Consider the following 68018-nt stretch of genomic DNA (forward strand, 5'->3'; position numbering starts at 1 on the left):
CTTTGTTGAGGATTTTTGTGTCTATGTTCATGAAGGACTTTGGTCTGTAGTGCTCTTTTTGATACTGTCTTTATTTGGTTTTGGTATTAGATGATTCTAGCTTCATAAAATGAATTTGGAGATGTGCCTCTTTTCTATTTTCTGGAAGAGATTATGCAGAATTGGTTTTTTTTTTTTTTTTTTTTTCAGAATTGGTTTTAATTCTTGTTTAAATATTTGGGAAAAGTCTTCACTGAAACCATGGGGATTTCACAGAAAGTTTGGAGATTTCTGTCCTTGTTTGAGTTTTAAATTATGAATTCAACTTCATTAATAGTTATATGATTCTTTAAGTCATCTGTTTTATTTTGAGTGAATAGTGGTAGTTTGTGTTTTTTAAGAGATTAGTTCATTTCATCTCAGTTGTCAAATTTTGTCTGTAGAGTTACTCATGTTGTTTAGCTACTAAGTCATTTCTGACTCTTTGCGACCCCTGGACTGTAGCCCGCCAGGCTCCTCTCTCCATGGGATTCTCCAGGCAAGAACACTGGAGTGGGTTGCCATTTCCTCCTCCAGGGGATCTTCCCAACCAGGGACTGAACCCGAGTCTCCTGTGTCAGCAGGCAGACTCTGTAGCACTGAGCCACCAGGGAAGACCCAGAGTTGCTCGTAATACTTGCTTGTTATCCTTTTACTGCGTGTGGGGCTTGTAGCAACACCCCTATTTTCTTCCTAATATTATTATCTTTCTTTTTTTCCTTCTGTTTTATATGAGAGTTCTCCAGAGAAACAACAAATAATGTGTGTGTGTGTGTGTTTATTTTAAGCAATTGGTTCATGAGATTGCAGAGGCTTGGTGGGTCCAAGATCTGATCAGAGAGGCTGGAGACTCAGGAAAGAGTCAAAGTTCAAGTCCAAAGAGAGTCTGCCATGGAATCAGGAGGAACTGATGCTGTAGATGAAATCAGAAGACAGTCTTTTGGAAAAGTTACTCGTGCATGGAGGAGGTCAGCCTTTGTTCTGTTTGGTCTTCTACTGACTGGACAGGGGCTTTCCAGGTGGCTCAGTGGTAACAAATCCGCCTGCCAATGCAAAAGATACAGGTGACTCTGGTTCAGTCCCTGGGGCGGGAAGATCCCCTGGAGAAGGGAATGGCAACCCACTCCAGTATTCTCGCCTTGGAAATCTCATGGACAGAGGAGCCTGCGGGCTACAGTCCATGGGGTCGCAAACAGTCAGACTTGGCTGAGTGAGAGCACACGCACGCGTGATCCGACAACATATTGTGCGTGATTTCAGTCCTTTCAAGTGTGTTGAAGTTTGTTCTGTGACCCAGGATGTGGTCTGTCTTGGTCAGTGCTCCCTGGATGCCTGAAAAGGGTGTTTATTCTGCTGCTGTTTGATGGACTGGACAGCTCTGTAAACACCCTTTAGGCCCTGTTGCTTGGTGACGGTTCTGCCTTCTTCTAAATCTTCGCTGACTTTGTGTAGACGTTCCATCATTTGCTGACAGTGGAGTGTGGAGGTCCCTAAGTAAAAGCTATAATTTTAGATTTGGCTATTTCTTCTTTCAGTTCTATTATATTTTGCTATAAACACACACACACACACACACACACACACACACACATATGTATATATGTATTTTTTTTGGCCACACCATGTGGCAAATGGTATCTTAGTTGTCCATCCAGGAATTGAACCCACACCCCCTGTGTTAGAAGGGAAAAGTCTTAACCACTGGACCACCAGGGAAGCCCCACTTTATATGTTTTTAACTCTGTTGTTTGGTGTGTAAATACTTACAATCATCATGTCTTCCAACTGGATTGATCCTTTTATTATTATGTGGTATTCCTCTTTGTTTCTAGAAATTTTCTTTGCTCTGCAGTCTACTTTATGTGATTTTAATATGTAATAAATGATAACATGATAAATGATGCATTAATATGTAATAAATAATATACTGTGGTCACGCCAACATTTTTGGCTAATATTTGAATTAATACTCTTTACATCCTTTTATTTTTATCCTACTATGTAGTTATATTTGCTGTCCTGTAGGCAGCATAGAGTCAGGTTGTGGGTTTTTTTAATTCACTCCAACAATCTGTGTGTTTTACTCAGTGTATTTAAAGCATTTTTGTATAAAATTTTGATATATTAAGGCTGAACTCTGCCATTTTATCATTCGTTTCCTATTTGCTTCCTCTCTAATCATTCCTCTCTTTCTCTTTTCTTGCCTTCTCGTGGGATACTGAACACTGTTTAGAATTCCATTTTGGTTTTTTAGGAGTGTTTTTGAGTATAACATTTTGTACAGTTTTCCTCAACTCTCTGGGTATTACAGGACACAAACACAAGTTATCAGAGTCTGCGAATATAATCTCAGCCCTTTGAGTGATGTGTAGAAACCTTACTTACATTTAACTCCCATTACTATTCCCATTTAAAGCTCGACGTGCCCAAGTCTTTCTTATATGTCCACCTGGCGCCACATCCGACAGGGTTACAAGTGTTGCTTCAGCCACCCAGCGCGACATAAGAGGGTCATGATGAGAATGGTCACTCCACGTCCCTCTGTGTCACCCGTTCTGTGGTTTTCCTTACCTCCCTGAGGGTCTAAGCCTTGTGGCGTCGTCTCTGTTTGAAGATCTTCCCTTGGCGATTCTTTCGGGGTGTTCCGCCAGTGACAAGCTCTCTTCGTTTTCCTTGTCTGTGGATGCCTTTGTCTCCCCGTCCATCTCTTTTTGGATGTGCTGTGTGGCAAGGAGGTCCCAGTCCCGACCAGGGATCAAACCTGGGCCCTTGGCAGTGAAGTGCAAAGCCTCCCCACTGGGCAGCCAGTCAGGTCCCTCTGCTTCCTTCTGTTCGTTTGTGTAACTTCCTCCTCTTCGCCAGCTGAGGCTTTGGCGCTCTGTGCTCCGCGCCTGGCTGCGCTGGGTCTTCGCTGCCGCGGGGGCTCTTTCCAGTCGCTGCGGGCGGGGCTGTGCTGCAGCTGCGCGGCGCGGGCTTCTCACCGCAGCGGCTCCGCGCGCGCGGGCTCGGGGCCCGACGGCTCCGCAGCTCTGGATGACTCCAGAGCACCGGCTCAAGGACTGTGGCCGCCCTTCGGCCGGTGGGGTCTCCGGCAGGGGCGACTGAACCGGCGTCTCCAGCGTTCGCAGGCAGACGCTTCAGCGCTGAGCCGCCAGGGAAGCCCCCCTTCGTTCTTGACGCATTTTTCGCTAGATATGCAATTCGTGGTTGACAGTCCTTTCCTTTCAGCGTTTGAAAAATGTGGCACTTCCTTCTGGCCTCTGTGGTTTCTGATAAAAAAGCCAATGTTATTCCAGTTGTTCTTCCCTTATAGGCAGTGTATCATTTCTGTTTGCTTGCAAGAGGCTTTTGGTTGTGTTTTTATTTTTATTTTTGTTTGTTTGTTTTCCTTCAGCCTGTTTTCTTTTGGTTGTTCAGATTGGGTAATTTCTACTCTTCTGTTCTCTAGTTCATAGACTCAACTGTCATATTTATTGTGTTATTGAGCCCATTCAGTGAGTTTTAAATTTTGGTGTCTTTTTCAGTTCTGTGATTCCATTTGACTTTTTAATAGCTTGTTTCTATGCAAGAAGATTTTCCATTTTTCGACTTGTTTCAAGATAATTTGTAATCGGTTATAGAGGCATTTTTGTGGCAGCTGCTTTACAATCTCTGTCAGATGATCACAACATCTGATTCATTTCACTGTTGGTATCTGTTGATCGTTCTCCTCTCCTGTAAGTTCTTTCTTTTTTAATGTGTAATCTTTTTATTTATTTATTTCGGCTGTGCTGGGCTTTTCTCTGGTTGCGGCGAGCAGGGGCCACTCTCTCGCTGTGGTGTGCAGGCGTCTCACCGCGGCGGCTTCGCTTGCAGGGCACAGGCTCTAGGGCGCCGGGCCTCAGTAGTTTCAGTTCCCAGGCTCTGGAGCACAGGCTCAGGAGTCATGGCGCGGGGACTTAGTCCACTGTGGCATGCGGGATCTTCCCGGATTGGGGATTGAACCTGTTTCCTGCACTGGCAGACAGATTCTTTACCAGTGAATCACCCGGGAAGCCCTTTTCCCAATTTTTAAAGTTATGTTTAGTTGCAGGAGCAGGAAGAGACAAGTCTTCATCATCTACTGTCTAGTGTTAGGATTTTTAATTTATGTGATTATTCAGTGTATTTTAAGACAGCTTTGAAAGAAAGTGAAAAAAGTGAAAGTGAAGTCGCTCAGTTGTGTTCGACTCTTTGTGACCCCATGGACTGTAGCCTGCCAGGGTCCTCCATCCATGGAATTTTCCAGGCAAGAGTACTGGAGTGGGTTGCCATTTCCTTCTCCAGGGGATCTTCCCGACCCAGGGATTGAACCCAAGTCTCCTGCATTGTAAATGGATGCTTAACCATCTGAGCCATCAGGGAAGACAGCCTTACTGAGTTGTAATTCACATGCCCCACAGTTCACTCATTTGAAACGTGCAATTCAAGGGCGTTCCCTGGCGGTCCGGTGCCTGGGACTCGGTGCCTTCCCTGCTGTGCCCAGGCTCCACCCCTGGCTGGGGAATTACGACCCTCCAAGCCACACGGTGCGGTAAAAAAGTGAAACGCAAGAGTATTTAGTTTATGCACAAAGTTGTGCAACCCTCACCACGGTCAGTTTTAGAAGAAACTTCTTTCCCCCAAGAAACCCCACACCCGCGGCCTGACCCAGGCCCTGGCAACAACTAATCTGCCCTCTGTCTCCATGGGTTTGACTGTTCTGGACATTTCATGTGAATGGAGTCATGTGATCTGTGACGTTTTGTCTCTTCCACTTTGCAGAACGTTATTCAAGGTCCATCCCTGTTGGGGCCCATTTCAGTACCTCATTCCTTTTTATTGCTGAAGAGGACGCCATTCGGGCTTCCCTGGGGGCTCAGTGGTACAGAACCTGCCTGCCAATGCAGGAGATGTGGATTTGATCCCTGGTTCCTCCAGGAGGAAATGGCAACCCACTCAAGTATTTCCTGCTTGAAAAACTACCATGGACAGAGGAGCCTTGCGTGGTACAGTCCATGGGGTTGCAAAGAGTTGGAGACAACTCAGTAACTGAGCACTATAAGCTAATACTCCATGTACGCCAAGCTGGATGAAGCACAAGCTGGAATCAACACTGCTGGGAGAAATATCAATAACCTCAGACATGCACACGACACCCTCCTTATGGCAGAAAGTGAAGAGTAACTAAAGAGCCTCTTGATGAAGGTGAAAGAGAAGAGTGAAAAAACTGACTTAAAACTTAAAACTCCACATTCAAAAAAATAAGATGGCATCCAGTCCCATCACTTCATGGCAAATAGATGGGGAAATAATGGAAACAGTGAGAGACTTTATTTTTTTGGGCTCCAAAATCACTGTGGATGGTGACTGCAGCCATGAAATTAAAAGACACTTATTCCTTAGAAGAAAAGCTACAACAAACCTAGACAGCATATTAAAAAGCAGAGACATTACTTTGCCAACAAAGGTCCATCTAGTCAAAGCTATGATTTTTCCAGTAGTCATGTATGGATGTGAGTTGGACCATAAAGAAAGCTGAGTGCCGAAGAATTGATGCTTTTGAACTGTGGTGTTGGAGAAGGCTCTTGAGAGTCCCTTGGACAGCAAAGAGATCCAACCAGTCCATCCTAAAGGAAATCAGTCCTGAATATTCATTGGAAGGACTGATGCTGAAGCTGACGCTCCAATAGTTTGGCCACCTGATGCAAAGAACTGACTCATTGGAAAAGACCCTGATGCTGGGAAAGATTGAAGGCGGGAGAAGGGGATGACAGAGGATGAGATGGTTGGATGACATCACCTACTCAGTGGAGTTTGAGCAAGCTCCAGGAGATGGTGAAGGACAGGGAAGCCTGGCGTGCTGCAATCCATGAGGTCACAAGGAGTCGGACACGACTGAATGAACAACAGCAGCAACATGCATGGAGACACATTTATACATTGGTCCACTGATGGACACTTGGTTTGTTTCACCTCTTGGCTATTATGAGCAACACTGCTGTGAATGTATGTGTACATGTTCTGTGTGTACCTGTGTTTTCCTTCTTCTTGGGCACATACCTAGGAGTGGAATTACTGAGGTACTGCCCAGCTGTTTTCCAAAGTAGCTGTAGCATTTTTCACTCCCACCAGCAATGCAGGAGGGTTCCAACTTCTCTACATCCTCACCAATACTTGTTATTATCTGATTTTTTTTTTTTTGGCCACATGGCTTGCAGGATCCTAGTTTCCCAATCAGGGACTGAACCCCGGCCCCAGCACTGGAAGGTTGGGGTCCTAACCACTGGGCTGTGAGGGGAGTCCCCTAATTTTTTGATTCTGGGCACCCTAGAGGGTGTGAGGTGGTATCTCATTGCGTCTTTTTCAGATTAATCACTTCGTTCCTTTGGCTGTGCTGGGTCTGGGTTGCTGCATGCGGGCTTTCTCTAGTTGCAGCGAGTTGGGGCTGCTCCTCACTGTGGCCATGGGCTTCTCACTCCCATGGCTTCTCTTGTGAGCACAGGATCGAGGTGCATGGGCACGGGAGCGGTGCGGGGCATGTGGAATCTTCCGGGACCAGCGATGGAGCCCGTGCCCCCTCACTGGAAGCTTGCCCCACCCCTGCACAAGCGGAGGGCTCCTCCTTGTGGATCTGGTCTGCTTTCCATGGCGGCCAGGGACGCTGGGCATCTTCTCGTCTGCTCATTGGCCATTTGCAGGGCTTCTCCGGGCAAGTGTTTATTCAGTTCGTTTGTCCATTCTCTCATCTGGTTATTTTTTGGTTGTCGAGTTGAGGACTTTGGCTTTTATTCTGAGAGAGACTGCGGAGCCACTGGGAGGTTCCGAGCGCAGGGGTGATAGCATCACGTGGGCTCTGTGCAGAGAAGAGCTACAGCGATGCTGGGGCGGCAGAGAGCCCGGTCAGGATGCCTGGATGGCAGGGGAGAGAGGAAAGCCTGGCGCCGGGTCGCAGCAGGGGCGCAGACACTGGGCTGGTTCCGGATGCCTCCGAGGGCAGCTCGCGGGATTCGGGGGTGGCCCAGGGAGGCCCGGCATGCTGCAGTCCATGGGGTCACAGAGTCAGATACAGCTTGGCAGCTGAGTAACAACAGACGTGAGCAGCAGGAGCACCTCTCAGGAGGCGTGGAGTCACCACCACCTGAGAAGGTGCATTAGTGTGCCAGGCGCCCTGACAAAGCGCCACAGACCCGGCGGCCCTGAGGCTTCGACCCCAGAGACGTGTCGTCTTCCAGCCATGCAGGCGGGATGTCTGAGGTCAGGTGTCGGGGCTGCCTCCCCCCGAAGCCCGTCGGGAACATCCTTCCCGCCTCTTCCTGTCTGGGGGGGTCACTCCTGGCGTTCCTGGGCGGGCAGCCGTGTCCCTCCAGCCTCTGCCTCTGTGGTCTCGTGGCCTTCGCCCCTGGAGTCTGCGTCCACAGTTCCCTCTGCTTGTGGGGACACCGCTCATGGGCTCAGGGCCCCCCAGTGGCCTCGACTGCCTGCAGGGACCCTATTTCCAAGCAAGGTCACGTCCACAGGTACTGAGCGTGAGGGTGCCAGTCTATCTCTGTGGGGGGGACACAATTCAACCCGTAACAGATGGGGGGACACCAGGGGAGCAGTTTGGGGACGGAGGCCAGGAGCCGGGCGTCAGGCGTGTTTGGTTAGGGGCGTCTGTTACATGTCTTAGTGGAGACGCCGAGGACGCAAAGAGATACGCAGCTGCCCAACTGTGATTTTCAAAAGTTAAGAATACAACTCCCCAGCTCTGAAGTGAGGATGTGTCCAAGATTTAGTTACCTCGTTAATGAGGAATCCAGCGTAATGCTGAGGCTGGTTCAAAACCCTGGAGAGAGAGAAGGATGTGTAGTGAGTGGCTGAAAAAAAGCTTGCTTGAGTAAGCACGCTGATTTAGATTAAAACCTGGTTAATGTTCTACGGGGCTGTAAAACTGCAACCTCTTCCAACTAACCTTTTCTGCAGAAATAAATTCTATCACCGCTGGGAAAATTCATTTGCATTGCTATCAGACAAGAATCTCAATACCTACCCATCCATTTTCTGCCAGTTAAAATCTACCTTTTCTGAGTTATTAAAAATCATAATCAATAGTAAACAGCAAGTAAAACAGATACACACCCTAGAGAATCAAAAAGTACCTTGGCGGGTCTGCTGGAACACACTCAGCCTCCCACCAAAAGGACCCACGGCCGTCCTCTCGCTCATTCATGTTTTGGAAATTTTTAAGTAGTCCCCCCGCCATGAGGATACATCTTCTCCAAAGGTGGTTCTTCACAGAAAGCCAGTCTTTTTGTGTTTGGACCTGACTCACCTACACAGGTGCTGAAAGGAGTGGTAATTAACACATCTGCACCTCCTTGCTGGGCTGGCACAGCTAAGCCACACGGGGTTACCTAACAACCAAGGCTGGAAAATCCACTTCTGTCTGGAGATGTCCTCACCAGGAATGTGGGGTTGAGTCTCTAGCACACCTGAGATTCAAATTTCTCTTGCCTGCAACACCTGTGCATGTGGGTGAGTTTCTTTCTTCACAAGGACCTAGGGGTTGGGCACAGTTCCCGTCTGCCTGACTGCATCCGAAGCGGAACCCAGGCACACCATCGTTCAGGCCCTGCTGTGGGCCTGTGGGCACTGGTTCATCACAGAGGCTACAACCCTGGTTCCAAAGATGGACGGGTCATCCCGAATCACAGGAGACGTGTTCTCAAATGTGACACCCGTGTCAGGCCTTGGCGGCACAGTCCTTTTGTCTAATTAGCGTCGGTCGCTCAGTCGGGTCCGACTCTTCGAGACCCCATGGCCTGCAGCCCGCCAGGCTCCTCCGTCCATGGGATTCTCCAGGCAAGAACACTGGAGTGGTTGCCATTTCCTTCTTTATTTGTCTAATTACATCCTGGTAAAAAAGAGAACTGATTTCTATGGAACCTATGCAAATAACTAGATTTCTCTTAGAATTTAATTGTGGGTAAAAACGATTTTCCCTGAATTCCAAAGTAAGAAAATATCATTTAAAGAATATTGTTTGCAAAAGCACAGTCTACTAAATGAAAGGTTAAAGGTAGATCAAGAAGAAGGATTTTAATCTTACTCCTGCCAAAAAGTGTCGATAGAACATTACAGAGTAACACGGATACCATCTCCTTGCCTTTGTCAGGCCTAAGCTTTCAGCAAAGATAGAATGGGGTGGGGTGGGGAGGGAGGGCTGTGGAGCGGGAGGGTCAGGGATGTACCCAGAGCTGAGCCGAGCTTGATGCATCTAATGGGGAGCTTCCCTGATGGCTTGGGCTTTCGTGGTGGCTCAGCAGTAAGGAATGTGCCTGCAATGCAGGAGACACAGGAGACCTGGGTTCAATCCCTGGGTTGGGAAGACCCCCTGGAGAAGAGAATGGCAACCCACTCCAGTACTCTTGCCTGGAGAATTTCATGGACAGAGGAGCCTGATGGGCTACAGTCCATGGAGTGGCAAGGAGCTGGACACGACTGAGCGACTAACACTTTCACTTTGCAGTATTTTTGCTCTTAAAAGTAGTGCTGCTTTGAAAATGTTGCCCGGTCTCCTGATGGGTTGGTGCAGGTTTCTCTGGCATGCGGCCAGGCATGGGACGTCCCTACGAGTATCTGTTGACTGAACCTTAGCGCTGGGAACAGGTGTGCATACCCTGGCAGCTTGCATTTCCCCAAATGCCATAGTCACTTCTCTCTGCCACGTGCTCTGCTTAAAATGTGACCCTGATACTGATTTTCACAGGAAGTAGGGGTCGTTGTCCCCCTATCTACCGAACCGGGTCAGCTTTGTGGAGAAGGGATGCTACATGACGTCTGAAAAGTGATATGGGGCCACCTGGTTCTCTCCGGACTCTTGCTCTCGGAACCTGGCCACCCTCCCCTGAGGGCGTTCCCCCAGGCCGGCAGCCCACAGCAGGAGCCAGCTTGTCCGGCACACAGGTGCTGGGTGTTCCAGGAGGCACCGGGGGTGCAGCAAGGAGCAGTGCTGCTGACATCTCTCACAAGTAGCAGATTCCTGAGTGAAAGGAGTGATTGTTGTTGTTTGAAGCTGCCTAGTTTGGGGGTGGTTTGTTATGCGGCAATGGCTAGCTGACGCACACACCCAGTTTCTTTGAAGAATGCCACATCGTTTACAAGATAATTGTGTCACCTGGAGTTCTGGCCAGCAGGGTTTGTGTTCATTTGGTGTGGTTTTAGTTTGTATTTCCAAAATCACCAGGGAGGTTTTTCCATGATCTTCTCTGAGACTGATGATAGACGTGCCCATCATTCTTTTGGCTTGTCTTTTCTAATGGATTTGGAGGGTTCTTTATTGTGGATATGAATCATTTGCAAGGTGTTTGTGTCACAAATATCTTCTAGTTTTCAGTTCTTCATTCTCCTTATGGTCTTCTGAGGAACAAAAGTTGCATGATACATGTTTTCCACCCTTTTATTTTCAATCTAGGTGACATTTTTGGGGTGTGTTTCTCATTAGTATTTAACTGTGTCAACATTCTAATTAGAGTCTCTGTGTTTTAATAGATGATTTTAATTCCATCATGTCTCTGATTACTCAGATGTTTGAGTTTATTCCTGTCATCTAATTTTGTGTTCCTCATTTATCATCTTTTTTCTCTTTTCGGCTTTTTCTTGGCACAATTTTTCTTCACTTCAGTTTTCTCCTGGCTGTTTTGAAATCTGCAAGTCCTATTTCCATTTTTCTCATGGAAACTTTGGAATTTTAGACTTTTTTCCTTTTGATTCTAAAATTTTCTTGTTGTTTATTGTTCAGTTGCTAAGTCATGTCTGACTCTTTTTGGTCCCATGGACTGCAGCATGCCAGGCTTCCCTGTCCTTCACTGTCTCCTGGAGTTTGCTTAAACTCATGTCCATTGAGTCAGTGATGCCCTTCAACCATCTGTCACCCCCTTATCCTTTTGCCCTCATTCTTTCCCAGCATCAGGGTCTTTTCCAATGAGTCCCTCTTCGAATCAGGTGGCCGAAGTATCAGAGCTTCAGCTTCAGCATCAGTCCTTCCAGTGGGCACTCAGGGCTGTGATACAAGAGCGGTCGGGTGGGCTTCCTTCCTGCTCCTCCCTCCTCTTCCCATAGTCCCGGTCTCACGTGGGACTTTCTCTCAAGTCGTTGTTTGGGTCTCCCTGAACAGTCTAAGCTTGTTTCTTTGTGGCATCAAGGTCTCACCCTTGGTTTCAGTTTTTATTTTCTAGGGCATATCTTTCAGTCCTTTTTGAGAGACTTGGTGTGTGGATGCTTATAGGTGTGAAGACACCTTTATTTTGCTGTCTCTCTTGAATGCTAGTTTCACTGTGTACGGAATTTTAGGTTCAGTTCTCTGAGAATGTTGACAGGTTCACCCCTTTGCCAACTGACAATCAGGTTCCACCTGATTAAAGAAGACCCTTCCCCACTGAAGGCTTTTGAGCTAGTCTCTTCATCCTTGGAACTCCAGAAGGCCACTAGGACATGCCTTCACTCCTGGCGTCACTCTGGTGGTGGAGAAGCCGTCCTCCCGGGCTGTTTCCTGTCTGTTCTTTCACAAGATTGTCTCCAGCTTCCTATCGGCACCTGGCTTGCCCAGGGTGGACAAGGGTGCTTATTCTCCGCTGCTGCTCCCACACATCTGGACCCAGACAGCGGACATTTGTAAGGGAGGAGGACGTGGGTGCGGCTCTTGCATCTGGTGCAAATGTGATCGGGGGCCCACTGCTGGGTCTGCCTCACCTTGGCCCAAGGATGTGTCTGGAGGTTGGAGTTTGCTTAGGAACTTAATCACTGGGTGACCTTGCCTGCAGTCCTTAGCCATCCACCAAGCTTTCACTTTTCAATCTGTACACTGGATGCACAAATTCTGGTCAGCAAAAGGCCCCCACCAGCACACGTGGGTGGACAGGGCCAGCCTACTCCCAATAAAGTGTTTCCCGGAAGAACCTAAGCAGTGGTCCCTGCCCTGCCCGCCCACGTGGAAGAAGGTCTCCTGGGGCTTTGAAGAACCCAGGCCCTGCCCTGGGAGCATGTTTCTTCTCTTACACAGGGGCCTCCCTGGCTGCCACAGACTGGGGGCTATTGGCTGCTTGACCCACCCCCGGCAGGGCTGGGCTCCTTCATGGCCAAATCCTCAGGGAAACAGCCAGGCCTCTTCCCCCTCCCCAAACACTTGGGGACTCATTCTGGAGACGAAAACTATCATGAAACCACTGAATTTTGGAGTTAAAGCCAAGGCCACAGTGGAAGCTGCCAGTGGGGACTAACTGGCTAACCCTCAGGCCTCTGAACTAGCTCTGCTCAGGCCCCTTCTGTCCTACCTGGATCCCACGGAGGGTGTTCCCATCCTAGGCCCCCCACACCCGCACCCCAGTTCCTCAGGGCTCCCCCGCTGCTTGCCCCTGCCAGTACCCGTGGCCCCTGGTCTCCACCGAGGCCCGGCCGTCCAGCGCAGGGCCCTCCCGGCTGCCCGCGGCTCTCGGCCCGTATCCATCGGGCGCTCACTCTGGGTTCCCTCCGTCCTGTGGCCCCCCCGTCAGGCACCCCTCCCCCACAAGGTTCCCCCAACACACAGCGGGGCCACCCCATCCAGTGCTCCCGACTCCTGGATCGGCCCCCTTCATCCCCTTCCCACTCCCCTCCCAGGCTCCCCCGCCCAGCACCCCCTCAGATGCCCCCAGGCCCGGTGTCCGCGCCCCACCTCCCTTGAACCCCGCGCCCCTCAGATGGCCTCCAGAGGCAATGTCGGGTGCCCCACAGCGGCCCGACGGCCCCTCCCCTGAAGCCCGCGCCCCTCAGATGCCCCCGGCCCGTGTGCGGTCCCCGTCGCCCGCCCGACGGCCCCTCCCCTGAAGCCCGCGCCCCTCAGATGCCCCCGGCCCGTGTGCGGTCCCCGTCGCCCGCCCGACGGCCCCTCCCCTGAAGCCCGCGGCCCTCAGATGCCCCCGGCCCGTGTGCGGTCCCCGTCGCCCGCCCGACGGCCCCTCCCCTGAAGCCCGCGGCCCTCAGATGCCCCCGGCCCGTGTGCGGTCCCCGTCGCCCGCCCGACGGCCCCTCCCCTGAAGCCCGCGGCCCTCAGATGCCCCCGGCCCGTGTGCGGTCCCCGTCGCCCGCCCGACGGCCCCTCCCCTGAAGCCCGCGGCCCTCAGATGCCCCCGGCCCGTGTGCGGTCCCCGTCGCCCGCCCGACGGCCCCTCCCCTGAAGCCCGCGCCCCTCAGATGCCCCCGGCCCGTGTGCGGTCCCCGTCGCCCGCCCGACGGCCCCTCCCCTGAAGCCCGCGGCCCTCAGATGCCCCCGGCCCGTGTGCGGTCCCCGTCGCCCGCCCGACGGCCCCTCCCCTGAAGCCCGCGGCCCTCAGATGCCCCCGGCCCGTGTGCGGTCCCCGTCGCCCGCCCGACGGCCCCTCCCCTGAAGCCCGCGGCCCTCAGATGCCCCCGGCCCGTGTGCGGTCCCCGTCGCCCGCCCGACGGCCCCTCCCCTGAAGCCCGCGGCCCTCAGATGCCCCCGGCCCGTGTGCGGTCCCCGTCGCCCGCCCGACGGCCCCTCCCCTGAAGCCCGCGGCCCTCAGATGCCCCCGGCCCGTGTGCGGTCCCCGTCGCCCGCCCGACGGCCCCTCCCCTGAAGCCCGCGGCCCTCAGATGCCCCCGGCCCGTGTGCGGTCCCCGTCGCCCGCCCGACGGCCCCTCCCCTGAAGCCCGCGGCCCTCAGATGCCCCCGGCCCGAGCGTCGGCGCGCGGCCCTGCCCTCCGTCCCCTCCCCCGGCGGCGGCCGCGCGTCATGGCGGCGGCGGGCGGGGCGCGTCTCGCACGCAGCGCGCCGGGCGGAGCGCTCGCCGCATTGTTTGCTTCGCTGGGGAGCGAGCGGGCGAGCGAGCCGGCCCTGGCGTCCGAGCAGCCCCGCGCCAGCGCCCCGTCGCGCCGCCGCCGCCGCTGCCGCCGCCGCCGCCGCCCGCCGCCCGCCGGCCGGGCTCCCGCGCCGGGCCTCTGCTCGGCCCCGCCGCCCGCGCGAGCCGCCGCCCGCGAGCCCGCGGCCGCCGCGCCGAGCCGGGCCGGGCCGCCGCCGCCAGGAGCCCGCGCCCAGAGCGGCGGCGGGCCGGGCCTGCGCGGCCGTTGGCGGAGGAGCCGCGGGCGCCATTAGCGCCGCCTCGGCCGCGCCGGCCCCCGCGCCCGCCGCCCGGCTCCCGCGGCCGCGGCCCCGAAGGTGAGTGCGCCGGGCGGGCCGGGGCCGGGGCCGGGGCCGGGGCCGCCGCCTCGCCCGCGGGCCGCCGCCGCCGGCCTCTCGGTGCTGGGGCCGCCGCCATGTTTGGGGCCGCCGCGGCGACGCATTGTCCGCGGGCGGCGGGGCCGGGGGAGGCCGCGGTGTGGGGGCGGCGGCGGGGAGGCCGGGGCCGGCGGGCGGCAGGCCGGGGAGGGCGGCCCGGAGGCCCGGTCGGGAGGCTGGGGGGCCGGGGAGGGAGGCCGGGTGGCTTGGGAGTTCGACAGGGAGGGAGGCGAGGCCGGCGGGTGGGAGGCTGGACGGGGAGGAACGCCGGCCGGGTTGAGAGGCCGAGGGGCCGGCGGGGAGGGAGGCCGGCCGCCGGAGAGGACGGCCTGGCGAGGCGGGGAGGCCTGGGGGTCCGGTCGGGATGCTGTAGGGCCGGGGAGGGAGGGCGGGCCGGGTGGAGAGGCTGAGCGGCCGGCAGGGAGGGAGGCCGGCCGACGGGGAGGCCCGGAGGTCCGGTCGGGAGGCCGGCCTGGCGAGGCGGGGAGGCCCGGAGGTCCGGTCGGGAGGCCGGTCTGGCGAGGCGGGGAGGCCTGGGTGGGAGGTCGGGCCGGGGAGGGAGCCCGGGCGGCTTGGGAGCTCGACAGGGAGGGAGGCGAGGCCGGCGGGCAGGAGGTTGGACGGGGAGGGAGGCCGGACTGTGGAGGCGGCGGGGCCGCCCTGCCCGCCGCGCCTCCCGCCCGGCCGCCCTGCGAGATGGGGGCGACCCGGGGTCTCGGCTTCCGCGGCCGAGCGTTTGCCCGAGGGTCGCGTTATGTAACGGACGCGCTGGGCTTGTTGAGCCTGGACGGGAAACTTCCTGTTCCAGGGCCGCGCGGACTCGGGCGGCCGCCCCCTCCCGCGCCCGCAGCGGGCGGCCTCCGGGCCCCCAGGAAGAAGTGACCTGGTTGTAATTTACGGGGCACGCGCTGCGGCCGGGCCCCGCTGGAGGAGCCGCCCACCGCCCGGGAAGGGTCGCGGGGGTAGGCGCCGTGTGCCGCCCATGCGCGAGGGTGTTCGTGGCTGTCCCAGGGCCAGGCGGGAAAGGCGGTGATGGGGAAGGTGAACCGGCCCCGGGTGCCGCGTATCCTCTCTCGTGGTCGCATGGCTTTTCAAGGGGCATTTATCAAAAGGGTCTGGAGGGGCTGCCGATGGTCTCCACGTGGGAACCTTTGTCCTGCACGGAAGCTCCAGGTGGAGGGAGGTTGAAGGTTTGGAGCCTGGGGTGTAGGGGAATGGTGGGCTGGTGAGGTGGTCTGCAGAGTGACCAGCGCCTTCTGTCCCTGTCACCGTGGAGCTTTCAGATTGCAGAGCTGCCGTGACCAGTAAGTGCTGTCCTTCTTGTAGCAAGTGGCCAGATACAAAGCCTCAGTCCCTTCAGGAGCATATGGGTTTTGAAGAGCTGGTTATGGTTAGTGCTGTTGGTACTGTGCTCTGGAGGAGAAAATTACACGTTTGCCTTTCATCTGCTGAGTAACCAACTGTGGCTTCTGCCCCACCCTGAAGGACCCCTGAGGCTGCGCGCTGTGTCCCGGCTGCACTGGGGGCCTTCCTGCAGGCTGTGGTGCTGACAGCAGGGGGACTGTCCTGTCCCCAGAAGGGATGGTAGGGCCAGGGCCAGCCGGGGGACAGCTTGGCTGACTGCACTCCAGGAATCCAGGGCTGTGTGGGCCCCTGGGACGCGGAGATGCAGGTGGGTTAGGGTTGGTTTGCCCATGGTGGCTCTCATGCTCCCCTTTGTAGGGCATTCTTGTCAGATTTCAGATAAACATTTCTGTTTGACAAAAGAGAAGGAAAACCACGGTCAGAAGGACTTGTCTTAAGGAGTGCATTTCGGGTCTGCTGCGATTTCCTTTCAGGTGTGACAGCGTAGGCCACCGTATGACGGCTTTTCCTGGGTCAACTCCCCAGGGCCTTGTCCAGCGGTGGGCCTTGGGCTCCACCTGGCTTGTGTGTCAGCCAGTCTTGTCAACATCACTCTGCTTCCTGGCAGTGGTGTGTGGTTGTTTGGAGGGAGGAGAGGGCATTGTCATCAGTTCTTAAGGTGTCATCCTGATTGGTGGGTGGTGGACCAGAGTCAGGGACTGTCAGGAGAGGGAGACTGGAAATAGAACTTGCCGGTGGTCGATGGCAGACGTCTGACAAGAGCAAATGCCCGAAAGTCTCCTTGGCCGAGGCTTAAGGCGCCTGAGCGTGTGTTGCGCCTGGTACAGAGGAGGAGCACTCTGTGGGTGGCGAGGGGGTCTCCGGGTTGCCCTCGCTGTGGCAGGATTACGGCCCAGCACTGTGGTCAAGCCAGCAGCTGAGAAGGCCCCCGAGGGGCAGGGCAGGTGGCGGACGTGCGGTGGCCACTTCTGAGGCCCTGGAGAGGCTGGGTGGGGTCTCCTAGGGGTGAAGCCTGCCCAGGCCAGCATGGGGCTGCCCTCTTGGGTCCGGGTGCGGCTGGGTGGCCTGTGCCTCCACACGGTGGTGGAGGGTGTGTTCGTGGAGACAGTGACGGGCTGAGGGCTCTCTCCAGGGTAGCAGTGGCCAGAGCCTCCAGGAGTGCAGGTCTGTGCATGTACTATTCTGGGCTTGGGACTACGACCCCGACTTGTGAGGGGTGTGGGTCCAAGGTGATCAGTGAGCAGTAGGCGTCAGCATTCTGGAGGACTTGTTCGTGCATGTGCCTCTGGGGGCCCTCCTGACCACCTGCCTTCTCTGGTCCTGGGAGTCCCTGGGCGGGCAGTGGCCTGGTGGCAATGGTCGTTGATAGTTGTTGAGATATCTTCGTGAGTCCAGGGTGAGTGATTTTGGAAACCTCAGAGGCAGGCTGGCTGGGAGTTCTGTTTTGATTTAGTGCAAGTTGGTTAGTTCTGCCCACATGTGTTGCTGGTTTTCGCCTCTCACGCCTTCTGTGTGGTGCTCACGTGTTCTCTGTCTGTTTCAGGGAGTCAGTGCCAAATGAGGAGGAAAGGCCGCGGTCATCGCGCTGCAGCGAGGCACCCTTCCTCCCCCGGCAGCACCAAGCCCTCCCCGACGCGAGAGACCCTGACCTACGCGCAAGCCCAGAGGATGGTGGAGATAGAGATCGAGGGGCGCCTGCACAGGATCAGCATCTTCGACCCCCTGGAGATCATCCTGGAGGATGACCTCACCGCCCAGGAGATGAGCGAGTGCAATAGCAACAAGGAGAACAGCGAGCGGCCGCCCGTGTGCCTGAGAACTAAGCGGCACAAGAACAACCGGGTCAGGAAGAAGGGCGACGCCCCGCCCAGCACCCACGGCGCGCCCGCCTCCGCCAGCGCCCTCCCTGAGCCCAAGGTGCGGGTGGTGGAGTACAGCCCCCCGTCGGCGCCGCGGCGGCCCCCTGTGTACTACAAGTTCGTGGAGAAGTCGGCCGAGGAGCTGGACAAGGAGGTGGAGTACGACATGGACGAGGAGGACTATGCCTGGCTGGAGATAGTCAACGAGAAGCGCAGGGGCGACTGTGTCTCGGCCGTGTCGCAGAGCGTGTTCGAGTTCCTCATGGACCGCTTTGAGAAGGCCTCGCACTGTGAGAAGCAGAAGCAGGGGGAGCAGCAGTGCCTGATCGACGAGGACGCCGTGTGCTGCGTGTGCATGGATGGCGAGTGCCAGAACAGCAACGCCATCCTCTTTTGCGACATGTGCAACCTGGCCGTGCACCAGGAGTGCTACGGCGTGCCCTACATCCCCGAGGGCCAGTGGCTGTGCCGCCACTGCCTGCAGTCCCGGGCCCGGCCGGCCGACTGCGTGCTCTGCCCCAACAAGGGTGGCGCCTTCAAGAAGACGGACGACGGCCGCTGGGGCCACGTGGTGTGCGCCCTGTGGATCCCCGAGGTGGGCTTCGCCAACACCGTCTTCATCGAGCCCATCGACGGCGTGCGGAACATCCCCCCCGCGCGCTGGAAGCTGACGTGCTACCTCTGCAAGCAGAAGGGCGTGGGCGCCTGCATCCAGTGCCACAAGGCCAACTGCTACACCGCCTTCCACGTGACGTGCGCCCAGCGGGCTGGCCTCTATATGAAGATGGAGCCCGTGAAGGAGCTGGCCGGCGGTGCCGCCACCTTCTCCGTCAGGAAGACCGCTTACTGTGACGTCCACACGCCCCCCGGCTGCACCCGCAGGCCTCTGAACATTTACGGGGACGTGGAGATGAAGAACGGCGTCTGTCGGAAGGAGAGTTCGGTCAAAGCGGTCAGGTCCACGTCCAAGGTCAGGAAGAAAGCCAAGAAGGCTAAGAAGACGCCCCGGGAGCCCTGCACGGCCCTGCCGCCTGTGTGCGCGCCCTACATCCCCCCGCAGAGGTGAGCGCTGCAAGGGGGCACAGGGTCTGCGCGGGCCCGCTGCGTGCCGTCTGCCGGGCCTTGTTCCCACTCCACTTGGTGGGAGCATGGATGTTGTCAGAGACTCGAGTCTGAGACGGAGGCATGCGTGTGTCTGGTTTCCTCGGGGCCCGGGGCCGAGCCTGCCCTGGCCGCAGTCCCGACTCAGGTGCCCCAGGAGTTGTTGCCCTCTTTGCCCTTCCTCGCTGTGCTCACACCAACGTTTCGGGGTGTCGTGGGATGTTAAAAAATGCATTCATTTATTGGGCTGCGTCAGATCTTAACTGCGGTGCACGGGATCCTCTGTGGCGTGTGGCTCCGAGCACGCGGGCTCTGTTGCCCTGCAGCATATGGGGGCCCTGGTCCCCGACCAGCGACTGAACCCATGTTCCCTGCACTGGGAGGTGGACTACCCCCCACCGGATCAGCAAGGAGTCCCCTCGTGGGATGTTTAATTTGCTAGACTTAGGCAGTGTGGCTGGGTGAGGCCGACATGGTGGAGACGAGAGTGGGGCTGACGGGAACCCTGGCGGGAAACTGGCTTCCTTCCTTTCGGGGCTCTGGCTGTCTGGTTTCCCAGCAGTTTCTCTCAGACGAGCGTTGCCTGGTCGGCGTGCGGTTCTCTTTCTAGAGTGGTCCACGGTGGTGGGTCAGGATCCCACCAGCTACCCCCGTCTCTGGACTGTTTCCCCTTCTTCTTGTCTCTCTTGCTACTGACTTTCTGTCTTTATTTCATTGGATTTAAAAATGCTCTTGTTGGGAATACCAAGTAAGTAAGTGGCTTGGTGAATTTCTTACCAGACCTGTGAGTGCCATGTGGTTTGGGAAGACTTAAAACACAGGCTTGAGTGTTGAGGGCGTGCCTGCTGCCGGCCCGGGGCCCCGGGAAAGGCAGGGAGAGCGCTTCAGGGGGCTGCGTCAGGGTGTCAGGTGTGGTGGGCATGGCCACTGAAGATCCCGCCTTGTGCTAGAGGAGCAGGCAATTCCTGGGTGTTTGTTACAAGTTAGAAGTGTCCAAGAGGAAAAAAGTACATAGAATCAGTATGTTCAGACAGTGACTAGAAAGCACTCATCATTCCTCTTACCTGGAGAAGACTTCTGGGAAAACCAACAGTGTTTCTTTGCAAATAAGTCGGTCTGACTTTTAAAAGACAGTTTCACTTGCGTTTGGAGAAGGAAATGGCAACCCACTCCAGTACTCTTGCCTGGAAAATCCCATGGAAGGAGGAGCCTGGTGTGCTAGAGTCCATGGGGTCGCAGAGAGTAGGAGATGACTGAGCGACTTCACTTTGACTTCACTTGCATTTCTGCCTGAGGGTTGGAAAGTACAGGATTTGTATCAAGAGGTTTTGTTTAAGACCCCAGGGTTTTCAGGTTTACTAAAATTGAAGTAAATAAAAGTTGTGACTTTATAAATTGAGAATCCAGGAGTCCAAGGTGCTGCCCTCTGTCCAGTCCCATGTGCCTGTTGCCCGTCCGCCCATCCGTCCACCCATCTGCCTGAGGGGCAGGCGCGCGGCTGGGAAGCGCGGGCTCCTGGGGTCGGAGGTGCTGCCTGATGGGGAAGCTGCCCCGGCGGCCGAACGGAGGCGCGACAGGCCCTCGTCATGCCCTCCCTGCTCAGAGCGGAGGTCAGCGGTGCACCTGGGCCAGAGCGCGCGGACCTGGGCCTTGCCGTTGCTGCTGCCCAGCGTCTCCGGAGACCCTGACGTCAGACCAGTGTGTGGGGTGCTGGGGCGGCTGGGAGGCCCAAGCTCACGACCACTGCTCTCTTCTTGAGGCTGTGGTCCACAGGGTGGCCTTAGGATCCAGGCCCCAGTGCTGGTCAGTGGGGCTATAACCCCGCACTCTCTACAGCTGCTGGCGCAGGACAGAGCTGGCTCGGGCGCCGGCTGCACGAGGGGCTCTGAAATCTCAGAGGAGGAGGGGCCCCCTCCCTTGGCTGAGGGACGGGTCGGCTGTGAGAAGGCAGGGACTGTGAGGGCTTCTGTAGTTTGCGTGGTTTGAAACGTTGTCTCCAGCTGAAGAGGGTAGTTGAGACCGACTGATCTTGAGATTGCCGTCTGCTCTCAGCAAGAGGCAGATAGTTGGTTTAGTTTTGCGAATCTTGCAGTGTGTTTACGCTACAAAGGTTGCTTTTTTTTGTATCTGCTAATAGACCCCAGAACAGAGGTGTGGATGCTGTGAGCCTCTGCCCCCTCCTGTCTGAGGGCCCCAGGCCAGCCGGCTGTGTGGTCTCGGCCCTGCGGGCTGCTCCGCGTGTGGCCAGGCGTGCCATTGGCACTTTGGGGAACACCATGCTCTGTCCTGGGTGGGAGGGTGGGTTGGATGGGGTCTTCGTGGCCTCCCGGCCCTGTTGCCGTGAGGGCACAGCCTTCAGCGAGCTTGGGCTGCTCCCGAGAGGTTGTGTGGTGGCCGGGAGCCGTGCACATCTGTCTGCCGCTCCCCTCCCTCCTCTGTTCTTCAGTAAGAGTGACTTTCCCCGACGTAGAAGCAGCGCATTTAAAGTTGGGTCAGCAAAGTCAGGGCGGAAGGAGAGCGCGGTCACTCGCCGGTCGCTCCAGCCTGAGCTGGCACGGCCCTCCTCCTGGTGAAGCGTCCCTTTTCCTCGGTAGCTGCCGTTCTCCTTGGAGCCTGTTTCCTCAGCCGCTTTGTCTGCCTCGTGGGTGAGGGCAGAGCGTGGTGGAGGCAGGCGCGGGGCGGCACAGGCCCGGAGAAGGGGTGTGTGGAGTTGGAGCCTCTGGGTCTCTGGGGTCATTAGCTGCATGAAGCTCCTGCGAAGCCTCAGGCTGTCTGCGCTGTGGGCGCAGCTCTGGACCTGGGGAGGGGGGCCTCGGGGAGGGGCTGTCCTGTAGCCTAGACGGCTCACGTGCCGCTGCTCACCGTGGACGCTGCCTCACAAGCTCTGATGGGGCCCTCACGAGGATAGGGGCACGGCGTCTCAGCTCTGTCCCTTTGAGGATGCAGCCGAAACCCCAGGGGAGGCTGGCCGGATGGCGGCGGCTCAGGGGTTGCTGGGCTCACTCGGTTAATGCTCGTTGAATGTAGCAGTGAGGAGTCTGGGCCTGAGTCTCGTTTGTCTGCTTTTCATGTTTCTGGCAGCTAGTTTTACCATGATTTCTAAAGTTCTGATGGGCTGCGGCCTGGGGACACGGGGAAGCCTCTTGGCCCCCACAGGTGGGAGCCTGGCTCTAGGTGCCCCATGGGGCTGTTGACAGAGCCCGGGTCGGGGCTGTGGGCTGGACCGTGGCCGTGATGTGGGGAGCCGGCTGCGAGCCCGCCCCTGCCCCGCCGGGGGAGAGCGCGCCGGGGCCCGTGCCATGTGGCCGCCACGCGTCCACGCTGACCCTCCCCTGACCTCGCTGGGCTCCCTGTACGTGAGTTTGGGGTGGGGGCGGGGCGCAGGGCTGGCGGCCAGCTCCAGACTCTGCCCCGAGGGTCTCCGGGGGTGGGGTGGGGCCTGGGCACGGGCCGGCCCGTGGGCACTGAGTCAGTGCAGCCCAGCGGGGGAGCCTGGCGCCTCACCGTGGCTGGGCCGCGTCGCGGGCACTTATGAGCGCCTCCCCCAGGGACTCCCGCGTGTCGGGCTGAAGCCAGCGCCGAGCGGGGAGCCGCGGGCGGCGTCCCGTGTCCCTTGGGTGTGCGGATGCCTGGCGGGCCGGGTCATCCTGGGAGCACAGAGTGGGCCTGGCCCCTGGGGCGTCTGTTGAGGCCTGGGGTCTGGCCGTGCTGGCTCACGGCCCCCGCGTCTGCTTCTGCAGAGAGGGGCAGGCACGTGGACGTTTTGCTTTGTCTTGCGCTTCAGGTCGCTGCCTGCAGTGGGTCGTGGGATGGGCCTGGTGCCTGTGGAGACCGGCCTTGGCATCCTGTCATGCCTTGTCCTTTTATCAGTTTCAGTTTTTTGTTCTGAAATAACTTCAGATTTATAAAACATCGCAGAAGTAGGGGGAGGGAAATCTCCCCGTCACCCCCTCATCCCGAGGCCCCCTCGCTCACGGCTCACCCGTGTGCCCTCCCAGGAGTGGTCCATGTGCCCCTGTGCACCTTCCGAGGGGGGCCAGCCTCCCCGGGCGCCTTCCTGCCTGCGGCCGGGAGTCCCGCCTGGCCTCCTTGGATTGGGGTCACCCTTAGACCACCTGTGCCTCCCCATGAGGCTGAAGGGCGTGCCCACCCCCTGGGGTTCTCTTCTCCTCAGTGCTGTGGAGGGAGGTGTGGTTTTCAGAGGGTTGGCCCTGCAGGCCTGGGTGCTGAGGCGGGCATCTGGGGGGTCAGCGCTGGTGGGTTTTCTCAGGAAAGGGGGCTCGGACCGGCTGGCTGTCACTCGCCTGCTTGGGCTCCGAGGGGCGGTGCCCGGTGCAGGCAGCTGCCTGGCTCGGGGGGTGGTCCGGCTGGGAGGTGCGCACAGGCCCCCCGGGCTCCCGGCCGTGGTCTGCGCAGTCGGGCAGGGGGGCGCCCTAGGAACCAGCAAGGCCCAGAACTGCGGCCCTCCAGAGGCTGACTCTGGGCTTTTTGGGTCTGGCGGGTGGCTTCTCGTTTCCCCTGACCTCCATCTCAGCTGTTCTGAAAGCGCGGGGGCTGTTTCGGAGTTACAGCCGGCTGGAGGGGAAGGTGGCCCCGCTCCCTGGGGCGGCCTGGCCCTGCTCCTGCGTCTGTGTGTGTGAGCAGGGGTGGTGTTTTATCTGGCCCTTCAGGCTTGTGGTTGTGGCCTGAGGGGTCCCTGACCGCGGCCTCTGCGTGTGGAGTCTCAGCCACTGGACTGCCGGGAAGTCCCAGGGGATGCTTTTAATGCTGTTTTATCCCTGTTTGTCATGACTTTAATATAGAAAGTTTAAAAAAAAAAGAAAAGAGACACTGACAGGGATTTATCAAATGTAGCAAAAAACGTTGACTGACACTTGTTCCTGAGACCCCTCCAGGCCCATCAGCCCCTCGTAGCGAACGCGGGTGGGTCCCTCTCAGGCCTGCTTTTCCGTTCTTCCTGCCGTGGCGGCTGCTCGCCTGCTGCGGGTGTGGGCAGGCCTTGACCGCAGGCCACGGCGCGGGTCTGGCCCCTTGTCGCCCGGGGCTGGGCTCCGTGTCCGGGGACTGGGTCTCTCCCCGGCTTGGCTTGTGGTGGCAGGGAGTTCGCTCTGCTCATTGAGTGTCTGCCCCTCGGTGTCCCTGCTCTTAACTGTCTTTAAAAGACCTTGTAAAAAGTCTGGATGTTTGTGAGGTCGGAAGCGCCACCCCCGTACCCCAGCTTCGGCAGCACTGGGCTGTCCGCCTCACCCGCTCCTTCCTTTGGGTCACTTGGAAGCACACCCCAGCCCCGTGACTTCCCCCGGGGCCTGGGCAGCGCAGATAACAGACAGCACGCTTCAGAGCCTGGCCATGCCTGGGCTGTGCCCTGCGCCCCTGGAGTGGGTGTGTCTGAACAGCGTGTGTCTGTGGTCTGAGGACGGGGCGTCTGACCCTGTGGTCCTGCAGCTCACACACCTGTCTTTCCTGCTGGTGGGCAGGGCCGTCACTGACCTGTTCCTGCACCCCCGACCTGGAGACTGCTCTGTGGGCGCCCCCACCCCCTAGATGTGCGTCTTCTCCTGGAAGCCCGGCTCCTTGCCAGCCTTCAGCCTGACCTGGGCATGGCCCACTTCGTGTTCACTACGATCTCTCCAGTGTTTGTTGAAAGTTCACAGTTTTCTCTGTAAAAATGTCCATGAAAAACTTAGTATTAGAAACAGTGTTTTCTCAAATCGGCATGTTTGGGTGTTTGTATAGAGCCAGGGTTTTGTACGTTGATGTCATGCATTGCAGGTTCCCTTAGGTTTTCTCTGGACGTCATCTGTGAAGTTACGGTTTGGGTGGGCTTTTCCATCCTTCGGGTTTTCCTGTCTTTTTTCCGCTAGCCCGAGTGGGTTTGACGGGTGAGAGCGGGCAGCCCTGCCTTGGCTCACATGTCACAGGGATCGCCTCCTGCTTTTAATGTGTGTTTTTGCTCTATTTTATGGCTTGTACTTGTCACGTCTTACTTAACTGTTCACTCCCTGAGGGCCTCGAGGTTTTCTTCTGAAAGCTTTGCAGCGATCCCTCCGCCCCTGCCCCCTGCCCCGCGGCCTTGGCACTGACGGGACCTCTGGCGCCTGGACTGCTGGCCTCCCGGGCCGTCCCTCACGCGCCGGCGTCCGTGGAGCCGTTTGTCCGCTTCGTCCACGGAGCACCTCCCCCCCGAGACACACACCCACCCAGCCCTGGGGGGCGTCTGTGCGGCCAGCCTCCTGCGCTCCCCCCAGTCGTCCGTCAGGCTCTTGGAATTTTGGGTCAGTTTGGAGGTGACCTGCGTGTCCTTTTTGTCCTCACTGACATTATCATGGGGTGTCTCCACTTCTGGCCTTCCTGTCCCTCGAGAGTGTCTTGTGACCGTCTCCTTTTGGGGTTGGTGGGCCCGCTTGTGTGGTGAGCGCAGCCCTGGCAGGGGTCCTGGGAGGGGGCTGCTCTTGAGGGGCAGCTCCCAGCGAGCCAGGAGCGAGTCGCAGGGCGCGAGGGCCCCTTTTCTGGTCTTTTGTGGGGATCGCAGTCTGCAGTCTGTTCCCTGCTGTGTGAGTGGTATTTATGGGACTTCGCTCTCTTGACCACTGAGCCCCTGCACGTGCTCGTGGACCCCAGGCCCTGGGGTGTCTCTGTGTACTTGGCATCTGGCCTGACCTCACCCTGCCTGCCTCGTCGGGACACTCACCGAGGACTGGACACGTGTCCTCGCCTCCCCACAATCAGCGCAGGGCTGGGCTGACCTGACGTTCTTTCTGACAGTGAACCTCCTCTGAAAAACTTGTTCCTTTTATTTTTTTGGAGGATGGTAAGAAAACTTTTAAACGGTTCATTCAGTTTCTAGAGTAATTGTTAAAGGAATATATTTCAGTTTTCTTTTTTTTTTTTTCCATAATTCAGATTTGGCCAGTTACATTTTTCTACAGGTTTGTTTTGCATCTCAGTTTTCAGGATAACTCTTTTTTTTTTTTAAATTGAAGTATGGTTGATTGATTTAGAAAGTGTTAGTTTCTGCTTCATTGGAAGGACTCCTGCTGAAGCTCCAATACCTTGGCCACCTGATGCGAAGAGCTGACTCATTGGAAAAGACCCTGATACTGTGAAAGATTGAAGGCGGGAGGAGAAGGGGGTGACAGGACGAGATGGTTGGATGGCATCACCGACTCAGTGGACGTGAGTGTGAGCAAACGCCGGGAGGCAGTGAAGGACAGGGAGTTCTGGCTTGCTGCAGCAAGTTCATGGGGTTGCACAGAGTTGGACGTGACTTAGCAACTGAACAGTGGCAAATTTCTGGTGTGTTGCAGGGTGACAAAGGTACACGGTGTTTTTTCATATTCTTTTCCGTTATGATTTATTATGGGATGTTGAATATAATTCCCTGTGCTGTATAGTAGCCACTAGTTATTTATCTGTTTTGCATACAGTCCTGTATATATATTAATCCCAAACTCCAAATTCATCTCTCCCCAAGCCTGTCCCCTTTGGTCACTGTAAGTCTGGTCTCAGCCTGTGAGCCTCTTTCTGTTTTGTAAATAAGTTGACCTGTGTCGTTTAGATTCCACATGTAAGTGATACGGTGTTACCTTTGGTTTAGTTCACTCAGCATGACAGTCTCCAGGCCATCGGTGTTGCTACTGTGTCGTTATTTCCTTATTTTTTATAGCTGAGTAATATTCCATCTCGGAGAAGGCAGTGGCTCCCCACTCCTGTACTCTTGCCTGGAAAATCCCATGGATGGAGGAGCCTGGTAGGCCGCAGTCCATGGGGTCGCAAAGAGTCGGACACGACTGAGCGACTTCACTTTCACGCGCTGGAGAAGGAAATGGCAATCCACTCCAGTGTTCTTGCCTGGAGAATCCCAGGGACGGGGGAGCCTGGTGGGCTGCCGTCTGTGGAGTCGCACAGAGTCGGACACGACTGATGCGACTTAGCAGCAGCAATATTCCATCTCCCTCTGTCACTCACCGCCCCCCCACCCCGTCTTCTCTGTCCGCTCCTCTGCGATGGGCGTTCAGGTCATCTCTGCATCTTGGCTGTGGGAATAGTGCTGCTTCAAAGGCGTGAGACTCACTTTCAGCTGGTTTCTGCTCCCATGTGTTTCTTGGCTAGTCTTCAGCTAACACACTTCTGGTTTTGTTGAGGTTTTCCTGCGTGTTCTTGTTTCCTGTTTCATTGTGTTTTGCTCCTTGTTCCTCCTCTCCGCCAGTTTATGGAGATTTAGTTGGCGCGTGACACGCCATCGTCCATGTTGCCTTGGACGGGGGGCAGGAAAGGCCGTGGGGAGGCTCTCCATGCTGCTGCCCGCCCTGCCCGGGCTCGGGCCCGTCTCGCGTCCCTTCCTGACGTCCGCAGTCGCTATGAGCACGCTGAGTCCGCCGTTTATCGGCGCTGCCCTTCACCGTTGCAGGAACTGAGCGTGTGTGAGAGCACGTCTGCGTGCGCGCCACGTGTTAAGATGCCTGCTCTTTGCCGCCCCTGAGTCAGGTGGCGGTCACGGGGTGAAGACAGACCCCAGCAGACGGGCACCTGCTAGGTGCCCAGGACGAACACAGCCCTCTGCAGATGAGGGGCCCAGGGTCCCCAGCGCCTTCTGCTGGAGCCGTCGAGGGGCCGTGGGGATGCTCTGGCTGCCGCTGGAGCCAGCACCATGTGACCGGGCGGGCCTGTGCACACGCTGGGCTGGGGCTCCGTGTCGGCCCGGGCTACGGGCCTGGGTGGAGCGGCTCCTTGGCCGCTGGAAGAGGCCCTGGGTGGGGCCACACTGAGTGGCATGCGGCCACTGCCCTAGTGAGAAGAAGCATTGCGGGTCTGGACATGGCGGAGCCGAGGGTGTCAGCACAGTTATGAGTGATTTAGGACTCGCACTCCTCAAGAGACGTCCTTTTAAAATTCCTTAACTTCCGCCCAGAAACACTGGTGTCCGGCGTACCGGGTGGAAGCCGCCTGGCCCTCAGCCTGCATTTGTTGTCTTCCGAGGCATGGTTCCCAAGAGGGGCGATGGCAGGGGCCAGAAGCCAGCCTGGAGGCTGTGAGCCCTTGATGTCCCCTCGTGTGTTCTTACAAATCTTTCGAGTTTTACAGTCTCTGAAACGATGGTCTTGCCAGGAGGCCTCTTGCTCGTTTTTGTGACAAGGAGCTGACCCTACCCCCAGCAGCTGCTGCCTCCAGCCGTGCCATTGCTTTTTGTCTTGTGGGGACCGGGGCCCCTGAGAGGAGCCATCCTGCAGGGCCACTCACCCCTGGAGAGGTCGGTGTGTGAGCGTGTGCGGCTCAGAGGGGGGACACCCGGGGTCCTTGGACGCGTGACCCGAGGGCTCAGAGAGGGGGGGATACCTGGGGTCTTTAGACGCGTGACCTGAGTGGCAGTGGTGGACACGCGGCCCGCAGGCAGGCAGAGCCGGGAGGCAGGTGGCGGCGGGGGGCGCACACGGTTTGTGAACAGTAACGCTGTCGTTTCTAGTCTCCGTAAAAATGTGTCCATGTCCTGCTTCATAGCTAAACTGTGAGTTTTTCCGTGTTCTAGATTAAATAGGATTGCGAATCAGGTGGCCATTCAGCGGAAGAAGCAGTTTGTCGAGCGCGCCCACAGCTACTGGCTCCTCAAGCGGCTGTCCAGGAACGGAGCCCCGCTGCTGCGCAGACTCCAGTCCAGCCTGCAGTCCCACAGGAGCTCGCAGCAGGTACGCGGCCCGCTGGGGTGGCAGGCGGAGCCTCCGTCCAAGGTGCCCCAGCCCTGTGGTGTTCTGGCCTTTCCTGGCCCTGCCCGCTGGTGGCGCGCGGGGAAGCCTCTGCCAGCTGACTGCGGGGCGGGCGTGCGGGGGCCTCGGGGCGGGGACCCCTGCACAGGAGGGGCGGCCGGGGCGAGATGGGTGCCTTCCTCTCGGTAGCTGACGCGAGTTCACAGGCCAGCTGACGTTCAGAGCGCTTTTCTGAAAGGCGGGTTTAGGAAGGGAGAAGCCGGCTTCCTGAGCTGTCACAGACAGACGGGGGTCAGCTGTTGCTGCCCGTGCTCAGCAGTGCCGCCTCTGCCGGTTCCTGTTGCTGTTTGTGGGCCGCTTCTGCCGGTTCCCGTCGTCCGGAAGGCTCCATGAGCCACGATGCCCAAGTGAGTCCAGGGGACGTGGTGCCCCTGGACGGGGGCCCAGGCCCTGCATCTGGCAGGGGTTACCTGGCGTGGGGAGCCCCCCGCTGAGTTCTGGTCGGGGCAGGCCTGCCTGGCTGCCGGAGGCTCCCATCGCTGGTCCCACGTGGAGTGACGCGGCGCTGGTTCCCTCGCGTTCTCCTGAAAGCTGTTGCTTTCCTGCTCTGTGTCCCTTCTTCCCCGAGGTTCCCGTGCGAGTCCCGGGCCGCGTGCCGCCCCGGCCTGAATGGAGCTCTGCCTCTTTGCCTCCTCAGGCCTGCGGCGCTGACGGCAGGTCATCTAGCATCGCGCACACACGCAAATGCTTGTTTAAAAAGGGAAGCTTGGATTCTGGTATCTCGGTAACGCTTTTTGAAATGCAGAGCAGTGTGACGTTTCTGAGTGACTGTGGGGTGGGCCATGCCCCTGACCCTCCTCTGTCTCCGGGGAAGGAGGCACCACACGCTGCGGGGCTTCTCCTTGGACCTGCCGCTCCTGGGGTGTGATGGGCGGGTCAGGTCCCCCCCGCCTGGCGGTCCTCCTGCCTGCCATGCCGTCTGAGTCCCCTCCCCCGAGGTGGGCACAGCTGTGCAGGCTCACCACCGCCCCCGTCTGGGGAGGCTGACCCTGCGCACCAGGCCGGAGCCGCCCTGGACATGTGCAGAGGGACTGGCGGGGTTAGCCCGGCTCCCAGCCTCCTACCTGCTCTGTCCAGCGTGAGGACTGCTGACGGCTGTGTCCAGTCCTGCTGCTCACCCTGGGGTGGGGACGCTCATCCTAAACCTTCCGCCCCTCCTGGGCCCTTCTTGGCAATGCCCTGTGCTCCACCCTCCCCTCCGCTGGACACAGGGGCTCTGTCTCCGTGAGGCCTGTGTCAGGACCTAGGCCTGTGGGCTGTGAGGGTTGGCCGTGGGGTGGGGGAACGTCCAGGGGGCTGCAGCGCTGGAATCATGGGGACTGAGGGTAGCTGGCTGGCTTGGTGCTGCCTCGGGAGCTCCAGGAAGGGGGGCAGGGCAGAGCCTGCAAGGCCTTTGGGTGCTGGGCCTTAGGGGTGGCGAGTTAGGCAGAGGGCATCTTGAGATGGGATCAGGAAGGCCGGATGGGGGCCTTTGACCTCAGCCCGGTGACAGCGGAGCAAAGGGAGGTGCAGAGAGTGCAGAGCTGGGAGTCTGGTCTCCGGGCTGGGCTGGCAGGGGGAGTCACGTGGAGAGCGGGACCTGGGCCGAGGTTGGGGTGCGTGAGGGGCCTGCCCGCACCTGAGGGGAGCACGTGTTCCCTGGGTCAGCACGTGGGTTTGAGAGCAGTCTTGTTCTCCTCACGTCTTGCCACACTTGAGGGAAATTGGTTATGACAGGAGAACTCAAGCACGGGAAGCAGCAGGGTCAGTTCTCTTGGCCGAAGGAATTGGCAGGAACCAGAGGTTTAGACTGAGGGGCACCCGGCCTTGACCAGGGTCCGTCCTGACTTGGTTGTAGTGAGCTCAGTGGTGCAGCCTGTGTGGGCAGGGCCGTGGGTGGGGGTCTGCCTGCCCCCCGCCACCCTGGAATGGCCGGGAGCTCCCCATCATGGGGTGGGTGCGAGGCGGCACTGCCTCTTGCTTCCCACCCCATCTTAGTGGAGGTTGGCTTTTGGGGGCGACCTGTTCATGTCGAAGGCTTGGTGTGATTTTGATGATTTTTGAAACTTTAAAAATGCTTGGTATTTAGAGTTTAACCTGACTCACTAGTCTGAATGTCTGGGCGTCTGCCCTGAGCTGGGCCCTGGGAGAGGGTAGGTGCAGCCCTTCTTTCCCATGGCAGATCTTCCAGGCAGGGACGGACAGATAGATGGGATGAGCTGGGCTGGACAGGATGAGGCGCTTCAGTTGCTGGGCGCTCCTGGCCCCTGCCTCCTCGATGGTCTGTCCTGGGCCCATGGAGCCCTGGCCTCAGTGTAGGTCCCCGTGGTGGTTCCGTCCTGCAGATTGGGGTGGGGGCTTGCGGGTGTGTGCTGGGGGGTGGGGGGCGGCTTCTGTCCCACCTGCCCTTGATTGCTCATGTCCGCCAGCTCCCCATGACGTGCCCGTGGTGGGAGGGCATCCCCGTTCGCTTTCTGGGGGTTTTTGGACAGCTGGTTGTCCTGCTGAGCTGGGGCAGGGCCTCTTGCTGTCCACACTGCTGCTGCTGGCGTCGTGGTGGGAAAGACGGCTGTCCCTCAGCGTCTCCCACCCTTGCTTGTGTCCTGGGAGTCGGCCTGATGTACGGGGTCCTCACGCTGCAGAGCTGGCCTGCCCTATCCCCAGCTGGAGTGCTGGTCTGACCCCGTTGGTGTTGACCTTGTGGGGTGGGGGGTTCTGTCCGTCTCACTTCTAGGCACTGCGTGTGCTCTCCTCCATCTGCGGGTGGACGACGGCTCGGCTGCAGACAGTCTTCTCAGAGCTCTCTTGATAGCTGTTTGAAACCAGAAATGACTGCAGTACTCCCCCAGTGTGTGGAACCTTCCAGGATTGGTTTCATGTAGGAATTAAGACTGCTCATGCAGAGTATGAAAGCCAGGCCCGTCTGTACACAAGAGGTGTGGGGCTGGGTCAGGTCCTCCCTGCAGGTTCCTGCTTGGCGGGGGGCGCTGTGTCGGGGGCAGGGCCTGTGGTCCTGCAGCCAGTGGCGGGCACAGCAGGTGGGCATCAGGGGTTTCTGGGGACGTACTGCTTTTCTCTGTCTCATGTCGGCCACCAGGCTATACGTCCTTGGAGCTGATATTTTCCATGTCTGTTTCAAACTGACGAACAAGATGATTTCAGATGCTCTCGGGGAATTTGGTTTTCTGAGCCCACCATTTAATGTATTTACTGGCCTTGTTTATACAGTTGATGTTACTGTTAATTCCTGTTTGATGCCTGAGAATTTCAAATAACATGAAAACAAGCTGGTGATTGGAATCTGGTAGGGCTGGAGGGTGCTGGCGGAGGGGAGGCTCAGGCCCTGCGCCCGGCCTCCTGGGCGGGCCCCTCTGCTGCCTTTCCCAGTAGAGCGAGAAGGGCCTTGTTCCTCTGGCCACGGGTTCTTTGCCTTCAGACCCTGAGGTCCTGGAATGCAGCGTCAGCCTTAGTCAGGGTCGATCCTCTCAGAGCGCAGTGCTCCCTGCTGCTAGGGTGCAGGGTTTGCACTGGGATAGGTAGGGGTTGGGGGCCGCGGACGCTGCCAGAAGGCTGCACTGTTACAGCTCGCTCTGGATGGGAGTGGGCCCCAAGCGGCAGAGGAGGCTGAGGAGAGAAGAGGGCCTGAGGCTTGTGCCGAGCGTTCCTGAAAGCGGTGCTGGTGCCCGCAGCCAGAGCAGGCCTCCTGCGGCGGCGGCGGCAGGGAAGGGGGAGCCTCGTGCGTGACCGGGAGGGCCCCAGACTCCCGCCTTGAGCCCCGGTGGGAAGTGTGGGAGGAGCTGTGGCGGGACAGCCTTCAGGTGGGCTGTGAGGTGGCGCGTGTGGCTGCGGGAGGGCGGGCAGGCCTGAGCCCCTCCGGGAGGCGCGCGCTGAGGACCCCAGGCCCTGGGCAGAGCTGGGGGAGCGAGGCCAGGACGCAGGCACTGGCGGCGGGGTGCCGGCGGGTGAGGGGGGCGCCCTTGGCGAGGCTGCGCCCGGCGGCAGGCCTCTGCGCTCAGGGCGTCCTGGCCCCGCGCAGCCCCTGCCCGGCCCCACCCGCGCCGCAGCGCTGGCCTGCAGGTGAGCCGGCCGCGCGCGCGCGCGTGCGCTTGTCCCAGGAGGAGGCTCCCTGGGGAGGAGGGGAGGGCCTGAGCGTTGAGCTCTCCCGAGCGTGCCTGTGTGGGGGACAAGGCCGATCCCATTCTTCTTCTCAGAGAGAGAATGATGAGGAGATTCAGGCCGCCAAAGAGAAGCTCAAGTACTGGCAGCGGCTGCGGCACGACCTGGAGCGCGCGCGCCTTCTTATAGAGCTTCTGCGCAAGCGCGAGAAGCTCAAGCGGGAGCAGGTGAGGCTGCGGGGGCGGGGCGTCCTGGGGGCGGGGCGTCTGGGGAGGGCGGGGCGTCCGGAGAAGGGGCAGCTTGCGCTGGGCCCTGCAGCAGTCCTTGCCCCTGCTTCCTCTGAGCAGTCCTCTCCGGTGAGGGGTGCTGGTGGATTTAGGGGCTGACGCTGATCTCTGCTGTGAAGGAGACTGGCTGGGGTGGGGTCTTTGTGGTGTCCATCGGGTCCCAGGAGGTGAGCAGGAGGGGCCTACCACGTTTGCCTTTAATGTGGACCTCCATCTGCCCCTGGACGGTGCTGCACCCTCGAGGTGGGAGGTGGCTTCTCACAGGGAGCGTGCCCTCGGGCGCTGAGCCCTGGTGCGCTGGCCCCCAGGTGAAGGTGGAGCAGATGGCCTTGGAGCTGCGGCTGACGCCGCTGACCGTGCTCCTGCGCTCCGTGCTGGACCAGCTGCAGGAGAAGGACCCGGCCCGCATATTCGCCCAGCCGGTGAGCCTGAAGGAGGTAGGTGTCCTCACCTCCTGTGCCGGCCTCCTTCGGGCCTGTGGTGACCCAGGGATGTGGAAGGACCCCTCCCAGTGGGTGTGTCCCCGACAGAGGACCTGGCCTACCCCGTGGTCCTGCGTGAGCATGGAGTGCGCCTGTGTGTGTCTGTATGTACATGACGGGTGTCCTGGTTACGTGGAGTGCAAGACTCTGGTTGTGTCTGTAAACGGTTGCTTTGTTCCCTGAAATCAGGTCCCGGATTATCTGGATCACATCAAACGCCCCATGGACTTTGCCACAATGCGGAAGCGGCTGGAAGCACAGGGGTACCGGACACTCAGGGAGCTGGAAGAGGACTTTGACCTCATCGTGGACAACTGCATGAAGTACAACGCCAAGGACACGGTGTTCTACCGGGCCGCCGTGCGGCTGCGCGACCAGGGCGGCGTGGTGCTCAGGCAGGCCCGGCGCCAGGCAGACAGCGTCGGCTTCGACGAGGCCTCGGGGATGCACCTGCCCGAGCGGCCGCCCCCGGCCCCCCGGCGGCCTTTCTCCTGGGACGAGGGTGAGCACGGCCATGTGGGAGCAGCTGGGGGGCACTTTCTCTGACGCTGGAGTGCAGGCTCGGGAGGCGGGATGCGAGCCGCACGCTGGCTTGAGGTTCCCTAGTAGCCTCGTGAGGACTCGTGTTCGCATCGTGTCTGTAACCCAGTACATCTGAGTGTTGTGGTTTTAATGTGTAAGTGACACAGGAATTGCAGACAGGATTGCCTTCACTGGCTTCTCCTCTGTTTGCCACGTAGCGTGGATCTTACACTCAGCACATTTCTGCTCAGAGCAGCCACGTTTCAGCTGCCCACTGAGAGACACGTGAGCCGTGGCCCTGAGTGGGACAGCTAGGTCGCCCTGATACAGACCGGGGAGCAGTGTTGCTTGGGCTGTATGTGCTGGTGGGCCTTGGGGGGCACCTGTGAGGACGTCCTGTGGTGGAGGAAGCCCCTGGCAAGGGAGTAGGGAACAGGCAGGCCCTCCCTACTGGGGTTTGCCCACCTCACGAGGTGGCCTCGGGAGGGACGCCCTTTGTCCGCTGGCTCTCCCGGGTCCTTGGATGCGGACTTACCCCCCACCCCCGCCACCTGAGTGCTCTGGGTCAGGAAGGGGCGCTGGCCTTGCAGGAAATGGCCTGGCGAGTCACCATGAGTCTCTGCGTCCATTTCCACACCCAGGTTTTCACGAAGCCTGGACTCGGGGTGAGAAGTGCACTTGTGTCCCCTCTGCGTTTGGGGGCCCCCGGCCCCTCCCCGCGGTGTCCTCTGCCTGAGGGCAGGCCAGATACTGTGAGGCTTTCAGAGACGAGGTTTCTGGCTGTGAACCTTCCTATCTGTGGCCTTCTGTTAGGAGGCATTCTCACTTGATTCCCAGTACTGGCATCTTGTTCTCGTGATGAGGCGGGTGCTTTAGGAGGAGGTTTGCCTGCGGAGCGAGGGGCGTCTCCTTGCCTGGCCTGCTGCCGAGTTTGTGTCCCAGCTCAGCCTGTGGGGGTTCTGTGGACTCGTTTAGTTCCTTAGCTGCCTCACTGATTGAAGGTAGTCTACTTTATACATTTTGTTGTTTGGCTGAAATTGAAATTTTGTTAAGGATTTTTTTGTAAATATACTCCAAACTGTGAATTACCTGTGAACTTTGTAGTCCAGTTTTAAAAGAGCCACATAACAACCTGGGACTGGGACTCCGGCTCAGACGCACGTGGCCCTGAGCTGGTGCCCCTGGCGCGTCAGGACCTCCTTGCAGCCCTGTCTTCGCCTGGGCGCCTGGTCTCGGCGGGAGGGCTCAGTGGCCCCGGCTCCCATGTCTGCCAGCGGCGGCCGGCCAGCAGGCGCCACGCGAGGGGGGCCCCTGGGGTCCCTGGTGAGGTGGTCTCAGGTTGGTGGTGCCCGTGTGGCGACTGATGGCCGTGTCTCTGTCTCCAGTGGACAGGTTGCTGAACCCGGCCAACAGGGCCCACATGGTCCTAGAGGAGCAGCTGAGGGAGCTGCTGGACATGCTGGACCTCACGTGCGCCATGAAGTCCAGTGGGTCGCGGAGCAAGCGGGCCAAGCTGCTGAAGAAGGAGATTGCCGTCCTGCGGAGCAAGCTGAGCCAGCAGCACAGCCAGCCCCCAGCCGCGGAGTCAGGTACTGCAGGCCCGGAAGAGGACGGTGCTCCGCGGGGGCAGGAGGCTGCGGAGGAAGGTAAGCGCTTGGAGGTGCTCCGGGCTGAGGCCGGGGTGTCGTCCTGTCTGCGCCGCATTTGGCCACTTAAAAACGTTGGGGGTGAAATGAGATCTGTTTCTCAAGCACAGTTCAGGTTATCCACAGCCTTGCAGGGCGGTAGGAGAGTGAGGGGCTGGTGTGCCGGGAGGCACGGCCGCGTGCCGGGGCGGAAACGTGGAGTGGAGTCTCCCAGCAGGTGCCCAGTGACCTGGCGAGGCTGCGCAGGGGAGGACTGTCTCAGCTCCTCTCTCAGGGCGTACACGGCGGCAGGGCCCTCCGGCGGCCCCGTGCTCCTGTGGGTGGGACGTGCGCTGTGAGGGCCCTTCCCCGGGGACAGCCACGGGCTCAGCCTGGGCTCCTGGAGGTGCCCTTCGGGTGCCCTTCGGGCGGGTGGAGGGTCCCTGCCCTTCTCGCCTCACTTGAGAGTTGGACGTTTCAGGCAGCAGTACAGGCTGTGGGGTCAGGCGCCCTCCCTGCACAGCTCTTGGCAGCTGTGTGGTCTTTCTGGTTTTTTACCACTTTCCCTCAATAAGAACGACAAAGCAGTTAATCAAAGGACATAGAAAGCTGTTCTACAGCTCACCCTTTGAACAGAACCGTGGTCTCTGCGGGTGAGTGCTGGCTTTGCGGGCCTGCTGTGTCCTGGCAGCGATGCCACGTCTCTCTTGGTGGTGCCCGTGAGCGGGTGGGCCGCGCTGGGCCCGTGGTGTCCTGCGGTCCAGCTGCCTGAGGAGCAGCGGGTAGGACCTGGATCCTCAAGCTTTCTCTGCTCGTAGGTGACTGTGTGGTGGGGTGGGTACCCTCATGATGCCCTCGCCTGGGTGGCCGTGCGCTCCGCTGCAGGCTTGAGCGTCTCTCCTCGGGGACGGGACTCACGCTTGGCCTGTAGAGTCCGGGGCCTCCGCCATCACCACACTGGCCCGGCCTGTGGGTTTGGTTCTGAGCAGCCCTTGCTTTCGGGGACCTTCGGCAGCTGGGTCCCGCTGGGCTCCCCGGCTCTGCTCTTCTGTGCTCTCGGGGTTCTCAGGACACAGGGTGGCCCTGGTCATTAGGACCTGGAGCGTGGGGACGGTCTCCTCCCAGCCACTCCTGCTGCCCTCACTGCCCCTTGGGGTGAGGGCGTGTGTCTCCCTCCTTCTGCAAGAGTGAGTGAGGGGAGAATGGGGCACCAGCTTGGTTTTCCATCGGCAGAGCAGCTTCTCTGAGCTCTCCCGCTGTGCGGGAGTTCCCGCGGGCCCCTCATGCTGCTTCTGGGGCTGGGCCCACGTTAGAGGAAGCTGGCGCAGTGGTCTGAGCGGGGCGGGCTGGAAGGATATTCTGGGAGGAGCGGTGTGGTGGAGGTGGCTGGCCGGCAGCGTGGGTGGGGTGCCCCCTGTGAGGCCACAGACGGCGGCGCTGGGGGGCGTCTGTGGGAACAGTGGTTGGTGCAGCCCGCGGAGACGGCCGTGTGTGGAGGAGGGCAGGAACGTGCGTGGGGACGTGGTCTTGGGGCAGAGAGCAATGTCGTCAGCACTCCTGAAGGGCAGTGTTTCTAAGCATCTTAGTTGTGATTTGACGAGGAGGAGACTCGGGACAGGCCGGAGGGGCAGCGGCTGTGACCTCCCTGTGGCCAGCGGTGAGCCCTGCAGGCAGGGCTTCAGCTTCCAGGTTGGCTTCCTTGAGCAGTGGGGGCCCCAACAGTCAGGAGGGTGTGGCGGTGGGCCTGAGAGTCCGGAGGGGTGTCTGCCTCCCGCGACCGCACTTCGGTCTAGTCTCAGGTTGGGGCTCTGTCTTCACTGCTCAGGACTGGGTCCTCTCCTTCCCCAGAGGGGAGGGGATGCCGGGAGCAGCACAGCTGAGGCTGGATGATGAGGTCACGCCTGAGTTGGGGGCGGGGGGTGCCCCGACTCGGGAGAGATGGTGGCACCGTGTCCAGTGAGGCACCAGGCTGGGTCCCTGGTCCATGTGTAGCTTTGGTTTGGAAGCGTCTCGTGGGAGGTCAGGGCCCGGGGCGTGGGTGGTGGTGCGGGGTGGTCTGGGCGGGGCCCATGCTGATCTGCGCATTGTGAGTTCCCTTGAGTGGGGCTCCAGATGCCAGGGTTCACGCTGACAAGTCCTGAGGCTCTGCGTTCGTCTATGCTGCGAACACATCATTCACTCCAGACGTTCCTGGAGCGTTTCTCCTGAGGAGCTGGGTGGTGTGTTAGCAACCAGTGACCGCGGGGATGGTCAGTCTAATGTGTGGACCCGGAGGGCAGACCCCAGAGCCAGTGACCGTGGGGATGTGGGTCTAGTGTGTGGTCCCCGAGGGCAGACCCCAGAGCCAGTGACTGTGGGGTTGTGGGTCTAGTGTGTGGTCCTCGAGGGCAGACCCCAGAGCCAGTAACCATGGGGATGGTCAGTCTAATGTGTGGACCCCGAGGGCAGACCCCAGAGCCAGTGACCGTGGGGATGTGGGTCTAGTGTGTGCACCCCGAGGGCAGACCCCAGAGCCAGTGACTGTGGGGATGTGGGTCTAGTGTGTGGTCCCCGAGGGCAGACCCCAGAGCCAGTGACCGTGGGGATGTGGGTCTAGTGTGTGCACCCCGAGGGCAGACCCCAGAGCCAGTGACCGTGGGGATGTGGGTCTAGTGTGTGCACCCCGAGGGCAGACCCCAGAGCCAGTGACCGTGGGGATGTGGGTCTAGTGTGTGCACCCCGAGGGCAGACCCCAGAGCCAGTGACTGTGGGGTTGTGAGTCTAGTGTGTGGTCCTCGAGGGCAGACCCCAGAGCCAGTAACCATGGGGATGGTCAGTCTAATGTGTGGACCCCGAGGGCAGACCCCAGAGCCAGTGACTGTGGGGTTGTGAGTCTAGTGTGTGGTCCTCGAGGGCAGACCCCAGAGCCAGTAACCATGGGGATGGTCAGTCTAATGTGTGGACCCCGAGGGCAGACCCCAGAGCCAGTGACTGTGGGGTTGTGAGTCTAGTGTGTGGTCCTCGAGGGCAGACCCCAGAGCCAGTAACCATGGGGATGGTCAGTCTAATGTGTGGACCCCGAGGGCAGACCCCGGAGCCAGTGACCGTGGGGATGTGGGTCTAGTGTGTGCACCCCGAGGGCAGACCCCAGAGCCAGTGACCGTGGGGATGTGGGTCTAGTGTGTGCACCCCGAGGGCAGACCCCAGAGCCAGTGACTGTGGGGTTGTGGGTCTAGTGTGTGGTCCTCGAGGGCAGACCCCAGAGCCAGTAACCATGGGGATGGTCAGTCTAATGTGTGGACCCCGAGGGCAGACCCCGGAGCCAGTGACCGTGGGGATGTGGGTCTAGTGTGTGGTCCTCGAGGGCAGACCCCAGAGCCAGTAACCATGGGGATGGTCAGTCTAATGTGTGGACCCCGAGGGCAGACCCCGGAGCCAGTGACCGTGGGGATGTGGGTCTAGTGTGTGCACCCCGAGGGCAGACCCCAGAGCCAGTAACCATGGGGATGGTCAGTCTAGTGTGTGGACCCCGAGGGCAGACCCCGGAGCCAGTGACCGTGGGGATGTGGGTCTAGTGTGTGGTCCCCGAGGGCAGACCCCAGAGCCAGTGACCGTGGGGATGTGGGTCTAGTGTGTGCACCCCGAGGGCAGACCCCGGAGCCAGTAACCATGGGGATGGTCAGTCTAGTGTGTGGACCCCGAGGGCAGACCCCGGAGCCAGTGACCGTGGGGATGTGGGTCTAGTGTGTGCACCCCGAGGGCAGACCCCAGAGCCAGTAACCATGGGAATGGTCAGTCTAGTGTGTGGACCCCGAGGGCAGACCCCGGAGCCAGTGACCGTGGGGATGTGGGTCTAGTGTGTGGTCCCCGAGGGCAGACCCCAGAGCCAGTGACCGTGGGGATGTGGGTCTAGTGTGTGCACCCCGAGGGCAGACCCCGGAGCCAGTAACCATGGGGATGGTCAGTCTAGTGTGTGGACCCCGAGGGCAGACCCCGGAGCCAGTGACCGTGGGGATGTGGGTCTAGTGTGTGGACCCCGAGGGCAGACCCCGGAGCCAGTGACCGTGGGGATGTGGGTCTAGTGTGTGCACCCCGAGGGCAGACCCCAGAGCCAGTGACCGTGGGGATGTGGGTCTAGTGTGTGCACCCCGAGGGCAGACCCCGGAGCCAGTGACCGTGGGGATGTGGGTCTAGTGTGTGCACCCCGAGGGCAGACCCCAGAGCCAGTGACCGTGGGGATGTGGGTCTAGTGTGTGCACCCCGAGGGCAGACCCCGGAGCCAGTGACCGTGGGGATGTGGGTCTAGTGTGTGCACCCCGAGGGCAGACCCCGGAGCCAGTGACCGTGGGGATGTGGGTCTAGTGTGTGCACCCCGAGGGCAGACCCCGGAGCCAGTGACCGTGGGGATGTGGGTCTAGTGTGTGCACCCCGAGGGCAGACCCCGGAGCCAGTGACCGTGGGGATGTGGGTCTAGTGTGTGCACCCCGAGGGCAGACCCCGGAGCCAGTGACCGTGGGGATGTGGGTCTAGTGTGTGCACCCCGAGGGCAGACCCCGGAGCCAGTGACCGTGGGGATGTGGGTCTAGTGTGTGCACCCCGAGGGCAGACCCCGGAGCCAGTGACCGTGGGGATGTGGGTCTAGTGTGTGCACCCCAAGGGCAGACCCCGGAGCCAGTGACCGTGGGGATGTGGGTCTAGTGTGTGCACCCCGAGGGCTGACCCCAGAGCCAGTGACCGTGGGGATGTGGGTCTAGTGTGTGCACCCCGAGGGCAGACCCCGGAGCCAGTGACCGTGGGGATGTGGGTCTAGTGTGTGCACCCCGAGGGCAGACCCCAGAGCCAGTGACCGTGGGGATGTGGGTCTAGTGTGTGCACCCCGAGGGCAGACCCCGGAGCCAGTGACCGTGGGGATGTGGGTCTAGTGTGTGCACCCCGAGGGCAGACCCCGGAGCCAGTGACCGTGGGGATGGTCAGTCTAGTGTGTGCACCCCGAGGGCAGACCCCGGAGCCCTGGCTGGCACCTGCGCTGTGGGCCACTGGATGGCGGGCACTGTCCTGTCTGTTCCCGTTTGACGGATGAGAACACTGAGGCTTGGAGTCCGCGGCCCATGACAGGCCTGCAGCTAGTGGCGGGGGGTGGTTTGCACTGGGTCACCTGAGCACCTTCTGCTGTGACCCCTGCCATCCGTGAGGCTGTGGAAGCCGGGACACATCTGTGAGCCACCCTGGCAGATGCAGAGCCCTGAGCCGTAGCGTCGTCTTCGGGAGGAGTAGTGAGGTGCCCCTCTGACGAGCCCAGTGCGTGGCTGGTGCGGGCAGAGGGTGGGCACAGTGAGGGCCGTGGGCCACGGGGTTCACTGCCTGTGTGCCGGGGGCAGCTGCCCTGGCAGGCGCGCCCAGGCCTGGGATGGGGCCACCGTCTTGGCCCGCTGCTGAGTGGGGCCCGGGAGGGGCATCCTCACAAAGGGCACCTCCGGGGCAGCGCGGTCCCCTGCCGAGGCAGATGCCGGGATGCTGGTGGCAGCTCGCGTGTCAGGTCAGCACGAGAGCCCCTGCGGGGCCCCGGGTCGGGGGGCGAGGAAGCCTCTCCAGGGAAGGAGGGGGGCCCGCTTCCGGGGAGCGGCCTGCGCTCACTCTGCCTGCCCCCAGCTCCCCCACGGGTCAGTGTCCCGTGTGGCCGCGGGCAGCGGGTGGGCGCTCCGTCACCAGCCGCCCGCCGTCAGCAGGGCCTGAGCCCTGCCAGCTGCACACGTGTCTCCCATGTGCACGTGTGTTTGCTCTGGCATTTGCTTTGGTCAAGGAAAGGCGGTCTCCTCGTTTTCTGAGCCGTGTCATGAGCCTTCACAGGCTTGAGTGGCGTCTGAAAGCTCTGGGCGGAGCCTGACCACGGCCGCCCTCCTGGGGCCAAGCCTGGCTAGCCTATCTCACCATCAGTGGGGAGAAGTCACAAAATGTGCTTGGAGACATAAGTGAACCTCAGAAGTTGTGTAGTTTTTTACTTTCCAAGTGACTTTGAGTTTGAAACGTTAACCTTGCATTGTTTCAGACAGCTCTGGGGAGGTTTGCAGGCTCGTCCAGCAGAGACGGCTGTGTGAGCGGACATGCTGCTTAGTCACTTGTTAGGTGTCGCATGTCTTGCCGCCAGCCTCGGCCTTGATGGAGGGAAACCTCAGTGGCTCATCCCAGAGGATGTGCCCACCCCGTCCTCCAAGGACGGGTCTCTCCAGCTCCCCAGGGCCCGGGGCTAATGCACTGGCTCTCAGGCTTCTTGTTTTTTTGTAATTTGTAAAAGTGTTTCTAACGAGGCTAAGATAGTCTTTGTCCAAAGATTGTGTTTTTATCTTTCAAGTCAGATTTAAAATGACGAACTTGGATTATAATGTTTCTGAAGGTGGCACGGTCTGAGAACCGATGGGGGGTTTTCTGGAGCGTTCTCAGCCACTCACCGCTCCCTGTTCTTGACGTTGACGTAGAATGCCCTGGTCAGAAACCAGATTCACACGCTTGTTTCCTTCTGTCTGCTAACCTTGTGGACCAGGTCAGGACTGTGGGGATGCCCGCTTAGACCCCCTTAGTTACCTGGCATATTTTTCTTCCTCAAGGTAAGTGAATGTCGATTGCAGCGACTGTCATGAACTCGAATGATGTCTTGGGCTGGCGCATGTGCGGAGGTCTCAGGGAGCCTCTGGGCCCTGGGTGCAGGCGCCGGCCAGGCGTCAGGGACGCGCGCAGTGTGAGCGCGGCTGCTTGTAGACAGTTATGTGTGATGCTGTGTTTCCTTGATTGAATTAGTATTTTGGTGGACTTCACAATTATAGTAAGTTTTATGATAGCTTTGATAATTATCAGCTTTCAAAAATCACTTTATTTATAATTTTTTCAGGAGATAAATCTCCCCCTAAACTTGAACCATCAGATGCATTACCTCTTCCTTCAAACTCGGAGCCTAACTCAGAACCACCAACCCTCAACCCAGTAGAACTCCACCCAGAGCAGAGTAAACTGCCCAAAAGAGTCACATTTGGTAATGAGTCACATAGCACTTGCACTCAGAGCGCGCTGCTAAGCGGACACTCTCCAGAGCCCACCCTCGCCCGTAGTGGCGCTGCGCCGGGGGCGGAGCCATCGAGCGATGTAAACAGACGCACCTCTGTTCTCTTCTGCAAATCGAAAAGTGTAAGCCCCCCAAAGTCTGCCAAGAACACTGAAACCCAGCCAACTTCTCCTCAGCTAGGGACCAAAACCTTTTTGTCTGTAGTCCTTCCGAGGTTGGAGACTCTTCTGCAGCCAAGAAAAAGGTCGCGAAGCACCTGCGGCGACTCTGAGGTGGAGGAGGGGTCCCCGGGAAAGCGCCTGGACACAGGTAAATCGCGCCGCCGTGTGCTCCCAGTCTCGGGCAGAGTCGGGCGGGGGGGGGGGGTGCCTCCAGGCCGGTGTGCGGCCTTTGTGGTCCACGTGAGGAGACAGACGCTGTTTCTCTTTGAAAAGCGCCCAGTTGCAGGCCTGAGGTGGCGCCACATCAGGGTGGCCGAGGGCCGGGGTCGGCTTGGCCTGGGGGCCCTGCTGGTCCCTTCCCGGGAGGCCCCCAACTGGTGGGTGTGTGGGTGCGGGCGGCGGGCACCGCTCCTGAAGCCTGCGGGCCCGGGTGGACGTGGCGTGCCGTCCTCCTGCTGCCACTGTGCTGCGTGGCGTGGTTGATTCCCGTGTGTTGAGCTGTCTGCTGCTGAGACAGCCTGAACGTGCTGCTGGCTACCACGAAGGTCTCAGGGCCGAGGTCTGTCTGATGGACTCACATCCGCGTGCCTGCACTCCTCAGGGGTCCCCCAGGCTGTGTTTACACCGGGCGCCTGGGCTCTCCTGCGCTCAGCTTGTTTGCGGCCCTCCCGGCAGGGGCGCGGGGCTTCCGTGTTGGTGAACTAGCCGTCGGTCACCCTCGCGTCCCCTCCACGGTGGCTGTGCTGTGGGGGTCTCTGGAGGCATGCTTGCCGTGGATCGGAGCCGTGGCGTGAGCTGTCGGTGCGTCGGTCACAGCCACGCGGAGAAGTGCGTCCTCCCCTCTGCTGCTTGGATTTGAGTCGCGTGTCCGCGGGGTGGGCGAGCGCCCGGCTTTCACGGAGGTGTGTCTCCTGCACCTTGACGGACAGACCAGTCTTCTTGTCGCCAGAGTGAACTTGTGCACGTTAACTAGTTTTATTAGATAATACACTTCCCAGTAAGTACAGTGCTTTTATTTTGATGGGTTGATATCAAGTTGGTAATTTTTGGTAACTTGTTAGAGTTCTGTGGGCTGCGTGAGTGTCCAGGATACAGGTTCAGATGGGTCCCTTCATGGCAGGGGCCCTTCTCACCTAGGCTTAGTGGGAGACTCTCAGCTTGGTTTTATGTTGCTGGGATTCTCCTTGCAGCTTCCCCTGCTGCCAGGAGGCGAGTCAGACCAGCGCCCTGTGGTCAGGGCCCTGGCGAAGCTGGTGGGGCGGGACTGCCAGGTCCCGAGTGCCCTAAGTGTCCGAGCCTCGGACCTGTGGCCTTGTGGGTCTCTGGCTGCTGGACTTTTGGGGCCTCTGGGCTCCCTCCGCAGAGGTCTCTGTAGAAACCACGTTGCTCCTTTGCTGCCAGCCCTGAGCCAAGGATGCTGCAGGTTCTCAGGGGTGGTGGCAACTCTGGAAGGTGGTTCCGGAGGCCTTGTGAGTGGGCTGGGCATGTCAGAGGTGCCCGCCATGCGGCCTGGCTCAGGCAGAGCCCTTTCTTCCTCTCCAGACAGCGGCGTTTTCTGTCTTCCATGCGCGGTTTGTCCTAAGGGTCTGTTTGGCACCGACCGGCGTGGCCCCCGGCCCCGGCGTGGCCTTGCCCGGGCGTCTGGCGGGCTCCGTGGCTCCAGGCCACAGACTTCATGGTCTCGGGACGTGGGCATTCCCAGCTTTCTGCTTTTCCCAGAGAGCCATCTGTGTGCCTCGTAGGAAGTCCTTGGTGTCCACTGCGTGCGGCAAGGCCTCCCTTCTTCCGGGCACGTGGGCCTCTCGTTGGAGGTGCCCCTGGGGGTCATCGCGCTGGCTGTTGCTCCTGGAGCCACATCTCCGGGGCCCGCGCTGTCTGCCCGCCGAGTCTTGGCCCGGGCCGGGCTCCGTGCTGCCGCCCGGCCTCTCGCGACACTTGCTGCGTGGCTCCCGGCGTGCGCGCTGCTCAGGGCGGAGTCTGGTCCGCGGGGCCTTCAGTCAGACTAAACGGCTTTTTCGCTGTCTTCCAGGTTCTCATTTTAACTACTAACATGCGGGGTAGTTCACTCTTTGGACCCTAGTTGTTCTCTCTTGCTCACCTTGGACTGGAGAAGGCGGAAGGACCCCGCATCCTTGCACGTTGCCCAGTCCTTGTGGATGGCTTTGGAAGCGCCACACAAAACCCACACGCAGCCCTGGAGGAGCCGGGCCGCCCGCCCTGCCCGCCCGCGGGCGCTCAAGCTGGCTGGGACGTCGCGTGGCCTCCCTGCGCACGGGCTGCCTGTGCAGACGCTCGGGCCGAGGTGCCCGCGGAGCCCTGCCTCCACAGACGACTGCCGTGGACAGAGACCTGGCCTGCCCTCGGCCGGCACCGGACCGGCTGAGAGGACCGGGGTGGAGCTGGGGCTGGGCTCAGGAACGACCGCGCGGCCGCCCCGCCCTGGCCCACGTGTGTCGGCACCGTCCGCCCTGGCTGTCTGCTGTTAGCGCTGGCCTCCTGGCTTCTGCTGCCCCCTTGCTTCTCCTCCGGCTCCTCGCTCAGCCCCCAGTCTCCAGGTGGTACAACTCTGTCTCTGTCACCACGCCGAGTGCCTGCTGCCGGGAGCGGACGGCCTGTCCCTGGGCCTGGGGGCACCCCCTGCCGGGGCCCGCCGGCCTTCCTGCTGCTGCGTCTTCTTGGAGCCGGTCTGGGCACGAGCAGGGCATCGGGATCCGACGTGCTGTGCATCTGTGTTTTCATTGAAAGGTGGAGAAACCCCCAAAATGCAATTCCATTGCCAACACTAAAAATAAAAACTTGTAACCAAAATGGGTACCCAGCACTTGACACTGCTGCTCCGAGAGGCCGGCTGCGGCCCCGTGCCCGGGGCGCCCTGCGTGTGGGCAGCGGGCGTGGCAAGTGGAGCTTGGCGCCCAGCACGCCTGCCGGAGCACCTGGAGGCCTCCTGTTCCCGTGGAGCGAGGGTTCAGGATGGTCGCTGTGCCCCCGCTGACCGGCATCTCCAGTTGGGCCAGGGCTCCCCACTCGGCCTGTCCGTTTTTGGGGCGGAGAGGGGGGTTTGAGATCCTGGGTGCCTGTCATCTGGGGCATTGGCTCTGATTCCCAGGGACCCTGGGGGCTTTGGCCTGTCCCCGAAGCCACCTCTGACTGGGCCCTGACCTGACTGCTGGTGTCTCAGAGGGACCCTGTGTGGGCGCCTGCCGTGTCACTTCCGCCCCCGCGAGGTCTCTGGGCCGCGTGGGGCAGCTTGCGGAGCCTGGCCCTGCTCCAGCCACGCGGCCTCGTGCCCTTGGGCTTGTCTGCCGCTCAGCGGGCAGCGTGTGGAAGACGGTGTGGCTTGCTCGCTGCCCTGGGCGGGGGAGGCGTGCATTGTGTCCGTGCCTCCCAGCGGGGCCGCCCCCTCTGGTGTCACTCGTCACCGCATGCACGTGGGCACGGCGGTCAGCGCCGTCTCCCCGGGATGTGCTTGGTGTCCTGGGGCTGGGTCCGTCTCCCCGCTTTCCCGCCCTCGGGAGACCTGGCCTTCCTGGCTGCTGTCTCCCGCTGTGCGCTGGGGCTGTGGACGGCAGGCCCCACTCACCCCTCGCCAAGGCCTTCCCAGGGGCGGGGTGCCTGTCAGGTGTTGAGGCTGCCCGTCACCCACTTGGGGTCCTCCTCCTGTCTGCCAGGAAAGGCAGCTGAGCAGCTCGGGGGGTGGGCGGCCCCCTGGCTCCGCTTCAGCAGCTCCACGGCTGAGCACCCTTGACCCTGGCCTGGCCCTGCGTCAGGGGCCGTCCGGGGGCCTCCCGGGGTGCGGGTGGGGTCTCGGAGCCCCTGCTGCACAGCTTGCGCCCAGGGACCTGGCACCTGAGCTGAGACGAATGCTCGCTTTCTCAGGGTGGTTTGGTCCAGGTTCCAAAAATGAGTGTAACACCCTTGTCTCCTTGCGGTTACTACTTATAAATAAGACTTGGGTTGAAAAGAGAACATGCTAGGCTTGGTGTAAGTCCGGCAGAGGGGCAGGCCGTCTGACTGGCTCACTGCGGGCGGGCCTTCGTTCTGTTGGGAGCGGAAAGCGTGCTCTGCCTCTGCATCTTTGCTGCTGTCTGGTAAAGGGTCTCCTCATCTCCCTTTATTTACAGAGAAGTATGTACAGCAGATGAAAAAACTGGTAATCAGCCAACTCCTTCAAAACATTTTTAAAGAAATGGATTTTTAAGTTTTCGAAGCGTGAGGAGTGGGATTCTTCTGGGGGAAGAGTCATGTCCCCCTTGCAGCCGTCGCCCAGAGGGTCTGGGCCGGGCCGGGCGGCGCCAGGCACCCTCAGGCTCCCGGCCCGTTGTGACCTGGCAGGTGGGGCTCAGTGCCCTCCCTCCCTCCTGCTGGCGTGGACTTCTGGGGCAGGATCTGAGGTTGGCTTCGAGGTCCTCCTCGACCTACTACTGCGTGATGCTGTGGGCTTGTGGACCACTTGCTCTTGGGCCTCCTGGCCTCCTGTGTACTGTGGAAGGGTCGGTTTCAGTGGCTTCCGGACACAAGGGTCCCACGTGGACCAGATGCTCGTCTTGAGTCTCAGAGGCTCTGAAGGGCTGGGGACCCTGCTTGTGCTTTGTTTTGGAAGAAGGTTTTCCTTCGCTGGGGATGTGCAGATCCCCTGGAAGCCTCCGCCGTCCCCTCGCAGGCTCAGGGCCTTGGTTGTTGGGGCTGGAGCGACCAGGAAGGAATAGCCGGTGTCTCTCTTTGCCTTTGTGGGATCTGTGTTTCCACTCGGTTCCCCCTCTTCCGTGCGTCTGTCTGTCTCCACATACCGGGCGCGCTGGGTGTGGGTTGCAGGGCATGTTTGTCTGCGTTGTCCCAATTTAGAGAGCTGGTGAGCTCAGGGCCACGTGCACGCCTGTTTTCCAGGTCTCACCAATGGCTTTGGGGCCGCGCGGGGTGAGCAGGAGCCGGAGCTGGGCGGTGCTCCAGGGAGGACCGCCGCGCCCCGCCGCCGCTGCGCCTCCGAGTCCAGCATCTCCTCCAGCAGCAGCCCGCTCTGCGACGCCAGGTGGGCCCCCGGGGTGTGCCTGCTCCCCGCCACCTGCGCTGTGGAGCTCACACGTGGGGAAGACACGGCGTGAGAGTTGAGCGCAGCTTGCGAACGTATCGGCCACGTCTGTGCGGGGCCTCTTCCCCCAGTCCTGGTCGGTCACGGTGATGGCTGGGAGTCCCTGCTGGTCCCGTGGTTAGGACCTGGCACTCTCACTGCCTGGCCCGGGCTGGTCCTTGGTTCGGAAACTGAGATCCCACGTGGTGGAGCCAAAAAAAAGTGGCTATAGCCCACACTGCCTCCCCTAAGCACCCCCACGCCCTGCACCCCCGTGCTCTGGGTACTGACAGTCTGTCCGCTTCCCCCGAAGTTTCAGTGCTCCGAAGTGCGGCCGCGGCAAGCCGGCCCTGGTGCGCAGGCACACGCTGGAGGGCCGCAGCGAGCTGATCTCCTGCATCGAGAACGGGAACTATGCCAAGGCGGCGCGCATCGCCGCTGGTGAGTCCGCGCCTGCCAGCCCCGCGCGGAGGGGGAGGTGCCTGAACCCAGAGGCCTGGGTGGGGCTGCGGAGCGGGGAAGGGGCGCAGCTGCAGAGGCAGCCCCCCCCCCCCCCCATCCAGACACCGCCCCGGGCCATCCATGTCCCCTGGGCTCCTGAGCCCTCAAGCTGGGCCTGTCCTGGTGCCCAGGGGATCTTAGGGGCAGCCCAGCGGGTCCTGAGGGCCCTGCCGTGACTCCCCTCTTCCCCACCTTTCTCCCCAGAGGTCGGTCAGAATAGCATGTGGATTTCCACCGACGCGGCTGCCTCCGTCCTCGAGCCCCTGAAGGTCGTGTGGGCCAAGTGCAGCGGCTACCCCTCGTACCCGGCCCTGGTGAGCGCGGGTGGGTGGGTTGGGGTGCGCAGGCGCTGAGCCTTGGGGCTGTGTCTCCCTGTTGCCGGGCCTGGGGCCACCCCAGCACCGCTGGGACGGGTGTCCCGGGAGACCCCGTGCGGTGTCGGGGTGTCAGAGTCGGGGTCTCAGAGTGTTGGGGAGTCGGGGTGTCGGGGCCTCAGGGAGTCAGGGTGTGGGTCTCAGAGTTGGGATTGGGGTGTCGGGGTCTCAGGGTCGGGGTGTGGCTGGCGTCCCTTCCCGCCCAGAGCTCCTCTGTCTGCGGCCTGCGCCGTGACCTCGCGCCCTCCCTCTGCAGATCATCGACCCTAAGATGCCGCGTGTGCCTGGCCACCACAACGGGGTCACCATCCCGGCCCCGCCGCTGGACGTGCTGAAGATCGGGGAGCACATGCAGACGAAGGCCGACGAGAAGCTCTTCCTCGTGCTCTTCTTCGACAACAAGCGGAGCTGGTGAGCGCGGCCCTGCTGCGCGCGAGGGGGCCCTGGGCCACCACTGCTGCGGGCGGGGCCGGCGAGGGCGGGGCCCCCAGATCCTGTCTCTGCAAAGGCTGCTCCCGCCGAGGCCACATGGCCTTGCGGCTCCAGGCTCCTCCGCAGCCCCCACCCCGAGGCCCGTCTGAGGCCAGACCACCCTGTGCGGGGGCGGCCAGCGGTCCCCAGGTGGTGGGGCCGTGCTGCTGACCCTGCGTCCCCCAGCCGCCGCCCCTGCTGGGTTCCGCTGGGCTACTCTGCCCTCCTCTGCCTGCTGGGGAGCGGTGTTGTGTGCCGTGTGCCTGGCGGTCAGGCGGGGGCGGCGGGGGCCGGGTGTGTGCGGGGTTGGTGGGGGCAGGTTGGCGTGCTCCGGCCTCACAGTCCATTTTCTTCCTTAAAGGCAGTGGCTTCCGAAGTCCAAGATGGTCCCTCTGGGTATCGACGAGACGATAGACAAGCTGAAGATGATGGAGGGCAGGAACTCGAGCATCCGCAAGGCCGTGCGGGTCGCCTTCGACCGCGCCATGAGCCACCTGAGCCGCGTGCACGGCGAGCCGGCCAGCGACCTCAGCGACATAGACTGAGTGCGGCCGCCGTGCGCAGTGCGCATGCTCAACAGCCCCACGTAACTTATTCTGCGTCTTAGGTGTGGTTGAGTCCTTTCTCCAGGGAGGGCGAGGTTTTCTTTCCCGGTTTTCTATGACCCATCCCCATCTGGGCGCCCTGACGGCGTGGGCGCGTCCCGGGCGCCGCTCCGTGCCCCTCACAGGGCGCCGGGGGGCGCTGCTGCCGTCCTTTCTTCCATCTCTAGCTCTTTTTTTTTTTTTTTTTTTAAGACTTTTGAATGTTTAATAATTTTGTAAATCATACTCTTTACACAGAGTACCACTTATTTAATAGACGGGATGTACATTTACAATGACAAATGTGTATTTTAAGAAAGAAAATGACATTATTTTGAATGGTACTTTGTGGAAAGAAGTGGAGAATAAATTTATGCCGCGTGCATCACTCGCAAATCACCAAAAACACTCCGCCGCCTCCGTGAGGGCCGGGCCGGGCCTCCTGGGCCTCCCCCGCCGCCTTGTCCACCTGCCAGCCTCCCACGGTGTGCCTCCCAGCGGATTATTTATTGTAGAAAGTGTATTCATTTGCTTTATAATGAAAAATAAATTTGCAGAAGTATATTGATATGCATTTTTATACAGGCACATAAAAATTCAACTTGCTTTGGGAGCAGGATGTTGGTTATTGTATAAATGACTCTGGCTGTGTGTGCTTTGATTTTGTAACTTGTAATCTTTTGTTTACAATGAGGGGCTTTCTGTAACTTGTTTTAATTTAGAACACTTTGGTAGCAATAGAAACTTTGGATACATTTTTGTATGGTACATGTGATGTATATAGAATTAGTACTTTATTTTTATTTTTAAGAGGTAAAAGCATTATGTTAGGGGAAAAGGTAGGGTGGGTTTCCAAAATTGCATTTTTTATATTAAAAAAAATAAAGTCAAGATTTGGATGGTGTGGCCCTCTCATTCCTGCCTCCCTAGAACGCCGAGCGGGCGCGGGCCGGCAGCCCTCGGGGAGGGTGCCCCCGGCCTAGGCCTGCCCTTGGCCCGTGCCCCCCTTCACCTCACAGTGTTCTGGGGTGTCGTTATTTATTATTTCACCTAATCATATTCTTTATTTTAAAATGTTAGTTTGAAATTTTAAATGTTTTTTTTTCTTTTCAGTTTCCATTGTTTGTAACATTTCCATAGAAACTTGAAAATAAAACATCTTCCTTGGATAGCTCTGTCCCGTGTCTGACGGCTGCCTTCTCTCTGCTGGCACCCGGGGTCCTTGTGGATGGCCCGCTGGGACTGCCTCGCCGCGGGGCGGCCTTGGTCATGATCTGAGGCAGACGAGAGGGACAGAGCCCTCCCGCCCGGGGCCTGTGCTTGTGGGGGGGTGGGGTCTCCCGCACCCCTGCTCTGCCCCCGTCTGGGGCTGGCCCTCACCTCCTGGGGCCGCCCGCTTGGCCCTGCCTGCGTGCAGCCTGCCCGTCTGCCCAGGTTTTCGGTATTGGCACGGACGTTGGCATCGCCGCTCCTCACCCTGCCAGGAGTGCCCAGCCTGGCACCGGCTCCTCTGACGGAGGGCAGCCCCAGGGAGCCCCCGTCTCGGAAGCTCGGCCTGGCCCCCCACCCTGGGCAGGGCCGTGGTGGGTGGGGCTGCTGGTGGACCCTGCCCGGGCCTGAGGGCACCTGTGTCCTTAGCTTGGGTCGCGCCCCGAGGGCCCTGGGGCTCCAGGCTGCAGATGTTTTACAGTTGGGAGGATTTGTCCAAAGTCTAGTCTCTGGGGCCAGACTCCAGCCTGTGCTGCTCTCACTGCTTCCAGCTCGTCTTCTTTCCCCATCTCTCTCTGTCAGACATGAGTGCAGAGCGGGGTGGATGAGAGCTTGGAGCGGGTGCAGGGTGGTGTGTGCCCGCTGGGGGTGTTGGCCAGCTTGGGCACGCTGCTCACTGGGTCCTGCTCTTTGTCTCTTAGCAGGGTGGAACATCTCATAGAGACTCTGAATTCTGTCCTTCGCAGGGCGGTTTAAAGAGGGGCCACCTGTGTTCGGGGTCTCGGCCCTGGGTCATGTGGAGGTGTCCTGGGCCCGGTGGAGACAGGGCCTCGGGTGGGCAGTGTGGGGGCTGGTGGAGGGGAGCAGGTTTTCCCAGGGGCTGTGTGGGGAGGGGCCAGGTCTCAGGGGACCGGCGTGTGGGGATCCGCAGGGGTGGCTGGGGGCCCTTGGACTGGTCTCGGGCCCTGCAGTTAACCCTGTGTGTTCCTGCTTGGGGCCCTGGCCCCACCAACTTGAGGCCACAGGGCCAGAGACTGGACACGGGTCTCCTGGTCCAGGCGGTGGAGCCTGAGCCCCCCAAGTGCGGCCCGGGCATCCAGCCCTCAGCCTGTCCTGGGGCGTTCTGTGTTCAAGGCAGTGTAGACGGTGCTCGTTACGGGGCTGGGGCTCCTGACCTGTCCCCTCACAGGGTCCCCGATGGTGCGGCTCCCCCTCGGTCCCGTGGGCAGCACTGAAGCGGGCAGGGATCCTTGCCCCCCCCTGCACGCCCTCTGTGGGGCCCTCCATCCCAGATGTGTCTTCCTGGCCCCCTTCCAGGCCTGCTCTGTGGGTAGGGTGGACGCCCCACTCCTGGACCAGGTACATCTGGCATCTCGGAGGAGGAAGCAGCAGTCTCCCCCAAACCCTTCCCTGCAAACCATGGGCTGACCCAAGGCTGGGGAGACTGTTCACACCCCCCACACCCCAAGAACTTGTGGGGTCAGGTCTTGCCACCCTCACTCAGACCCCAGCCCCTCCTGGGACCCCCCAGGGAACACCATCGCTGGGCAGTTGAGGCCCCCAGCTTCGTCCTTGAGCCCCAGGCTTCCAGAACCCAGTTCTTGTAGCACCCAAATGCTGTGCTACAGCATTTGCTGCTGAGATGCCAGCCAGCCTCCCCCACTGCACTCTGCTTGTGTGTTGTAATGAAGCCTCTTGAAATAAAGGCCACACCTCCAGGCTCCCTTGCAGCTCAGTGAGGCCTGGGGACCAGATAGACGGTAAGTAACTGGAAGCACCACTTCAGGAAATGTCCTCCAGGTGGGAGGAGTTTCCTCTTGCTGGCTGGAATGTGGATGTGGTGGTTGGAGCCAGAGCAGCCATTCTGGGTCATGTGGAGAGCGGCAGAGCCACAGGATTGATGGAGCAAGCACAGAGTTTTCCTGTTGTGAAATGCAATTCATATTTTATGGCAAGACAAAAGTTTGTACAAAAAGTGTTCTCTACCCTTTGGACCCTTTCTTCCCCTACTGTGCTTGTGTATGGTGTGTCTGCAGTAGGCATCGACCAAACTTTCCCCACTGGCAGAAATACCTGCTCAACCATGAAAACCGATACTCTCCCAGCATCAGCAAGACAACTCCTTAAAGATAAATCCCTTCTTAATCTCCTGAGGGGCCATGATGACACTTAGATCTGGGTTGTGTAAATTGTCAATAAGTCATTTGATGTCCAACCCTCAAGGTTGAGATATAAGGTCTCAAAAACCTTGTATCACTGTGCCTTGACATATATTGGGCAGAACAGTTCTCAGAGCTTACTGACATATCCTTCCCAGGTTATAATCCTCAAATTTGGCTCAAATAAAATGTTCCATTTCTTTTGTAGCTTGACTGGTTAATTTTTCATCAACACCATGAACCCTGAAGACTTTATGTGATGTGTGTGTGGTAAGTCACTTCAGTTGTGTCTGATTCTTTGACACCCCATCAACTGTAGCCCACCAGGCCCCTCTGTCCATGGGATTCTCCAGGCAAGAATGCTGGAGTGGGTTGACATTTCCTTCTCCAGGGGATCTTCCCGACCCAAGGATGGAACCTGAGTTCCCTGTATTCTCCTCCTGCATTGCAGGTGGATTCTTGACCACGAGCGCCACCTGGGAAGCCCAATAGTTCACCAATAGGACAGAAAAAAATGGGCAAACACTAGACGCGTTTCACAGTTAAGTAAATACAATTGGCTCTACACATGTTGAAAAAATGCTGAATTTCACGCATAGTAGTAGAAATGCAAATTACAGTGGCGCCATAGAGGCGATTTTAAACCGTCGGAGGGCAGAGAAGCAAGACGGGGCGCGGGGACGAGCGCCCCTGGCAGCTGGAGGACGCGAGGCCGAGCCGGTCGGACCCCACGCCCGTCATCTGGCCGGAGCCCTTCCGGCTCCGACGCTGCCTGATCGCCGAGCCGAGCCGTGCCCACCGCGAGAAGCGATCTGTCAGGCGGCAGAATCTGGGACGAGCCGCTGTTGGCAGCGCCCTCGGCGTCCGCCTGCAGGGGAGGGCCGGGGCGGACGGAGACGCAGTGCACGGGGGTCCTCGCGGCCTCGCCCCCTGACGCGGGAGGGGGACGCTGTGTGCCCTGCTAGTCAGAGGGGGCGCCCGCCTGCATCTGCGGGGACTATGCGAGCCGGGCAGCCCAGGGGCTCCCTCAAGGCGAGACCGGGTGGGCGGGAGTCCAGCCTGGGGTCCGACAAGGACCAATGAGCGTCCAGCCGCTCCTGGTTCCCGTATAAAAGGTGGGGCACGCGGAGCGGACGGCCGGTCTCCGCTCCACGGCCGGGCAGCAGGGGTTGCGGGAACGGCCTCGGGTCGGGGGACACTGGGCTGGCTGGGGCGTCCCCTCGGGGCTCCGTGTGCTTCCTCCCCCGTTGGCGGCCCCGCTGTTTATAACGCAGACTCTCACTTTAAGATGCCTCATGTCACTGTTGCGTTGACTTCTGCCATAAAGAACCTGAATGAGCTGCAAGAACGCACGTTCCCTCCGTCCCAACCTACCCCCACCCCACGTTCCAACCTCTAGTTTGTCACAGAGCGCCCTTCCAGCAGCTTCCACTGGCTGGCTGTTTTACACACATCCTCCAATTAAAACACACACACACACACACACGCACGCACAACAAAATCCGTAAAAAAAACAGCATCAGTCGATAAAAGCGCAGTCCCAGTGTGTGGTCACAGCACATGCTGACCGCTGAGCGGAGGCTAGGTGTGGGCGCAGTTCCATGGTTATCACCCCACTTCACACATGACACTTGTGTTTAAAAATAAATGCTCAGCTATCCCGGAGGACTTACTTTATTTGGTCTTAAAAGCGATATACAAATTAAAAATTCATCAGTGTTCCAAGACTCCATCGGGCTCACCAAGACACAAGGGGGTGATTTGTCAAGGTGGCTAGGAGTGGGGGGCCCGGGCTCTTTGCTGCAGATTTGGGGAGACACCGTGGAGGGCAGAGGCTCCTTGGGAAATCCATCTGATGGCGTTCTGTTGCCTTATCTCATTAACGTACTTCTTCAGTTGCAAATGAGAAGCGTCTCTCGTGGTACCAGCTCCCACCCTGGTGCCTAGACTCTCCAGAACCCCACACGTCCCTCCACCTGCCCAACCAGAAGAGGCCCCCAGGGCAGAGACACGGAGAGTCTGAGGGCCGTGGTCGTGTCTGGGGTGGTGGGTGGCCCTGGCGCTCAGGACCTGGGCTGGGAGGGGGTGTCGGGAGGGCAGGAGCCCTAGGTCCTCCTGCTGCTGTTATAACCAGTTCAGCTCAGCCTGTCTGATTCTTTGCAACCCCATGGGCTGCAGCCCACCAGGCCTCCCTGTCCTTTACCAACTCCCGCAGTTTATTCAAACTCATGTCCATCGAGTCGGATAAAACAGCCATAGTTGGAAATGTTCCCTTGGTATCTCTGATTTTCTTGCAGAGATCTCTAGTCTTTCCCATTCGATTGTTTTCCTCTATTTCTTTGCATTGATCGCTGAGGAAGGCTTTCTTATCTCTCCTTGCTATTCTTTGGAACTCTGCATTCAAATGGGTATATCTTTCCTTTTCTCCTTTGCTTTTCGCTTCTCTTCTTTTCATAGGTTTTTGTAAGGCCTCCTCAGACAGCCATTTTGCTTTTTTGCATTTCTTTTTCTTGGGGATGGTCTTGATCCCTGTCTCCTGTACAATGTCACGAACCTCCATCCATAGTTCTTCAGTCACTCTGTCTCTCAGATCTAGTCCCTTAAATCTAATTGTCACTTCCACTGTATAATCATAAGGGATTTGATTTAGGTGATACCTTGAACGTCTAGTGGTTTTCCCTTTCTTCAATTTAAGTCTGAATTTGGCAATAAGGAATTCATGATCTGAGCCACAGTCAGCTCCCAGTCTTATTTTTGCTGACTGTATAGAGCTTCTCCATCTTTGGCTGCAAAGAATATAATCAATTTGATTTTGGTGTCGACCATCTGGTGATGTCCACGTGTAGAGTCTTCTCTTGTGTTGTTGGAAGAGGGTGTTTGCTATGACCAGTGTGTTCTCTTGGCAAAACTCTATTACCCTTTGCCCTGCTTCATTCTGTATCCAAGGCCAAATCTGCCTGTTACTCCAGGTGTTTCTTGACTTCCTACTTTTGCATTCCAGTACCCTATAAAGAAAAGGGCATCATTTTTGGGTGTTAGTTCTAAAAGGTCTTGTAGGTCTTCATAGAACCATTCAACTTCAGCTTCTTCAGCGTTACTGGTCAGGGCATAGACTTGGATTACCATGATATTGAATGGTTTGCCTTGGAAACGAATAGAGATCATCCTGTCGTTTTTGAGATTGTATCCAAGTACTGCATTTCGGACTCTTGTTGACTATGATGGCTACTCCATTTCTCCTAAGGGATTCCTGCCCACAGTAGTAGATCTAATGGTCATCTGAGTTAAATTCACCCATTCCAGTCCATTTTAGTTCACTGATTCCTATAATGTTGATGTTCACTCTTGCCATCTCCTGTTCGACCACTTCCAATTTGCCTTGATTCATGGATCTAACGTTCCAGGTTCCTATGCGATATTGCTCTTTACAGCATCGGACCTTGCTTCTATCACCAGTCACATCCACAACTGGGTATTGTTTTTGCTTTGGCTCCATCCCTTCATTCTTTCTGGAGTTATTTCTCCACGGATCTCCAGTAGCATATTAGGCACCTACTGACCTGGGGAGTTCCTCTTTCAGTATCCTATCATTTTGCCTTTTCATGCTGTTCATGGGGTTCTCAAGGCAAGAATACTGAAGTGGTTTGCCATTCCCTTATCCAGTGGACCACATTCTGTCAGACCTCTCCACCATGACCCGACCATCTTGGGAGGCCCTACACGGCATGGCTTAGTTTCATTGAGTTAGATAAGGCTGTGGTCTATGTGATTAGATTGGTTAGTTTTCTGTGATTGTGGTTTCCGTCTGTCTGCCCTCTGATGCCCTCTCTCAGCGCCTACTGTCTTACTGGGGCTTCTCTGACCTTGGACATGGGGTATCTCCTCTCGGCTGCTCCAGTGCCATGCAACCAGCAGAAAATATTAAGAAGAGGTGGCAAGAATACACACACCAGAAGAACTGTACAAAAAAAGATCTTCATGACCCAGATAACCATGATGGTGTGAACACTCACCTAGAGCCAGACATCCTGGAATGTGAGGTCAAGTGGGCCTTAGGAAGCATCACAACAGACAAAGCTAGTGGAGGTGATGGAATTCCAGTTGAGCTATTTCAAATCCTGAAAGATGATGCTGTGAAAGTGCTGCACTCAATATGTCAGCAAATTTGGAAAACTCAGCAGTGGCCGCAGGACTGGAAAAGGTCAGTTTTCGTTCTAATCCCAAAGAAAGGCAATGCCAAAGAATGCTCAAACTCCCACACAATTGCACTCATCTCACACACTAGTAAAGTAATGCTCAAAATTCTCCAAGCCAGGCTTCAACAGTGTGTGAACCGTGCACTTCCAGGTGTTCAAGCTGCATTTAGAAAAGGCAGAGGAAAAATAAAAAAAAAAAGAAAAGGCAGAGGAACCAGAGATCAAATTGCCGACATCTGCTGGATCATTGAAAAAGCAAGAGAGTTCCTAAAAAGCATCTACTTCTGTTTTACTGACTATGCCAAAGCCTTTGTGTGGATCACAACAATCTGTGGAAAATTCTTCAAGAGATGGGAATATCAGACAACCTGACCTGCCTCCTGAGAAATCTGTATGCAGGTCAGGAAGCAACAGTTAGAACTGGACATGGAACAACAGACTGGTTCCAAATTGGGAAACGAATACGTCAAGGCTGTATATTGTCACCCTGTTTATTTAACTTATATGCAGAGTACATCATGAGAAATGCTGGGCTGGATGAAGCACAAGCTGGAATCAAGATTGCTGGGAGAAATATCAACAACCTCAGATATGCAGATGGCACCACCCTCATGACAGAAAGTGAAGAACTAAAGAGACTCTTGATGAAAGTGAAAGAGGAGAGTGAAAAAGTTGGCTTAAAGCTCAACATTTAGAAAACTAAGATCATGGCATCCGGTCCTACCACTTCATGGCAAATAGATAGGGAAACAGTGGCTGACTTTATCTTTTTGGGTTCCAAAATCACTGCAGATGGTGACTACAGCCATGAAATTAAAAGACGCTTACTTCTTGGAAGGAAAGCTATGACCAACCTAGACAGCATATTAAAAAGCAGAGACATTACTTTGCCAACAAAGGTCTGTCTAGTGAAGGCTATGGTTTTTCCAGTGATCATGTATGGATGTGAGAGCTGGGCTATAAAGAAAGTTGAGCGCTGAAGAATTGATGCTTTTGAACTGTGGCGTTGGAGAAGACTCTTGAGAGTCCCTTGGACTGCAAGGAGATCCAACCAGTCCATCCTCAAGGAGATCAGTCCTGGGTGTTCATTGGAAGGACTGATGCTGAAGCTGCAACTCCAATACTTTGGCCACCTGATGCGAAGATCTGACTCATTTGAAAAGACCCTGATGCTGGGAGAGATTAAAGGTGGGAGAAGGGGACAACAGAGGATGAGCTGGCTGGATGGCATCACCAACTCAATGGACATGAGTTTGAGCAAACTCTGGGAGTTGGCTATGGACAGGGAGGCCTGGCGTGCTGCAGTCCATGGGATCAGAGAGTCGGACACAACTGAGCGACTTAACTGAATTGAACTGAGTTGCAAAGTGACGCTGTCCATTCCTCTTCCCTCTGCCCCTCTGCGTCCTCTGTGAGCCTGGCTTCTATGACCTGTCCCGGTGGGGGTGGGACTCAGTGGGTGAGTGCCAAGGTCTGAGGACAGGCTGATCCTACTCTGCTTTGCCGGGGTTGAGGCTGGTGGTCCTGGGGTGGGGCTACAGGTGGGGGGCAGCCTGGCCCGTGGCCCCCGCAGCATGGCTTCCTGGTTGTGTTGGTGATTCTGCACTTTCTGCACATAAATCACCTTGTGTCATGTGCTGACAGCACCTGTGACGGCCGCGTGTCCTTAGAGAGCCGGCGGATTTGTTTTAATTTATACGTAGCAGATGCTGCAGCCTTGCTGGGCACCCAGTGGATCGTGGCCTTGCTTGCTGGCCTCTGTGAATATTAAGCAGTCTGGAGCCCAGAAGGTGCTCAGAGCTGTGGGTGCGGCCGTTGGAGCTGGGCTTCCCAGGGCTGTGAGCTGGTGTGGACCCAGGAGCTTGGCTCCCTGCACTCAGCCGCCCACCCTGGCCTGGGAGCCCCATGTGCCCCTGGCCCACGGTGCTGTGGCCCCGAGCAAGGCCTCCCCCACTGGACTCCCCATGCCTCTGTGAGCGCCCGGCCAGCAGGAGCGCCCAGGCAGGAGGCTTGGTCCCCAGGGGACGATGGCCAGACTCCACGGCCAGCGCTGCTGAGGGGGGCCCTGGGGAGCCGATGGCCTCCCGGGAGGCAGATGCCTCTGGTTTGGGTGTGCTGGGGCCCCATCATGGTTCCCCCAGAGCTGCCACCAGACCCAGGCTGTGTCTGTTCTCTGCCCAGAGACAACCCTCACAGCACATCTGGGTCTGAGGGCAGCCCTGCTGGGCACACACCAGCTCCCCGTCTGCCCCTGCCAGCTGCCCCCTCTCCCCGCCCCTGCAGCCCACACCCATTTCCAGACCTCAGGCCTTTGTCTCCTGGGCTGCAAGCCTGGCAAGGCCCTCCTTGGGCCGTGCCCGCCAGCCCGGCCTCCTTGGCCTCCCTTCAGCCTCCTCCTCTGGTTCTTCCTTGAGCCCCCTGGTTACTGAGCCTCCTTCCTCCGGCCCATCTGTTCTCCCCACCTTTCTGCATGTGTCCACTTGGGTCCACAGCTGTTTCCTGGGACCTACTGTGTGTCAGGCTCTGTGTCAGAACAAGAGATAGGTGAGGGCCCAGTGCCCCCTTCCAGGCAGGAGCTGGGCAGCGCCCAAAACGAGTGTGGAGTTGCCTGGAGGAGGCGTCTCACAGCGTTGCTCCGGATGGGGTGCTCCTGGGTGCACGGCAGGAAGGCATCAGTTCAAGTTGGGGGGGGGGGGGCGGGCTGGGAAGGAGGAACCCCTGAGAAGCCCAGGAGCTGGGGAAGACCACCACCTGGACAGGGGTACCAGGTTAGCTAGCTAGGGTACCACCACGCTAGTTGTGCACGCTGAAGGGTGAAGCGGAGGTCGTGACGTGGCTGAGCTGAGCCGTAGAGGAGGCAGGTCTGAGGCTGCGGACAGAGTCTGGCCCCCGGGGGGTTTCCGGGCAGAGGGGCTCTGGGGACACACCGCGGAAGCACAAGGTGTCAGGGGGAGCGGGGTCTCCGGCGGGCAGTTCTGAGCCGGGGCCTTTGTGCTCTGCAGGCTCTGCTCATCCTTACGTGGCCGGTCCTGGGCAGAGGGCAAGGGGAGGGCAGGGGCCGCGAGGCCAGCCCCACGTGGAGGCGGAGGCTGGGGGCTGTGCTCCGCGGCGGGGTGGCCCAGTGGTGACGCCATCCGAGCGACGCGGGGCCCTCGAGGCTGCGCTCTGAGCGCGGGGCCTGGGGCCGCCCGGGGCGGCTCTCCTGCGGGGAGGTGACGGAGGGGCCTGCAGGTCAGCGACAGGCGAGCTGCTGGTGGGGCCTGCGGGCAGGGGAACCTCGGGACGCCTGAGCGCGCTGACCCCTGAGGTGGGGGTCCTGGGGAGTCCTCGGGAGCTGGAGAAGCGGGGGAAGGAATTCCTCAGAAAGAAGGAGGGTCCCCAGAGAGTGGGTGTGTTCAGAGCAGAGGGCTCTGGAGAGGGAGGGGCGACAGGAGGGTCCACGGGGGAGGCGTCCCGGACACCACGTGGAGAAGCTTCTAGAAGGTGGAGGGTGACCGACGGGGTTGGAGGGGAGCCGGAGGCCCCTGGGGCCCTGGCGAGGCGTCTCGATGCCGATGCCAGTGGCCGGTGGAGCCTCCAAGGAGGGGGCCCGGTGGGGGGCGGGAGGGGGCCGGGGGCGGGGCCCGGGGCGGGCTGCGGCGGGGCCAGGGCGGGGCCGGGGCTGGGGCGGGGTGGTCGCCTGCTCTCAGGCCCACCCTGTCATCCCACCCCTGCGTCTGGAACACGCTCCGCTAGGCCGGGCTCCGCAGGCTGTGGACACGGAGGCCTCAAAGGGCCGGTCAGGCTTCTGCGGCCTTGCTGAGCACAGGTGCCCGGTCAGAGGGGACCTGGGACGCAGGCGAGGTCACGTCCAGAGAGACAGTAGGACAGGCCACGCGGGCAGACAGCCCACCCCCAGGCCCCACTGGACGCCCCCGGGACGTGGGACGGGAAGCCTCGCGGCCACTTTACGTCCAGTCTTGCCGGGGGGCCGGGGGTGGGGGGGGCAGACCCCTGCCGGCAGCCCCCCCGGGGGTCTGGGGGCCGCCCTCCGGGTGGGCGGCCAGGGCCCAAGTTCTGCCAGCGAGGTTCATGGGCGCCCTGAGTGGCTCTGGCGATGGGGGCCCTGCCTCCCACTCTTCGGGGCACGCCGCAGCCCCGACCTAGACTTGGGCGTGCTTGTGCCCCCCTGGGGTGACCCCCAGGCCCACCCTGCTTCGCCTCTCCGGGCTCCTGGCAGTTTGAGAAATTGGATTGTGAATGATGAGGTTCGGCTGGATTACTCCTGATGGATTCCTGCAAGTTAATTGAAAATAAAATGCATGATCTTTTCTTTTGATGAGAAAAGGCAGATTTAGCTGGAACTAATCAGCAATGGGGCTGGAGAAACTTGGGGACCGTGGAAGGAAAATAAGTTTGAAGGCATTTGAAAAATATGGTAATTCTCCCCAAACTGTGTGAATTATGATGTATTAAACTGGGCCGCCAGGCGCTGCCCCTCCCGCGACACGGCTCCAGGTCCGCTGTCAACACTTCATCACAGCCCGTGACCGATGCCATGGGCTTCCTCACTTCCGCTGACCGTCCCCAGGGAACTGGACTGGGAGCCAGGAGCTGGAGCGGGGTCTGGCTGGGGTGGGGGGCCATGCACCTCAGCCTCTCGGGCCCCCCTGGCTCCCTGCCCACCCGCGTCTGCTCCCCACTTTCTGCCCTGCTTCCTTCCTACGCCTCAGAACTGAGCTCGGCTCTCAGCGCTGTGGGCGTGGGGCCACTGGTGACGTCCCCCGGGCTCCTGGGCCCGGCCTGGGAAACAGCTGCGACGGCCCCGGTGCTGCGGAGCTCTGCCGGGAGCTCAGGCCTCACACAGGCGTCGCCTGCGGTTTCTGCGGGTGGGCCGGTGCCGCGGGGCACCAGCGGTTTCTGCGGGTGGACCCAGGCCGTGGTGCTTCACGCTCAGTCGGGCGGCTGGCCCAGTCCAGCTTCCTTTGGTCGTAGGACTGAGGCTCCCCTTTCTGCTGGCTGTTCGTTGTCCAGAGGCACCCCCATCCTGGTGTGTGTTTGTCCTAACGTGGCTGCTTTGCCCCGATCCACGGAGGCGCGTCCCACGTGAGGAGGTCTTGGGCACCTTCACTCGTGATGTGCTCTCTTGTTCAAAAGCAAGTCACGGGTCCTGCCCACACTCATGGGGGCCACATACAGGGTGGACACCAGGACGTGGGCGGCCTGGGACCGCCCCGTGTCTGTCTGCCGTGTTAGCATTCAGGGGTCTGAGCCTCCGGCACCCAATGCACACGCTTTCTGGGGAAGGTGAGTCTTGGCTCCCCTCGCTGGGTTCCCTGAACTGGCCTGGACCTGGCTCCCTCCCCCTGGTGTGGCCCCCCTCCCTGCCCAGACAAGACCCCAGTGCCTTTGCCCTTCCCCCTCATCCCTGGCCCCCCACGACCGCCTGGCAGAGGCAGACGTGTCTGCCCCTGACAACAGAGCATCTGAATAGCGCGTAAGGATCGCTAGACCTGCGAGGAGAAATGCCAAATCCACTGACAGTGGACCTGGGCTCCTGTTAGTAAGGGGCAGGGACGATCACTAAGGCGGAGCTGAGCTCATGGCGCCGCCCACCGACTGCCTGTGACTGACGGATTCCCGCAGCACAGCCGCGCACGTTCTTCTCAGGCTCACAGCACTCTGGGCCGTAAAACGCACCTTCACAAGTTCAAAAGCCTTGTAATCTTACAGAGCACGCTCTCAGAACACAATGGAATTACACGGGAAATCCGTGAGAGAGAGATGGCTGGAAAACCTCCAACTTTCTGCAGGAGAAGCAGCGCGAAGGTCAAAGGAAAGGCTCAAGAGAAGCTGAAAAATATTATGAATTAAATGAAAATGAAACTGTGTTATCAAAATGGGTGGGATGCAGCAAAATTAGTGCTTACAGAGAAATTTACAGAAGAATGGATATATGAGAAAAGAAGAAAGATCTGGAACCGATAATTAAGCTCTTACTTTAGGCAACTAGGGAAAGAAGGACAGCTTGAATCCAAAGAAAGAAGAAGAAAAAGAGGAATAAAAAGCGGTAGATGTTAATGAAGTGGGAAACAGGGAAACAAAACTGAAGGTCATTGAAGCTAACAGCTGGTTCATTGAAAAGAGCAATAAAATTGATAAACATCTATCTAGGCCAAAAAAACACAGAGAGAGAATACACAAATTAATAATATCAGAAAGGTGGGCCACCACCACAGATCCCATGGATGCTGAAAGGGCAATAAAGGATACTGTGAGCAACTCTATGCCACCAATTTTATAATCTAGGTGAGATGGACCAGTTCCTTCAAGGACACAATCTGCCAAAGCTCATGCAAGGAACAGGCGATCTGAATAGGCCCATATCTTCAGTAACCTTCCCAAGCGGGGCTTCCCAGATGGCACTGGTGGTAAAGAAACTGCCTACCGATGCAAGAGATGCAAGAGACATGGGTTCAAACCATGGGTCGGGAAGATCCCCTGGAAGAGGAAATGGACACCCACTCCAGTATTCTTGCCTGAAAAGTCCCATGGACAGAGGAGTCTGGTGGGGGACAGTCCATGGGGTCGCCAAGAGTCAGACACGACTGAGTGGCTGAGCACGCACACAACAACCTTCCCAAACAGAGGGCACCCGGCCCAGATGGCTTCACCAGTGAATTCTGCCAAACATTTAAGGGGGTGGTTATACCAATTCTCTACAAGCTGTTCCAGGAAACAGCGGAGGGACTATCTCATAACTCATTCTGTTAAGCTCCATCACTCTAGTGCCAAGACAAAGATATTAATTACAAGAAAAGGAAACCATAGGCTAGTATTTCTCACGAATGTGGGATGCAAAAGCTCTCAACAAAATATTAGCAAATCGAATCCGACAGTGTATAAAAAGAATGAACTGTGGCTACAAACAAGTCAGATTTGTTTCAGGTATGCAAGTTTGCTTCAGCATTTAAAGATCAATTAATGTAATCCATCAACAGGCTAGAGAAAAATTTCACAGAATTATATCAATAGAAACAAAGAAAGCATTTGATAAAATATGATACTCCTTCCTGATAACAGTTCTTAGCAAAATAGGGATTGAGTGGAACTTCCTCAGCTTGTACATCCACAAAAACCTACAGGGAACATCATACTCAATGATGAGAAACTAGATGTTTTCCCGCTCATTTTTGACGGATGGGTGGAGGCACCTCCTCCAGGCAGCCTTCCGGACTCCTCCCTCCCTCTCCTGAGTGAGGGACCTCCTCTCTGGGGTCCTTGGGCAGTCTCAGCTTGCCGTCCGTGTGTCTGCTGCTTGTCTGCCTGGGCAGAGGAGCTGCACAGAACAAACGTGTGCTGAAGGCAGACGAAACAACCCAAGAGGAGATGAGTAAGTTTTGCAGTGAGAACACCCCTCAGGGGCTTTTGGAGAGAGGAGGTGGATTTGAGTGAGGGGCCGCATTGCGAGTGCAGTCCTTGGGTGTGGGGCGGGTGTGAGCGGGGCCATGACGAGGCACGTGCGGAGTCCGGGCCGGTGACTGACCGCGGTCCTCAGGACTGCCGTCTCCACTCTAGGCAACTGTGTGTGACGGGTGGGTGGGCGGAACCGCGTCTCAGGGAGCTGGTGATCTCTGGTGATCTTGTGGACTGAGTCTTCAAAGGTGGCTAATCAGCTGCCCGGGAGTATTCATGGCACACCTGCCAGGAGAGAGGAGGCTCAAGGCTGAGCAAGGTCACAATGAGCTCTGGGCACTCTCTGGTGATGTTGAGGGTCACCCATCTCTCCTTCTGTTTGTTTATCCACTTACCCATCCACCCAGCGATCCATCCACATCCATCTATCCACCCATCCATTCATCTATCCATCCGTCTACCCACTCACTTATCCGTCTATCCATCCATCATCCATCCATCCATCCATCCATCCATCCCTCCATTTGTCTATCCACTTAGCCATCAACCCAATGATCCACCCATCATCTATCTATCCACCCATCCATCCATCTATCTATCCACTCATCCACTTTTCCATCTATCCAGCCATCCATTCATCCATCCATCTATCCACCCACACATCTAAGAAGCTTGATAAACTCCAAACACATGAGGAAAAGGACACAGGTACATTAAAACGAGTGCTAAGAGAACCTCAGATCTGCAGATGACACCACCCTTATGGCAGAAAGTGAAGAAGAACTAATGACCCTCTTGATGAAGGTGAAAGAGGAGAGTCAAAAAGTTGGCTTAAAACTCAACATTCGGAAAACTAAGATCATGGCATCCAGTCCCATCACTTCATGGCAAATAGATGGGGAAACAGTGGAAACAGTGGCTGACTTTATTTTTCTGGGCTCCAAAATCACTGCGGATGGTGACTGCAGCCATGAAATTAAAAGAAGCTTACTCCTTGGAAGGAAAGTTATGACCAACCTAGACAGCATATTAAAAAGCAGAGACATTACTTTGCCAACAAAGGTCCATCTAGTGAAGGCTATGGTTTTTCCAGTGGTCATGTATGGGTGTGAGAGTTGGACTATAAAGAAAGCTGAGTGCTGAAGAATTGATGCTTTTGAACTGTGGTTTTGGAGAAGACTCTTGAGAGTCCCTTGGACTGCAAGGAGATCCAACCAGTCCATCCTCAAGGAGATCAGTCCTGGGTGTTCATTGGAAGGACTGATGCTGAAGCTGCAACTCCAATACTTTGGCCACCTGATGCGAAGATCTGACTCATTTGAAAAGACCCTGATGCTGGGAAAGATTGAGGGCATGAGGAGAAGGGGACGGCAGAGGATGAGATGGTTGGATGGCATCACCGACTCAATGGACATGAGTTTGGGTAATCTCCGGGAGTTGGTGATGGACAGGGAGACCTGGTGTGCTGCTGTTGATGGGGTTGCAAAGAGTTGGACACGACTGAGTGACTGAACTGAACTGAAAAAGGACATCCTCTATGTAGGGAGAGGAACAAAGATAAGAATGACAGCTGAATCATCCTCAGAAATAAGCAAGCAGGACTTGGTGGCCCAACATTATGAAAGTATTGCAATAAGATACTGGAACCAAGAGCTCTTCACATGAAAACATCTTCAAAATTGAAGATGGAATAAAGACTACCAGACATACGAACCTGAGAGAACTTGTCCCCAGGAGATGCAAAGCAGCCTTGAGGTCTGTTTTTCTGCTTCTGCTGCAGCTCAGACCGGAATCTTGGTATCCAGCCGGGGGCAGGTGGAGACAGGGGCACAGTGGCCTGTGGCTGTGCTCCTGGGCATGGAGACCCTCCTGAGCCACCGGCGTCTGGCTGATCAGAAGTAGGGCCCCTTCTTGGGGGAGCCAAGCTGGGCAGGGAGGATCCTGAGAGGGTCCGCTCTGAGACCCCACCCCACCCTGACACCAGCAGATCCTGAGGTGCAAGCCATGTCGATCGACCCTCTGCATCCAGGGCCCCAGGGACCATGGGCCGTGGCATCCCAGTCCTGTCCTGCGGGTCGTCCTGAGCACCCAGCCATCCACCTGCATATCTAGGCATCCTGGTCATGTCCCAGGGGTCCGCCTGAACACCCAGCCATCCACCCAGGATCCAGTCATCCAGCTGGTCCTTACCTGTGTCCAGCATCTTAGCTGGCTTCACTGTGCCATGCATGCTCCATGCCCATGCTCCCCGGATTCTGGGGATGATCTGGGGTGCCGGCCAGCCCCCTCTGAGGAGGTGGGTGCCGTGTTGAGCCTCTCCCCACTTCGGGGCAGCCCTCGCATGCCCCGAGGCCACAGCCTCATATGAAGGCGTGGCCTCCATTCTTCTGGCTCTTGGTGTGAAACCCAGCGCTCAAGCTGAGGTGTGTTCGAGTCTTGTCCGCTTCTCCAAGGAGCTCCTGCCAGCTCATCTGCAGGCCCTGTGCTGTGCCCCATCCACATGGGGCACGTACGGCATGGAGGGGTAAGACGGGAGGAGGCCGGCACAGCTTCCTGCACACAAGCTTTTTGGGCGATTTCCTCCTGGAGCCTTGGTCACCACCCGACCGTCAGCATTGCTCCTTGGAAGCCAATGCTACCTGTCAGGCTAAAAGCCCAAATGCGCAACATTCATGTGTATTAAAGTCATTTGTTTCTGGTTGTTCTGGGTTCTGCTTGCTGTGCAGCTCTCTTCTAGCTGTGGCGCGCGGGGCCGCTCTCTAGCTGCGGTGGGCGGGCTTCTCTTGCTGCCGAGCAGGGGTCCCGGGGCACAGGCTCAGCAGCTGCGGCGCACGGGCTTGGTTGCCCCCCATCATGTGACACCTTCCCAGACCAGGGGTCGAACCCGTGTCGCCTGTGTTGGCAGGCGGACTCCACCTCTGAGCCAGCAGGGAAGCCCCAACATTCACCTTTAAGACAGTGTCGGCAGAGCCCGGCTCTGGAGTCTCTCCAGTTACACGTTTAACCTGCAGATCTTCATCTCCGAGGAGGTGGAGAAATTTGCCTCCCTTCGAGTTCACACCCGTCACCCCGATCCACCCCCAGGGGGTGGCCTCAGCAGGGGCCCCTCACTCATCCCAAGAAAATGCCTGGAAGGGACTTAAAAGAAGGCATCTGACTCCATTGTAAACGAGAGCCCAGTAAGTGGTCCCGGTCCAGCTTTATAGACAAGCCACTGTCTCGGTTTCCCAGCTCCTCTGCAGTGACCGCAGGTACACGATGGCGCTCACCTGTCCTTGTCAGAAGCACACCACCATGCTGAGTGACCCCGCGGCGACGGTGGTGTCCGAGGGAAGCGGGGCGCTCCTCAGATCCCCTCAGGATGCCGCGTGACACCCTAGGGCCCTGAGTCCTGCGGTTGGGCCGTGGGGCAGGTGTCCTCTCAGGCCTGGACTTGAGGGGCCTCTGCAGCACCCCCATCCTCCCGGCCCCTTGGGGGCCCCTCAGGTGTGTGCAGCCCTCGGA

General features: G+C 58.6%; 2 protein-coding genes across 6 annotated transcripts; both read left to right on the plus strand.

The window, feature by feature from the left end:
* Window positions 1-7463: 7463 nt before the first annotated feature.
* Window positions 7464-13491, plus strand: LOC133044065 (proline-rich protein 2-like). The gene is made up of 6 exons (XM_061125628.1): window positions 7464-7535; window positions 12418-12543; window positions 12655-12822; window positions 12934-13032; window positions 13144-13242; window positions 13354-13491. The coding sequence occupies exons 1-6, from the start codon at window positions 7464-7466 to the stop codon at window positions 13489-13491; spliced, it is 702 nt and encodes a 233-aa protein (XP_060981611.1).
* A 686-nt stretch (window positions 13492-14177) lies between these two features.
* Window positions 14178-50454, plus strand: BRD1 (bromodomain containing 1). Of its 5 annotated transcripts, none has more exons than XM_061124311.1 (13): window positions 14178-14209; window positions 17178-18555; window positions 28121-28277; window positions 32546-32677; window positions 33046-33174; window positions 33409-33721; window positions 35127-35387; window positions 42229-42708; window positions 47445-47586; window positions 47939-48066; window positions 48331-48440; window positions 48757-48911; window positions 49333-50454. In XM_061124311.1, exons 2-13 carry the CDS (start codon window positions 17192-17194, stop codon window positions 49514-49516), a joined length of 3555 nt encoding a protein of 1184 aa, XP_060980294.1. In that variant the 5' UTR covers window positions 14178-14209; window positions 17178-17191; the 3' UTR covers window positions 49517-50454. The 5 variants fall into 5 exon arrangements, 4 of the variants coding, with proteins under 4 accessions (XP_060980294.1, XP_060980293.1, XP_060980295.1 ...); XM_061124310.1 differs by lacking the exon at window positions 14178-14209 and adding an exon at window positions 15171-15573; XM_061124312.1 differs by lacking the exon at window positions 14178-14209 and adding an exon at window positions 15182-15573 and having other exon boundaries at window positions 42604-42708.
* Window positions 50455-68018: the final 17564 nt, after the last annotated feature.

The sequence above is a fragment of the Dama dama genome, chromosome 22, assembly GCF_033118175.1.
Source record: "Dama dama isolate Ldn47 chromosome 22, ASM3311817v1, whole genome shotgun sequence".
Taxonomy (NCBI): domain Eukaryota; kingdom Metazoa; phylum Chordata; class Mammalia; order Artiodactyla; family Cervidae; genus Dama; species Dama dama.

Excerpts from the sequence above, each read along its gene's own strand:
- LOC133044065 (XM_061125628.1), top strand. The coding sequence starts at position 7,464 with ATGGGCTCAGGGCCCCCCAGTGGCCTCGACTGCCTGCAGGGACCCTAT. Across the intron at positions 12,544-12,654 it reads CTCCGTCCTGTGGCCCCCCC|GCTCCCCCGCCCAGCACCCC; the intron begins GTCAGGCACCCC and ends CTCCCCTCCCAG. Across the intron at positions 13,243-13,353 it reads CTCAGATGCCCCCGGCCCGT|CCCGCGGCCCTCAGATGCCC; the intron begins GTGCGGTCCCCG and ends CCTCCCCTGAAG.
- BRD1 (XM_061124311.1), top strand. The coding sequence starts at position 17,192 with ATGAGGAGGAAAGGCCGCGGTCATCGCGCTGCAGCGAGGCACCCTTCC. Across the intron at positions 33,722-35,126 it reads GCCTTTCTCCTGGGACGAGG|TGGACAGGTTGCTGAACCCG; the intron begins GTGAGCACGGCC and ends CTCTGTCTCCAG. Across the intron at positions 35,388-42,228 it reads GCAGGAGGCTGCGGAGGAAG|GAGATAAATCTCCCCCTAAA; the intron begins GTAAGCGCTTGG and ends TAATTTTTTCAG.